The 72,089-nt window shown below is 35.0% G+C and overlaps 6 protein-coding genes, 1 long non-coding RNA gene and 1 pseudogene across 9 annotated transcripts in view; 5 read left to right on the top strand and 3 right to left on the bottom strand.

Annotated features, from left to right (window-relative positions):
• Nucleotides 1-13,916: 13,916 nt before the first annotated feature.
• On the bottom strand, nt 13,917-14,739 carry LOC120217789 (PRA1 family protein F3-like). The gene has a single exon (XM_039214865.1). It carries the CDS (start codon nt 14,587-14,589, stop codon nt 14,047-14,049), a length of 543 nt encoding a protein of 180 aa, XP_039070796.1. The 5' UTR covers nt 14,590-14,739; the 3' UTR covers nt 13,917-14,046.
• Nucleotides 14,740-18,228: 3,489 nt separating this feature from the next.
• Nucleotides 18,229-20,590, bottom strand: LOC120217432. Its single transcript, XM_039214524.1, has 2 exons — nt 19,590-20,590; nt 18,229-19,120 (listed from the first exon to the last, which is right to left on the bottom strand). The coding sequence occupies exons 1-2, from the start codon at nt 20,588-20,590 to the stop codon at nt 18,229-18,231; spliced, it is 1,893 nt and encodes a 630-aa protein (XP_039070455.1).
• Nucleotides 20,591-25,925: 5,335 nt separating this feature from the next.
• Nucleotides 25,926-29,733, top strand: LOC120217446 (phospholipase D alpha 4-like). Its single transcript, XM_039214536.1, has 4 exons — nt 25,926-26,068; nt 26,724-27,275; nt 27,888-29,103; nt 29,223-29,733. The coding sequence occupies exons 1-4, from the start codon at nt 25,982-25,984 to the stop codon at nt 29,663-29,665; spliced, it is 2,298 nt and encodes a 765-aa protein (XP_039070467.1). The 5' UTR covers nt 25,926-25,981; the 3' UTR covers nt 29,666-29,733.
• Nucleotides 29,734-31,461: 1,728 nt separating this feature from the next.
• On the top strand, nt 31,462-36,947 carry LOC120217788 (annotated as a pseudogene).
• Nucleotides 36,948-37,560: 613 nt separating this feature from the next.
• LOC120217787 (nucleosome assembly protein 1;4-like) lies at nt 37,561-41,272 on the top strand. The gene is made up of 11 exons (XM_039214864.1): nt 37,561-37,725; nt 37,895-37,938; nt 38,198-38,293; nt 39,206-39,298; nt 39,477-39,564; nt 39,653-39,714; nt 39,797-39,984; nt 40,066-40,243; nt 40,333-40,376; nt 40,720-40,909; nt 41,146-41,272. The coding sequence occupies exons 1-11, from the start codon at nt 37,671-37,673 to the stop codon at nt 41,200-41,202; spliced, it is 1,095 nt and encodes a 364-aa protein (XP_039070795.1). The 5' UTR covers nt 37,561-37,670; the 3' UTR covers nt 41,203-41,272.
• Nucleotides 41,273-42,103: 831 nt separating this feature from the next.
• LOC120217784 (beta-fructofuranosidase, insoluble isoenzyme CWINV1-like) lies at nt 42,104-44,829 on the bottom strand. 3 transcript variants are annotated; one of them, XM_039214861.1, is made up of 7 exons: nt 44,615-44,829; nt 44,485-44,493; nt 43,536-44,398; nt 43,293-43,451; nt 42,854-43,092; nt 42,672-42,762; nt 42,104-42,297 (listed from the first exon to the last, which is right to left on the bottom strand). In XM_039214861.1, exons 1-7 carry the CDS (start codon nt 44,787-44,789, stop codon nt 42,118-42,120), a joined length of 1,716 nt encoding a protein of 571 aa, XP_039070792.1. In that variant the 5' UTR covers nt 44,790-44,829; the 3' UTR covers nt 42,104-42,117. The 3 variants fall into 3 exon arrangements, with proteins under 3 accessions (XP_039070792.1, XP_039070793.1, XP_039070794.1); XM_039214863.1 differs by lacking the exon at nt 42,104-42,297 and adding an exon at nt 42,546-42,590 and having other exon boundaries at nt 42,642-42,762; nt 44,615-44,828; XM_039214862.1 differs by lacking the exon at nt 44,485-44,493.
• LOC120217786 lies at nt 43,339-51,518 on the top strand. Its single transcript, XR_005525186.1, has 3 exons — nt 43,339-43,479; nt 50,967-50,970; nt 51,505-51,518. It is a non-coding gene; the product is annotated as an uncharacterized LOC120217786 (long non-coding RNA).
• A 20,072-nt stretch (nt 51,519-71,590) lies between these two features.
• The window catches only part of LOC120217783 (protein indeterminate-domain 7-like), a 2,301-nt gene continuing 1,802 nt past the window's right edge, over nt 71,591-72,089 (top strand). Inside the window, exon 1 of the mRNA XM_039214860.1 lies at nt 71,591-71,806. Coding sequence (XP_039070791.1) covers nt 71,629-71,806 — 178 coding nt within the window. The 5' untranslated portion in view covers nt 71,591-71,628. The remainder of the gene's footprint in view (nt 71,807-72,089) is intronic.

Genomic DNA, 72,089 nt, shown 5'->3' with positions numbered 1-72,089 from the left:
TGGTTTGAAGAATTCTTCAACTATTTTTAGACAGAATAAATTTCATTCGTCAATTGTTTAATCAGACTATTCCAGTTCATTCTATGGTCAACTTTTATTGACAAATCATGTTTAGGCAATTTTGAGTGAGTTTAATTCATTTTTTAAGTTGGATAAAATATAGCAATAGTCTTTAAAATAATTTTTTATCTTTTTAGTTATCATGCTTTTAAAAGTTATATAAGAATATTAAAGTTATCAAAAAAAATTACATTTTGATCATTATGTCATTATATAGTATTAAAGGATTGACTTGACATGTTAATTTAATGTTTAATATATCATTTCACTCCTTAATTCTTATTGAATGATTTTTTCTAAATCAACGACGATTACAGAGTTGATTGAGAGAATAGATCTTAGATATGTGATTAAGGAATATGTGATTAAGAGATAGAAATAATCTGACATGTAGACTTCGAGTTTCAAACGATCATCAGTGACGACGATCGACACACGATCAATAACTGATTAGTAAGGCAAACAATAACTAAGTTATGGAGAATGGAGAGAAAAAGGAAAGGGGAAAAAGAGAGTAAATGAGAGAGAAAAAGGAAATCAGAGTTTAAATATCATCCTAAAACTATGTGGTTTTACTGGTTGGATTTTTTTTTTTTTTTGATTAATTAGTGGTTGGAATAAAGACTTCAAAACAGTGTTGTTTTGGCACTAAACTCGTGACCCGATCTACCGGGCATAAAATTAACATGTTTTTGCTAAAAAAGGACTTCACATTTCTAGTCATTCTTAGTTTGATAAGTATTCAATTCCTAAAGTCATAACTTAGATATTCGTTTAAACCCAATAACTTTCGATTTGATCAATTAGATATCTTAAATTATAAGATAGTAATTAGCGAGTTATTTTGATATATGGAGTAATTAATTTGGGGGTGATGTTCGTGATTAGGACTACCCATCTTCGTGAAAAAGTTTAGCATATCAGATTTAAGGTGAACACACCATAAAATTTGAAGCGTTTCATAAATTTCATAAGTATGATGCTTTGTCTATTATGTTTGAACACTCGTTATGATATTTAAGTATGAGTAGGGAAAATTGTCAAATTATCCATTATCGTAATTAATGGTTATTAAGCTTAGAACTTGATGAAAATGTTATAAGACTATAGTACGTACAAGTTAAGCCTCTTAGTTCTAAATCAATGAATGTTCTCAAGTAGATAAAATGACCAAATTGCCCTTGACTCTAATTATTGGTGAGTAAAAGTCTAAAGATTGATAGGAATATTTTAAGCGATCTAGCCATAATATTCAAATTTTATGATATGCTCTGGAGTTGAAAATTACTAAAACACTCTTTTCGGACGTTGTAATTAACATGATGTGTTGAAAATAATATATTGCTGTAAGTGAGAAAATAACTAAGATACTCCTCCGAGTAGAAAAAGACAAAAAAAAACCTTAGAAATGAAAATTATTAAAATAGCCTTAAATGAGGAGAAGTACAAAAATACCCATATGATTATGGGTTTAAAGGCATCGTATTATTTGGGTTTAAAGAACTTTCGTGTTCTTAAAACGTTTAAAAGAACTACATGTATCATATGTATACACATTTATAAAATGTTCATGTGAAAATAGAAATACAGAGATATTCATATGAAATACAGAGATATTTTAATTGTCCTAGTAAATTAGATAGAAGTCATATGATACAATGATCAAATAGTTGCATATTTGGACTTTCGGGTTCATTCATCACACGTGATTGTCTTATTGACTGTGAGTGTGAGTTTAGTATTTTGCTGTGTTAAAACTTTTGAGGCTGTCCATCTTACGTGAATTATTTTATCTGATATTGAATTAGCATTACGGTACATTTGGACCTACAAGCTCTTCTACCCTTTCGTGATAGGTTTCACAGTAATATTGTGACATGTGTCACCTAGACAGACCATTATATAGTTTATTTTGAACATCTCTAATGGTTATTTATAATGATCGACTAAAAATAAGTATGGCATTATGACATTGATGTACATGTGCACCATATACATACATGTGTTGATGGACTTGAGCATTTTAACTCATAATGAAATTGTAGAGTAGCTTGTTTATCATTCATCATGATTGAATTCACTCTTATGAATAATTATTATATTCTAAATCGATTGAACTACATTACCTATTGTATAGTGATTTTTAGGAATACCCCATTTATCATAATATAACGGATAAGATGTATGATGACTTGATATAGGTTATTCTCTAGACATTGCGTAAGTACGTTAAATTCTGATAATTAATTATATGTTACAGGAGTAAATGCTTAATGTATACATATTCCTATATATTATTTGCATGCTATATATATATATATGAATTTCGTGAAATATAGTAAAATAGATGTGTATCATTGAGCTTTGTAAGTTGAATATCCAAATTATATTTTATGCGTAGGTTACATATTTTGTGAAATCGTGGTAAGATAACAATATCATCAGAAGAGTCTTAGGATGTTACCCAAGTACAATAATGATTACTTAAACGAACATATAAAGGTTAAAATTTTATTTGAGTCAAGTTTCTAAACATTTATTTCTATACATTTTTAATAAAAAGCTTTGGTTTTTGTATAACTTTAAAATTTGAGAAAATCAAAATTTGACATATTTACACTGTATAATGAATCATAATGCCCACTATAAGAGTTATTTTTTTTTTATGAAAACTATAAGAGTTATTTTAAGAGAAAATCGCCTCAGTGACCAAAAAAAGTTATAATATCGATTTTAACCAACTTTTTTTGGATTTGCCAAAATGACCAACAAAATCGCAACGCGAAATAAAAATCGCAACGCGATCCCCAGAATCGCAAATCAGTTTCCAGAATCGCAAATCAGTTTCCAAAATCGCAACGCGATTCTTGAAAATCGCGATGCGATAGTACAAATTCGCATTGCGATTTTCCATAATCGCAACGCGAATATGAAAATCGCAACGCGAACACATAAATCGCAACGCGTATCCGTAAATCGCAACGTGTATCCGTAAATCGCAACGCGTATGGGTAAATCGCAATGCGTATCCGTATATCGCAACGCGTATCCGTAAATCGCAACGATAATACATAAAATCGCAACGCGTATCCGTAAATCGCAACGCGATATTTAAAGCGCCATTATAATCGCTACGCGTATTTATTTTCAAATTACAAAAAGAATATTAAGACAAATCCCGTAATCGCAACTCATAACCTAAAACCTAAAATCACAACTCAGTCCCATCTCCATCTCTCACTCTCTACGGCGAAGAAATCCGTCCCCATCTCCGAAGATTTCCGTCCCCATCTCCGGCGAAATCCCTCACAACCATTCACGGTCAGAAATCCCTCACAATATTCAGAAATGGAAAATCAACCTCCGAGGGTTAGTTTTTTTAATTATTTTTATTTTGAAATGTTTGCATTATTGTAGGTTTTCATATTGAAACTGATGATAAGTTTACTGGTCATTTCAATAATAGATTAACCATTTCACTTAGATTTCATTTCGCGTTACGATTCTGTCGTTGCGATTTTCATTTCGCGTTGCTATTCTCTCGTTGCGATTTTCAAGTTAGTATTTGTCTTTGTCTTTGTTCTGTCTTTTGGTTGAAGTAATGCAATCCATTCAAGTTTCAATTTGCAGAAGAGTCGCAACGAGATAAATGAAAATCGCAACGAGAGAATGACTGTCGCAACGAGAGAATCGCAACGCGAAATGGAAATCGCAACGAGAGAATCGCAACGCGAAACCAAAATCGCATTGCGATTTTCATTTCGCGTTGCGATTCTCTCGTTGCGATTTTCATTTCGCGTTGCGATTCTCTCGTTGCGATTGTCATCTCGCGTTGCGATTCTCTCGTTGCGATTTTCATTTCAACCAAAAGACAAAACAGTGTTGCAAATTTTAGTTTAAAGAATAAACTACTACTTTTTATGTTTATTGTTTTTGGTATATCTTCACAGTGTAGTTTTTGGTATATCTAACTTGGTATGTTTATTGTTTTTGTAGAAATTTTTTTCGGCTCAATTGACCTTGAGAAATAAAGTCAGCCTGGCCACTACAATTGCAAAGAAGCTTTCACCTGCTCAAAGACAATTGTTTGAGGAAACCTGCTTCGGGCCATGGCTGAGAGTACAGCATCCGGGTGGAGATGCTAATTTGACCCATTTGTGGCTTCAGACCATGACATCAATCTACCCGACAGTATACAACGTGGTGAGGAAGAGATATGGTTTCATTTTCCACCAGCGTATACTTGCTTTGGGCGGAAGGAGTTCTGCTTAATCACTGGTCTACGATTCGGACACGATGATGTAGGCCGGTACACTCGTCATATCGCCCGCCCATCATGGTTATCCCGGGTTTTTCCGGATGAGTCAATGGAGAAGCCGAACCTACATGTCGACGACCTGAAGAAATTATTTAATAAAAGCTGGTTTCACTCGGATGGAAGACGTCGATGTTGTCCGAGTATGCCTTCTACTACTTGTGTATGCCGCTTTTTAGGCAGAGAGGCCAGACAACCTATTCATCGGGAGCTAATATATTGGTAGAGGACCTGAATGCATGGAATCTGTTTCCGTGGGGTTCGTATATATGGAAAGCTACCTGGACTAAGTTGTCGTCTGCCTTTGATGACCGCAAAAGTTTGCGGGGCGATGGGTCCAAATACACTTTGTCAGGCTTTGTTTGGGCCTTTAAGGTAAGAATTTCTATATAATGTTTCTAAAATTATAATTAATTATTAACAATTACTAATTTTGTTATTATATTGTTTGTAGATTTGGATATTCGAGGCTTTCCCCAGCATGCGTACATATGCAATAAAAACGTCAAATGATATTCCCAGGGCTATTTCCTGGAAGAGGAAAACTCTGTTGGATGGGAAGACTTAATACCATATGCCACAATAAATAATGTAAGTTAACACAAATACTTTCATATAATATATAAACAAGTTATTAATAGTAGACGTTTAACTTTGTTTGAGTTTTTATATTTTAGGAGGCCAACATTCCATTACAAAGACTGACACCCACGGAGGAAGAGCTTGCCACTGATTGGTGGCAAGCTAGTCAGAATTTTTTTGATGGCACGGATGATGAGCAGCATCCACTTCCTCCAATTCGAGAGCCATCACCTCACCTAGAGCCATCACCCGATCGACCCGACTATACATCTCTAGAACGAGAGCCATCACCTATCCCGTCACATCATCGAGCCTCTTCTCCACCATCACCTCATGATAGGCGACCGGCAAAGATGCCACGACTCCTATCTCCATGTTCTCCACCTCCACCTCAACGGGATGAGTCAAGGGAGTTACGTGATGAGGTCAATGCCTTGCGTGAGGAGATCGGTACTCTACGCGATAACGATGGTGCATGGCGTGTGGAGGTGTCAACTTTACGTGGTGAGGTTGCCGCTCTACGTGAGATGATAGTATCGTTGCAGAATGAGGTTCATACTCTACGCAACGAGGTAAGTTTAAGATTTTCCATATTTAACTTAATGATAAATTTACTCGTAATTTCACTTAGATTAGCCATTTCACTTAGATTGCTTAGTAAATTTGTTCGGTTGCTGCCAATTCTGCTAAACTGTGTATTCTTTAACACTGTGAAATAGTATTTGTCTTTGTTTTGTCTTTGGTTGAAAGTAAATTTGTTCGGTTGCTGCCAATTCTGCTAAACTGTGTATTCTTTAACACTGTGAAATATATTTGTCTTTGTTTTGTCTTTTGGTTGAAAGTAAATTTGTTCGGTTGCTGCCAATTCTGCTAAACTGTGTATTCTTTAACACTGTGAAATAGTATTTGTCTTTGTTTTGTCTTTTGGTTGAAAGTAAATTTGTTCGGTTGCTGCCAATTCTGCTAAACTGTGTATTCTTTAACACTGTGAAATAGTATTTGTCTTTGTTTTGTCTTTTGGTTGAAAGTAAATTTATCCATTCAAGTTTCAATTTGCAGAAGAAGAAATAGTTTACTTTCGCAACACGAAACTTAAAATCGCAACGCGAAACCAAAATCGCAACGCGAAATGAAAATCGCAACGACAGAATCGCAACGCGAAACCAAAATCGCAACGACAAGATCGCAACGCGAAACCAAAATCGCATTGCGATTTTCATTTCGCGTTGCGATTCTTTCGTTGCGATTTTCATTTCGCATTGCGATTCTGTCGTTGCGATTTTCATTTCGCGTTGCGATTTTGGTTTCGCGTTGCGATTTTAAGTTTCGTGTTGCGAAAGTAAACTATTTCTTCTTCTGCAAATTGAAACTTGAATGGATTGCATTACTTCAACCAATAGACAAAACAAAGACAAATACTAACTTCAGGGTATTAGTTTGAACATATTTTTCTTTGTTATCTGATGCATTTTGTGAACTATGATAGAATAATGACTTGGGTGAATACAATGCAAGTTTGAAACATATTTGTCTTTGTTTTCACTGTTTAAATATCATGTCTGTTTATTTACTGATTTTTGTATTTAATTATTTAGCGGCCCGATAGAGTGGATGCTTTACGTCGGGTTATGCTTGCACGACGGAGTTCACGCATCAGACAGCGTGCACGTGCTATTAAGTCTCCGTACACCCCAATAGTGCGAAGACACCGCAAGAAGAAGCCCGACTCGCCTGTCATCCCTCAAGAGTCCACTCCTATCGTTGAAGAGGCCCCCCATATCATTCCTCGAGAGTCCCCTCCCACCGTTCAAGAGGCAACTGTCATCGTTGAAGAGGTCCCTCCCACCATTCCAGAGCCCGATTCACATGGGGTAATATATCGAAGTATTGAGAAACCCCCACCGGTTCCGGACATGATGGATGAGAGTTGGCTCTCGTATGAGTTACCGGCCAGTACCATACCGGTATCTGAAGAGGAGAGGGAACAACTACCGGACACAATTTTGGATAACACCCTTTGGGCTAAGACCGCAGTTGATTTTTATCTACATGAGCGGAGCAAGGGGTGTTTCACTGACATATGCAAGCTCACCGATGATATCTTTTTGTTGCTTGAATGGCCTTGGTGGGGCGTATTATTAGGGGTCGAAGACAATGGCTATTTCGATGGGGGGGTAAGTCTTATATTTTTCTTATATTTCAATTTGATTAATTTTTTTTTTAAATTTATGTAAGTCACTAATATATGTCTTTTTTTGTAAAACAGCATATCGATGCGTGGGTGACACGTCTTCTAATAATAAGAAAACTTAAGAAAAATAAAAATATACGATATACAATAATGTCGACGTCTTTTCACGCCGTTCACTTGAAGAATGCACGAGATGAATCATTTGATTTGGGCAATGGACAAGCTAAACTTTATCCTGCATGGTGGGAGGTCGATAAGGTTAGTATTTATTTTAGATTGAGTTTAAAGGTTTTATGAAATAAGTGCGCAAATGAATGAATTATTACTTATGATTGCAGGTGTTTATCCCTGTTTTGGAACGTAAACATTGGATTCTCGTCGAGCTTCAGCTCCCATCCCTTAAGACAATAGTGTATGACAGCATGATAAATTACATATCATTGGCTGATTTAAGAGATGTTATTAAGGGATGGAGCTCTCATTTGGCTAAATTCTTGGATGCGATCAATTATTGGACTCGTTCTGGAAACAAGAAGCCAAAGAAGCTCAATATTACAGTTATTAGAGACGAGACCGCGCCACAACAAACGAGCGGAGCCAGAGGAGATTGTGGTCCTCTCGTATGCTTGGCGTTGGAGCGTTTGACGACGGGAAGCATCAAGTATCTACCTCCCACCGATAGAGATAAAGCTGCAGTAGGCTTGTGTTTCGGCATTATATGGCTAAATCGATATATACGAGACGCGCCTACCTGCATCCGCGTTATAAAAATGTCCATAAACAATTGGTAAGTTTATATACTTATAAATGAAAATGTTTGGTTAAGTAATTAGAATTCAATAATTTGCGTAGAAAGTGTTGTTTGAACAAATGTTTGGTTTCTGCAGGTTAATCTCAGAAGTGAACTGCGTGAAAATGATGTCGAGCTGCAAAGTTGATTCAATAGTTTAATTGATTGTTTTTTGATTGTTTAATTGATTTGTAAAAGTTGATTCAATTTTGATTGTTTAATTGATTTGTAAAAGATGATTTGTAAAAGTTGATTTGTGTAATTGATGCGAACATAATTCTTATTTGTGCTTGTTTAATTGATTGAAATGTAATGGTTGATTTTGTTGATTTCAATCTGCATTATGTTGAAGGCAAAAATGACTATCGCAATGCGAAATGAAAATCGCAATGCGAAATGAAAATCGCAACGAGAGAATCGCAATGCGAAATGAAAATCGCAATGCGGAAATGAAAATCGCAATGCGTTTATAATTTCGCATTGCGATTATCTCGTTGCGATTTTCATTTCGCATTGCGATTTTCATTTCCGCATTGCGATTCTTTCGTTGCGATTTTCATTTCGCATTGCGATTTTCATTTCGCATTGCGATTTTCATTTCGTATTGCGATTTTAATTTCGCATTGCGATTATGTCGGTTCGATTTCATTTCGCATTGCGATTTTCATTTCGCATTGCGATTCTCTCGTTGCGATTTTCATTTCGCATTGCGATTCTCTCGTTGCGATTTTCATTTCCGCATTGCGATTTTCATGTTGGGATTTTCATTTCGCGTTGCGATTGTATTTTCCGTGTTGCGATAGTCAAATGCATGCCTAATAGTGATAACAACTGAATAACAAGAGTTGGTTAAGTCAAAATGGTTGGCCTGAGTCATTAATTCAACTGAAAATGTTAAAAGTTCACACATAAAATCCACATAATACAACGTTTGCATATGAGCTTTTGATGGCAACGTTTACATAATACACATAAAATGTTAAATGTTAAAACGTTTACATAATACAACTGAATAACAACGTTTACATAATACAAAGTTCACACCATATGAGCTTTGGATTTTGATGAGGATCCATATTTTGGTAGAGGAAAAGATGATTTTGATGGCACTGGTGATCCACATGTCAACCTTGTATGACCACTTTCCTTGCACCGACTACATGTCGATCTCTTCTTCTCTTCACCCTTAGACGGTATACGATCGTGACTTTTGGTCGGCCAGGTAGCCTTCTGTCCATGGCTGGTGGCAAAACTGTTTGTAAGTCATCTGGTATGTCCCACTCAGAAGGATGTGGAATAGGGTAGACAATCTCGGCATAAGTCTGTCGATAACTTCTGTAGTGTAGCAATCCATAGCGTATGCGCTTGAATCATCTTGGTTTAAATGAAGAGCAACTTTTATAACATGGCCACACGGATAACCAGATGTTTGCCATTTCATACAACTACACGTCTTTGCATTTAGATCGACTAGCCCATTTAAGTTATTATCCAGTACTTGAAACAAAGTGTTTGAACATGGTTCAACTCTCCATGACGTTGACTTCACAACACGTTTCGTTATCTTTTTTCAGTCCATGGTGTAACACGATGTTCCAATGTTCCTGTAAATTTAAATAAACAATACTTAGTAAAATATATAAATATGATAAGTTACGAATTCAAAGAAATAATACCTGCATGGTTTCTTTTCTTGTAGTACCACTGTTGAATAGAGGCTCGAAAAAACTCCATTAACATAGTAATGGGTAATTTCCGGGAATGACGACTTAGAGCGTTGATTGATTTTGCACTATTAGACGTCATGAAACCATATCTTGCTCCAAGTTGATGTACTCTTGACCATCTTTCAAACCCGACATCTTCTAGTGTTTGAGCACACTGAGGCAAAACACGTCTTAAACAATTTATATGCTTATTGAAATCCACTTCCCGATAAGCTTTTACAGCCTTCCAGTATGTCCATTTGTGCTTTTTTATACCAGCAGACCTTGATTTTAGATTTCTATACAAATGAACACCACAAAGTCCATGAAAAGCATCTGGGAAACACCTTCTAACAGCGTTGTCAATTGAGTTTGCCCTATCGGATATGATTGTCAGATTGCTAATAGGACCTATGCAATCCCTAAGATGCCCCATAAACCATGTCCATGAATCAGAGGTTTCAGATTTGCCAACCCCGTAAGCTATTGGCAATATCCCATTGTTAGCATCCATGGCTACTGCTAATAAGTTTACTCCAAGGTATCGACCTTTCAAATGTGCTCCGTCAACTATAATAACTGGGCGCATGCAAGTAATAAACGAACGAATCTACAAAATAATATACACAAGAAATATAATCATTTAAATGTGAAATGCATGTAACTAACAAAAATGAGTCAACAAAATTATATTGATTTACTAACCGTAGCACCAATGGCGATAAACAGCAACTCAAAGCGTCCATCTCTATCTGTTTTGATATGAGTTACCGACCCAGGATTTTTCAGCTTTAAATTGTGACAATAAGCCGGCAGTTGGGCAAACGATGCTTCTGGCGACCCCCTCAACAATTCCAAGGCATAACATTTGGCTCTCCAAGCTTGAGAATATGATATACTAATCTTGAACCGAGCATTCATGTCAGTCATAATTTCATGTCCCCGATATACCCTGCCATTCAAAAACATTAACTCAGCCAGAAAACCACCCAACACCTTTTTGTTTGCCTGTCTATGGTGAGGAAAAACTTGGGTTCTTGAACATGTATGTTTATCAATAAAAGTCCTAACTTGAAACATTTTGCAATCTTTTATTCTCTTTGCAATCATACGCCACGTACAGTTTTTGTCAATCATACACCTTGTTTCGAAACGATCTTTGCTTGATTTGTTAACTTTTAGTTGATAGCCATCTTCCACACATTTCGTATATAAAGCTATCTTCAAGTCTTCCTTTGTATCAAAACAATCATCTTTCTTGATACGAATAACTTTTGTGTAACAATCAACTGCTTTCTTTATCAACTCTTCTTCCGGTATCTGAAGTAATTCTGGCATATTCCAGTTATACGCCCGTGGCATTTTCTTTTCTTCGGGGACTTTTTCTTCTTCTTTTTTCTTCTTCAGGATTATATGAATTACAGAATGGATGTTCAACATGTTCATTCATAGTCGTAACTTCCTCCTCATTATCATCAACATTACATTCTTCGGCAACGGCTGTTTCATCATCAAAATTCGGGTATTGACCAATATCAATATCATTACACGCATGGTCTGTTTCTTCTTCTGAAACATCATCAAAATCCGTGTATTGACCAATATCAAAGTCCGGATATTGACCAAGACCAAATTTCGAATACTGACTAGTACTCACAATTTTTTCTGTTGGCTCATCATCGTCTAACTGGTCAATACGAAAACCGGAATTTGGTGCTGAAAGTTGATTGGGATTTGGATTAGAGAAAGGTTGTGGGTTTTGAGAAAAACTTAGTTGATTACTACCCGCTACTGACCCAACAATACTACTTCTAGGTTCAACAACATACAATGTAACATCATCTTGTGAAACACTAATGTAAGCAATGAATCGTTCAACATCTTCATTGTCGGTTAACAAATAAACTTTACCATTTCTCTGATAAGATAGCCTAAATCCACTTAGGGGCTCTAAATTCAATTTATTTGAAACACGTAGCATTAGAGTTTCATAAGTTAACTTTTGTAAAGACAATTTTAGTTGAAGATTTATGGGTAAAGGCATATTGTAAAACACCATTAACATTATCCCATGACCCTCCAAAACACAAATCTATCCAAACATGATCAACATTAGATGATTTCATGGTTGTAACTAAACAAACGAGATGCGAAACTAAGACCTGTTGCCGGATGGGGAAGGATGTCGTTGGATATAGGAACGGATGTCGCCGGAGAGAGTGATAGATGGAGATGGAATGAGTTGCGATTTAGGGATTTAGTTTATGATTTCAGTGTTATATACCCAAAATTTCAGTGTTGTGATTTACAGATTCTCGTTGCGATTTACGGATTATCGTTGCGATTTACAGATTCTCGTTGCGATTTACGGATTATCGTTGCGATTTACGGATACGCGTTGCGATTTACGGATTATCGTTGCGATTTACGGATACGCGTTGCGATTTACGGATACGCATTGCGATTTACGGATACGCGTTGCGATTTACGGATACACGTTGCGGTTTACGGATACGCGTTGCGATTTACGGATACGCGTTGCGATATACGGATACGCATTGCGATTTACCCATACGCGTTGCGATTTACGGATACACGTTGCGATTTACGGATACGCGTTGCGATTTATGTGTTCGCGTTGCGATTTTCATATTCGCGTTGCGATTATGGAAAATCGCAATGCGAATTTGTACTATCGCATCGCGATTTTCAAGAATCGCGTTGCGATTCTGGAAACTGATTTGCGATTCTGGGGATCGCGTTGCGATTTTTATTTCGCGTTGCGATTTTGTTGGTCATTTTGGCAAATCCAAAAAAAGTTGATTAAAATCGTATATTATAACTTTTTTTTGGTCACTGAGGCGATTTTCTCTTATTTTAAACCATTACTCAATCACTATCCAATCACTGTCACTATAAAAGTCATTTTAGACCGTTATTCAATCAATTTTTTTGTGGAACATTAGAATCTGATTTATTTTTGTATGCGAATGAATAAGATTAAAATTTTAGGAAAAAATAAAAATGGTTGAAAATGTAACATTTTAATGTTGACGTCAGACATTTAACGGGTAAGTAACCAAAATAAAAAAATAAAAAAATTATTGATAAAACTAAAAATTTAAAAGTTTGTGAACAAAACAAAAACACTAAAAAGGTTTAATTAAAAAAATGCTTTACCGTTTCTTTCTTTCCTTTTGAAATCCAGCCCAATAAATCCAATGTCCACCGCGGAAGATTGGTGGGGCTCTCGCTCACATGAGTTCCACATGGACGTCATGATTCCCCTTACCGCTAAGAAACACCGATTATATCTCAATAGATAAAGAATAGAATATGTTTAACATAACCAATTCTACCTCAGAAAATTTAACTCAAATTGAATTTATCAAGTAGTTTCATTAATAAAAAATATATTATTATTTTTAAAAGTTTTAATTTAATAAAATAAATATTATTAACTCTAAATTTTTTGAATTTGAACAGCTATATTTATAAGATGTATATACATTACGAATGGATTAAAAAAATTTTAAACAAATATTTTCATATAATCATATTATACTATTAAAAAATTAACTGTTACGTAAGTTTGGTCCATCATGCTGCCCACCTTGATGTTAGACATGATTCTAAATTCCCCCCCCCCTCAATTTGTGGATCTAACTTTGTTTTTCCCTTATGTTTAGGGGGCGTTTAATAAAGCAAATTTGGGTGTTTTCAAATCTGAAATCACATTTACCCATTACGTAAGTTTAGCAAATGAAATTGGCAAAAAGCCTTGAATCTTTTGCATTACCGTTGATGTCGCTTCCCTGTTGATTAGTGACCACTGCACCATATCCATGTGCATTCACCTTTTGGCATTGTCAATATGAGGACCCATTCTCATCAGCTTTTAAATTTGTTTAACATTCGCCTCACTTTCTGTCCCTTCAATTATTTAATATTCGATCTTCATTTGCTAAAAAGCACTCCTTCAAATCTACCCCAACCTTTAACGATAGATTCCCGATGATTATAGGTCAAGTTGAGTTAGATTTATAATTTATTCAAATTTGATTTAAATTTAAACAGTTTCATCTCTATCTCTGCATGCACTTAATCCGGGTTTAGAAAAAAAAATTATTTAATTCAAAAATCTAACACGATCGAATTAGGTTGAAACTCATCGGGATGAAATGCCCATCACTCCTCATCCACCATTCAAAGTCAAAATTACTTGCCAATTGCAAGCCTTCCGGTCAATTACGATTCAAGCATTTAACAATGTTAAACAAGAAATAAATCCCATTCAATCAAACAACACAATCAAACAAACGAAATTATACTTTTACCAATAAGAACTTAACTAAAACCAAACAAAGAATAGCATTGAAAAGAAAAGAAGTAAACCCAGGAATCATGGAGAAGATATCAAGCCAGTAGATTCCTCATCATACAAATCATCGGTCCTCCTGAAGGAAGCGTGGACCAAGACGACAACCGCGCCAATCAAAAGCGACCACAAAATATTCGGCGTCGCATCCGTCAACAGCAAGAAGACGATGGTCAAAACCCCCAGGACGATCAGCACCACACGGTCGTCGACGGTACGGCGGAAAACAACTAAAGGCTCGTCCCGTAGGAAGTACAAGAACAACCAGGCGGCCATCATGGCTGCGAAGACTATAAGGGAGACGGGGTGCCATAAAAGGCTGAGGAAAAGGATGAAAAGCACGATCATGGCGTAGTTCATGGTGAAGTAAGCAACGTTACTTCTAACCCTGGAAATAGCATCGGATATGTTCCCGGGGAAGTTGAAGGAGCGTATGTTGAACATAAGTTTCCATGGACGACGATCTGCGAGCCCTTCTTTGATACGTTCCTTCGCTCGAGATAGGTATTCGATGTTCGCCGACGGTCCCGCCGACGAAGATGTCGGGATTGTGCCGTAGTTTGTCATGGTTATTTCTTTTTTTATTGGATTGAAGTCCAAAGGTTTGACTTTTTGAAAGGTTTTGCTCCGGGAAAGGAGAAAGAAGAAGAAAACTCGAGAATATCGTGAAGGAAAATACGAAGATGGTGGGTAAGTAAATGTTAGAAGAAACAAAGAATTACAGGTGACGGTGGGGAATGGTGGGTTTATGATAGGATTGTGAGGTCTAATGCTTCTGATACCTCTCGTCTTAATTAACTGGTATAATTGCAAGGATGCTCCCTGTACTTTATCAAAATATTCTAATGTGAAGCCTCTATCTTTTTTAAACGGAATAAGATGATTAGAAGGTAGTATTTGTTCATAATCATTTTAATCATTGACAACACTTACATACCATAAATACAACTGTTTGAACTCATAATAAAATAATATTTTATATTGCTATTAAGATCGTTTGGGTTAGATGCCTCTACTTTTTAAATGTTCAATATACCCATGAACTATAGGTTTTGTGTTCTACTATAGCCATTGAGACTAACATCGTTAAATGATGATGAATGATGTGCCCAGGACATGTGAACTGGTCTTATGTTATCGCGTGGCATTTCAACTAGAATAAATCAGAATATTTTAAAATAGTTAAGTGGAGAGTTTATCAACTTGTTAGCAGTAAGTTTATTTTATTTTTTCAAGTTACATGTTCTATTTCTTTAAAGTATGAGAGAAATTCAGGCAAGCATGGGATACTTGTGATGCTTTGATGAACCATGTGTATTCATTTCAATGTTTCAGTCGATCGCAATCATTTGATACCAAGGTAATCCATCAAAAGAAGTTGATTTAAGATAAAATTTTGTTGCTTGTTTTTTCTTTCATTTTTTTATTTACTAATTATTTGTCTGTTGAGATTATACAGATTCACAAAATTGACACTCTTGCTCCATAAAAAAATGGTGAATGGGGTTATATAGAAGTTGATTTAAGCTATTTTTTAATTTTTAATTCTTTTTTTCATTTTATTCTTGACTAATTATTTGTCTGTTGGGGCTATATGGATACACAAGGTTGGCATTCTTGTTTCCTACAAAAATGATGAAGTGTATTCAATTATATATCATTTATTAAATTTATTTTAATGGTTTAAGTGTTTCTATATTTTCATTTTTTAATTTTTTATCATTAACTACAATATATATATATATATATATATATATAATGTTTCGATTCATTACTAAATATGGGATTTGGTAGGATGGTAAAATCTTACCCAATTCCCTGGAGATATATAGGATTTTATGTTAAAGTACACGAATTTATAAAATTTTATAGGACAAAACATATTTTTAATCTAAAATATAAAAAAATAAAAACATATGAATTTGAAAATTGAATTTCGAGTGCAGAATGAATATAGCCACCAGATGTGCATAACAAAAGTTGGTCCGACGGCCTAGATTTTGCGAGGTTGATGGGAGATGATGGAGTTGAATTGCACGTTACATATATGAAATTTGAATATTGAAGGTTGTAGATTATCTTGGCAGTATTAATCCATTTTTACGATAATAAAATACTAATAAACAATCCAACGAATCCTTGCAAGAAAGGATAAGTTGTCGTCTCTTGTGGATAAGACCACACTAAAAACGCTGTAGGGACGGCTGATAAAGCGACGGCAACTACCCAACTCGTCCGCCTGCCATATGGAAATGAATCAAGTCGGATTAGATTTTTAACCTACCTGAATCTGATTCAAGAATTGAAGTCCTCTATCAGCATCTAATTCGACTTGAATTTAGAATTTAAAACCCGATAATTTAGGTTAAAACCAATATATGATCTAATCTTATCTAAATATATATAAATAAAAAATCATTTTTACTAGATAAAATAAAATAGAAAAATATATTAATGTAATTATTTTTAAATATATAAATGATAATTATAATATTATATCTGATCAAATCAAGTTTTTTTACCCTAAACTCAAACCCGAACATGATCACACACTAAAATTCAACTCAACTTGACTTGAATTTAAATTTTTACAAATAAAATATCAACTCAATTGAATTAAGTAATTAAATCAAAACTCGTTAAATCTGAATAAAATAACCATCCCTAGACATCTTGTTACCTTTGTTCTACCTATTTATGATTTATTATTTAAGATATTAATTTTTTAAATAATCTAAAATAATTATAAGATAGTATGTGTTTAATATTTTCTTAATAAATTAATATCATATTAGAATCATTTCCACTAATTTCTCAACTTGCATTCGTTGCCCAAAACAACTACTGTGTAACTTGATAAAATGAAAAGACTTGTAAATTAAAATTGTAGACTCTATACTAAAATGGTCAAATCACCCATAATATGCTGGTCTACATTATCTTGCATAACACGTGGTGTCTGAAAAGATGTTAAAATAAAATGATGTTTCTTTTTCTCACATTTTTTCTTTTTTGCAAGACATTCAAGGAAAATGGTTTTGGGGTCTGCTAAAAATAAAATGTTGGCAAATGGCCAAATATCAATATCCCATACATTTTATTTTATGAAAAATAAACTAATCGGAAACTTTGTTTACCTTAATTATTTATGTTGTGAAGTATCTGAAAATGAATTCATTTACATTTAATTACCTCGATTTTAATTTCATTAGGACACACCTTTTCTTTCCTTTCCTTGGGTTTTTTTTTAAATGGAGTTTTTGTATGTTATTAAGCAATCAACACATACAAAACAACAATGGAAACGGGCTCGTTAAAAAACATCTCTAAACCTAAAACACAGCCGGACGGTCTAACTCAACATTCTCAATGCCCGCTCGTCAGCCTCCACTGCTCTCCTACACTCAATACAGTAAGGTTTCTACCCCACCCCGCAACATCCAAACAAACAACCAATCAAAACCAAACAACACGCCTAACTAGAGGAAGGACAAACCTCTAGTAAAATCAGATATGGAGGGGATCAAGGCAGGCCACTTACATTTGCACCGATGACCAATCCGAAGGACAATTAATTTATATAATTGAGCCTCACAACATTTCTTGTTAAATGCTCTAAATTATCCTAAAGGGAGCTAACCTCCATACTAATTTTAATTGAGATTTTATTGGTTGTTCCTCCCACATAAGCAGCACACTTTTTACATTAGCAGGGCAAACAAAGTTAACCTTCCACTGGGCGCACCATTTCTGCCATAGTCTCCACGACACCTTGCAGTGGCGGAATAGGTGTTCATCCGACTCTTGATCTTCATTGCATAATACACAAATACAACGATCTAGGTTGAGGACTCCCCTTTTAGCTAAATTAAGAAAAGTGGGAACTCTCAAAAGGATTGTTTTTTACACAAACGCCTCAACATTTGGAGGCGCTAAATTGACCCAAACCAGCTTCCATACATCATCCTTTTCCTTCCCTGCACAAACAACTCTTTCGCAGAATTTTTTGGTTCATATAGCCCACAAGGGGAGCCCTTCCAAAGCAGATGATCAGTAGAATTGACCCCACTCACTACTCTATTGATTATATCCAAAAACTCGTCCCAGATGCATAACTCTCAATCAAACAGTACCCGCCTAATTGCTATTTTCCAGTGTCAAACACCATCGATTTTGCTTCCAAATTCGCAAACCTTACCAGACTTCTTAATCACTACAGAAAAAAAAGCGAGAAAAAGTTACTCTCAAGGAAGGGACTTCCGACCAATAGTCCTCCCAAAAATCCACAAATTTGCCATCACCAACAACACATCTCAAATCTTTCGACAAACTATCCCCATCAGAAACTAAGGGACGAGTAATATTTATCCAGACCCAGGAACCTTTCCTCCACGAACCAGATTTCAGCAAAAGGGACGAGGAGTCATAGCCGTATTTTGCATCAATGAATTTCCTCCATATGCACTCTGATTCTGATCCATATCTCCAAATCCACTTGTTTAATAAGGACCGATTTTTTATTCTCAGATCGAAGAAGCCAAGCCCACCATACAGCCTTGGGGAACAAACAAGCTCCCACCGCATCCAGTGAATCGCTCTCCCTAGTTCAGCACCCCATAAAAAATTTGCTATCATCCTGTTTAGATCCGCAGCCACCGATGCCGGGAGCTGGAATAAGGAAAGGAAGTAAACCGGTAAATTTGCTAATACAGATTTGATGAGTGTGATACGAACACCCAGCGAAAGTAGCTTCCCCTTCCACCCATCCCGCCTTGATCGAAATTTATCTACGATGGGCTTCCACATCTTCTTGGAATTCCTTCTATGGCCGAGCGGTAACCCCATGTAGGTAGTCGAGAAATGATCACAATCACAGTTAACATGTTCAACCCACTCAACTAGGCAACTCTCCTCCACACATATCCCATATAACTTCGACTTCGACAAGTTGAGTCTTAAGCCTGACGCCACTTCAAATATTCTAAGGAGTCTTTTGATGTTTTTTACCATTCCCAAATTAGCTTTCGCAAAAACTATCAGATCATCGACGAATTGTAAATGAGATATCCGTAGATCGAATGAACCCACGGGGACTCCTCTAATTATACCCAATTCCGAAGCTTTATTGAAAAGATGGCTGAGCGCTTCACCCACCAAGTTGAATAGGAAAGGGGACAAAGGACAAACTTGTTTTTACCAAAATCCATTAGCTTCATGATTAAGGGTTGTTTGTTTGCCTCTTAATGGAATCATTTAGCGCTGAATGTTGAACCGTTCAGTCTTCAGCGCATTTGTTTCGCACCTCTGAATGATTCAGTGCTGACTGATTCAGCAAAACAATGTTGAATGATTCAGCACAGAAGTATATTCTGAATTATTCAGAGCCATTATCAAACAACATGTCACATTCAGAGCTAATTTATACATAGCCTCTGAATCATTCAGCATTTGAATCATTCAGCGCTTAATCATTCTGAAATAAACAAACAGCCCCTAAATCTAAAAATCCTCAATACATCGAGTCATATGCCTTACTAAAATCAACTTTAAAAATAATCGCTTCATACTTCTGAAGCGAAAGGTCCTCGATCAATTCATTTGCAATCAAAGAGCAGTCGGCAATTTGTTTCCCAGCTGTGAACGCAAATTGGTTTTCACCAACGACCTCATTAATGCAACTAGTCAACCTTTTAGCAAGCACATGCGCCACCAGTTTATACAAGCTACTCACAAGTGAAATGGGCCTAAAGTCTTCAATCTTCTCCATATTTGGCTTCTTTGGAATAAGTGCAATGAACGACTTATTAAAAGACTTGTCTCTCGTCTTTACATCAAAAAACCCATTGAAAAAGGCCACAACTTCCCCTTTAAAAAGCTGCCAATACTTCTTGTAAAAGTCAAAATTGAACCCATCCGGTCCCGGCGCTTGTGTCCCATCGGCAGAACTTAAAGTGTACCATATTTCCTCCTCCGAGAATCGAACTTCAATAGCTCGTCTAGAAGTTGTTCCCAATTTTCTTAAATTCACACCAAACTCCTTTACTGGTATAGTCCTGCTATAATTGAATTGGTGCCTAAAATGATTCATAAATGCATCCAAAATCTGTTTCGGTTTAGATATCTCCAGATCACTTACCCGTATCGACGAGATATGGTTTTTACTTCCTCTTATCGCAGCAGTAAGATGGAAGAATTTTGAGTTTTTATCTCCTTCTTTGAACCATTTGAGCCTTGATTTGTGAAGCCATTCTCGCTCCTCGCATCTGTATCTTGCCCAAAGATCCGCTTTCAAACCAGAAATCTCATTCAACACCTCATTATCTCCACTTCCAGCCACGTCAACCTGTTCTAAACTCTCTATTTTCTCTTCAATTTGTTCAATGGAATTTGAATTCTCCAAGTTTACTTTCTTTGCCCAAAACTTTGTCGCTTTCTTCACTTCAACTAGAAATTTATCGAATCCATTCTTAAAAGACTTTTGAGCCACTTTAAATATATCTGAATACCCTTTGTCATCTGCCCGGTGAGAAAACCATTTAAAAGGCCTTAAACCCCCATTCTCAGTCATTGATTTAAGAACCACCGAATTATGGTCCGAGAGGTTTCTCGAAAGGATTGATTGACATAATCTGGGAAATCTCAATAACACCTCAGGTGACAGTAAAATCCTATCAAGTCTGCTAGCCGAAGCCGACAGCCCCCTCGCCACCTCGTAAATTTACTCCCACGTAGAGGCAAATCCACCAAATTTCTGTTTTGAATAAAATCATTGAAGTTATCAAACGATGACTCAATTACAGTCACCCCATTTTTCTCCTTTGCGTTTCTGACCGTGTTGAAGTTGCCTCCTATGATCACAGGACATGACATATCACCGAATCCAAGTAGACACCAAGCTGCTCAAAGAAATCTTTTCTTTCTCTAACTCCATTAGGATTATGGACATTTACTAAAACCGTGTTCATCATGCTCATAATGAACTTTCCTTCCAGAGCCAAAAATCTGGAATTACACACATTGTTTTCCACATTGAAGTAGAATGAATCCCATAGGACTAATAATCCACTCGATGCCCCTTCCGCTGGTACAACCACACAATCATCAAGATTCTTCCCTAGGATGCGCTTACGAGTCCGGATTTAATACTGCCAGTTTAGTTTCTTGGATGAAAAGGATTCTAGCCTTACTCGATAAGATAGTCTTTAAAATTGCCCTGCTTTTGTCTTTTTTCCTATTCCTCTAACATTCCATGTTAGCAGACTAAAATTTATTTAGGGCGTATTTGGTTGGGGGAATGTGAGATTCCTATGGGAATGAAATCCACATTCCTTCGTTTGGTTGGCCAGGAATGTCATTCCAGGTAATATTACATTACCAATAGTGAATTTTTTGGGGTATATTACCGGGAATGTCATTATCTCCCTTTCCTTAGGTATTGTTGGATTACCAACGTTTTGGATTAAAATACCCTTAATTTCCCCCCCCCAAAATATCTTTATTCTGTTATTGAATAATAAAAATTCTACGAAGGTTAAATTACAAATTTATCCTTAAACTATTTTAAATTTACAAAAAATCTATAATTAAAATTTTATATGAAGTGTAGAAGTTAAAATAAAAGTGTACCCTTTATTAAACTTTTTTATATTTTCAATCTTGTAAAAAAATTATGTAAATTTTATGAATTTAATTTTTTTAAAGAAAATATATAAATATTTTACAACTTATTAAAAAAATAAATATATAGTAAAGACAATTTGGTCAAATATACATTCTAATAATCTTTTATTTCTTTAACCAAATACGATAATCTTAAATTCCTGTTAAATTAATCAAACAAAAAATAAACATTCCCAGTAATCTTATTCCCTAATAATTTTTATTCCCACCGGTAATTACATTCCGTGAACATGAGGCAAACACAAACAAACAAACCGTACCTGGACTGTTCAAAATCTGGGTTCATCTTCCAATTCCTCTATTCTTTTCACGACCTCCGAATATGTTGCAATGAAAACGACACCCAAAGCTTTCCCAAACGCCACAGTAGCCAAAGATTTCTCTTTCTCGGGTTGGAAGTTTAGATTAGAACCTCCTGCTTCTTCATTAAGTTCTTTTGGGATCGAGCCAATGTTGCTTTTCCTATTTTTAATTCCTTTGCTATTGCTCCTCTGATTTTTCAATTTCCCCGTCGACCAACTACCTTTCCTTTGCTTTACCGCTTTGCCCTTCGTCTAATTATTACACGTGGTGAATGTTAAATCTTCATCACAGAGACCCCTATTAACCCCACCATGAAAAGGGACAGTGGTGGGCCCAACAAATAATGCATCCACATTTTCGATAATTTTAATAGGTAATGCTTGTATTTTAGTTCCAATTGGGACCCAGATTACATCTTCTGTTATCCACAGAAGGAGAAGTCACACTAAACATGTAAATGAGACGAAACAGATCATGATTTATTTAGTATCGACTCGATCAAAGTTCAATAAATACTCAGATCGAATGGATTCGACTCGAACTCGAGTTCGAATCAAACTCGAGCTCGACTTGAGTTCTTAACGAGTCGAAATGAGTTACTTGATATTCGACTCGAAAAACTCGTGAGCAGCTCGAAAATATAAAATATTAAGATTTTAATTTTTTAAAAATAAATTATTAATAATATTAACATTTATGTATTGATTTTTTTTAAATATAATAAGATTTTCATATATTCAAGGTTCAAGTTCGAGTTTAAGTTTGAAGCTTAAATCGAATTAAGTTTAAGATTTTTTTTTTTCATTTCGAGCCTCTTCGAACTGCTCACGAGCTTCAGTTTAGGATTTCGAGTTCGAGTCGAGCTTGAAAATTTTAAGCTGGCGAGTTTTCGAGTCGAGTCGAACTTCATTTCAAAGTTTTCGAGTTAAGTCGAGCTCAATAATACTCGAGCTCAATTCGGCTCGTTTATACCCCTACCTCACACACAATCCAATCCAATTCATTTTACGGCCCACTAGCCGATCTTATTGGCACTTCGTGCAATCCGATATCACTTGAGGATATTTCAGGCACGTGATTAGCATTATCATTTCTCTCGGCCCTATTCCTCGAAATATTACCTAGCACCCGACAAACCCTATTTCATTTGATACATGGCATCATCCCTAGCCTGCTGCTGCAGATACTCCTCAAGATCAACGTCAACTGCTACCCCATCATCAATATCTGGAATATCAATCGCCTCATCATTCCTCCATTCGCCGAAGATTCAAACGGTGTTGTGCCATCTATGAACCTTTGATCACCATCATAGACCTCCGTCTTAACCAAGATAGTGGACAAAGTACCATTTACAATAACAACAACTCTATCAGGGATAGCCGACTCTTTTTGTACTTGGACCAGAATCCTTGACTCGCCGAATCGGTTTCACTTTATTGTGTCTTCATCAATCATCAACCCTGACCCCCACGTGCTCACAAATTCCATGAAGAATCTTTCATTCCATATTTGTAATGGAACATCTCTTAGCACCACCCATAACTTTATCTTCCTTTTGCCATCATATCCCTCCAGAAACTCCAGCTCTTCAAACCATAGCTGCACTAATTCCTCTCTTCTACTCCAGCACCTTAGGAGTTCCTCTTTGCATGAAAACTGAATAACTACCAAAAGCTCATACCATGGATGTACTCTAACGTTAAATCCATCCGATATTAGATCCTCTTGGATTAGATCAACGTTCTACATCCCTTTTATCCTACCCACTAGGCATAGTCTTCTCCATTCCATTTCTGAGTTAAGAATGTTGATGGTTTTCTCCTTTATCTCCATCTGGTTATGTTGACTTGCTGGAAGTTCATCTACAAGGTTAACTTTAGTCGCATTCTGCACCCCAATCTCGATCTTATCCTTCACCGCACCTCTTTGTGCACACGGCCCTCCATTTAACCAACAAGGGCTTCCTTAAAAGACCTGATATCCTTGGATCTCGGGTGTTTTCTTCACACTAGAGTTCTTTTAGCCCCATCATCAGCAGACGTTCTATTATGCTCTCTTGTGTTTGTTGAGTTATAGATTGTGTCCTCATCCATAAAAACCCTAATAATGTATACATCCATCACCCTTTTGTCTCCCCTCCACTGCTCGGTATGCGTCACAAATGCAAACGTTGTTTTATTTTCTCTTCAAATTTCAATACGCGATCAAAGTGTCCACGCCCTCCCCATACTCTGCAAAGGAATCTTTCAATGTGGCTGGATGGATCTTCTTACTGATGTTGTTGATGAACACAGTGAACTCCCTCCTACGCTTGGCATCATTGTTCGACCATTTCTCCACCGTAACACCATTCCTTCTCGCAGAGGACTCGATGTTTCCTCTCCCCCTTGCCATTTTTTTGATTTCCTTTAGTTTTTTGGTCTAATAGTGTTTTTTATTCTCTCTACTATCTTAAAATTTAAGATTTGATCATTCTATTTTTTGTATAACCATCGATATTCGATTTATTGATCGATTAATCCGAATAAGATAAAATAGAGGTTTATTATGAGGTGACCCTCCAAGTCTAATTTGTTTTCATTCACAATATTAGTATGCAAACATCTCGTTAAAGGATCTAATGTTTTGATCTGTTAGCTTAGTTGTTAATTGATGATTTGATCCATATATTTTAATTTGACGTAATTCAATCTTTTACTTTTATAATATTATTAGTAGATTCAATTAATAACATCATTAATGTTTCTCTTAAAATGATAGATGTTTTAAAAAAATAGAAAATGAAGATATTGGTAATATTATAAAAAATAAAAGAATCAAATTATGTCAAATCAAATTAGAAAGATTAAATCACAAATCTTAACACAATAGATTAATTAAAACCAGGCTTAGACATCTTTTATCTCACAAATAAAGAAATAAAAAAAAGGAAAAACAACATATTAATTTGATTACCCATCTATTCCTTTGTTTTTATTTTAACCATTCAACTTTTTTTCAAAATCATATTTAACGATATGTTTTATTTCTATTTTGGTACCTTACAGATAAATTTAATCTTTAATTTAACATAAATGATGATGTGACATGACATAATAATATTTATTAATAATTTTAATTTTTGATGATGTGACAACATAAAATTATATCACATGTTAATAATGATATCATGTGTGTTTTTAAAACTTTAAATTTTATATAAAAAAAAGTATTAAAAGAGTGAAAGAAATTAAAGTTTCTACACCATTTTAAAAGTAAAAATTCTTTAACTACTAATTCACGAGAAAATTTCTTTAAATACCAACTTAAAAAATTGTGTCAAACTTAAGTAGGAGATATATATTTCAGCCTATCTATAAAGTTCTAATTTTCTTTTTGTTATTTTTAATAAATTTTAAATCTAGTCTTAATTTTATTTAGACGGGTGGGAAAGAGAGAAGTATAGGGGAATGAGAGTGTGTCTAGTAAGTCTAGAACCCATAATCTAAGGGAATATAAAGAAATCAAAATGAACAACTTAGCCAACCGACCAAATATACATGCTCATTCAATTGTCCAACTTAATCCTATCATAAAGCCAATCCTGAAATAAATCTATGAAAAATTACCAGAATTTTTTGTAGTTGTATGCAATCTATTATCTACTTTGTCTGAGATACGTTTAAATGCAAGAAGAAGTTACTAAATTTTCAAACTTTTTTTAATGGGGGGAGGCCGGTGTGATTTGAGACCAAGTAAACTTCAGCTTCAAGTGAAAAACTTGTCAAAGACTTGGACATTGCATCTAAGATTAGTAATGGAGAATTTCACAAGTTTCTCCAACCCAAGCTTTCATTTTTGCTTCTTCAACCCCTCACCCACTACCTTTAAATACTCAAACACCACGTAACAAATATTCCATTCCATCTTTAAAACAGAAGTCATCAATTCTCATCTTTGATATTGTTGTTATTCATTTGAGGGTTTCTTAGCAATGGAGGGTAAACAAAAGTTCTTGTATGGAACACTTGAAGCCTCCATTTTCGATGCCACACCATACACATCTTCATTTCCTTTCAGTGTAAGTTCTTTAGATCGACGTTGTGTTTTCAGTTGTAGGGAATTAATTGAGATTAATCTACACATAATATTAAGAAATGATTAACGTTTAACTAAATAATCATTTTGATTCATATTTTTTAAGTATTTTCATCTTAACGTTTCAATTTTGAGACAAAAAGATATAAACAAACCCACATTATAGGTGGGAAGGGCAATGGCCCACCAACTTTGATGGTTTACTTACCTTTTAAGCTACTAATAGTTTTGAAATCATTGCAATTAAGCCCTTGTCCTCTTAAATTTTTTTGGTATAATAGTTTTATGGTACTGTCCATTTTAAATTAATGGAATTAAGCATTGATCCTAAATTTATTTTATTTAATTATTTTTAAGACATTTGCAAAAAGACCTCTCGTTTATGAAAATAATCAGTCAACAAACTGTTAACGCTAAAAAAGAAGAGCATTTTTGTTTTAAAATGAAACATTGGAGCTAAAATGTTCCAAGAAAAAAAATGGGTCAAAATAACTATTTATTCAAATGATATGAGTTTTTTAACCTAAAACAAAATGTTGCAATAAAAAATTCTTTAATAAATAGGAATCAAAATAACTATTTAATAAAACGTTAAAGAATTTATGCCACCAATCTAACACTTGTTTGATTGTTTCAAGTGCATGCTTGCGAATGGAAAGCCAACCTACGTGACGATAAAGCTGGAGAATACAAAGGTAGCCAAGACAAGCTACGAACATGATCGTGTATGGAACCAAACGTTCCAAATACTCTGCGCTCATCCAACTGAGGCAACCATCACCATTACGATGAAAACAAAGTGTTCAGTGTTAGGAAAATACAGCATCCAGGCGAGGCAAATACTGAACGAGTCGAGCTTGATAAATGGGTTGTTCCCTCTGCAGCTAGAGAATGGTAAAACCAGCCCAGAAGTGAAGCTGAGGTTCATGTTGTGGTTTAAACCAGCAGAATTTGAACCAACATGGGGAAAAGTGATCGACCATGGAGGATTGCAGGGTCTTAGAAATGCTACGTTTCCTCAACGTTCAAACTGCAATGTGAAGCTTTATCAAGACACCCACCATACCTCAGCTTTTCAGCCTCCATTTTCTTCCCCAAGAAAACTGTGGGAGGATGTGTATAAGGCCATTGATGGTGCTAAACATTTGGTTTATATTGCAGGCTGGTCTTTCAACCCCACCATGGTTCTGGTAAATCAAAACATTGATTCTCACAAGTAGTTAGAGTTTGGTATAATAACAAAATTACTCCCAATGTCTGTAGAATAATCATTTTGACCAATATTCTTTTTCTAGAAGATTTTAATTCTCAAAAATTTCAATTTTTGGTTAAAACAGTCCCTATAGGAAGAAAACTGTCAGTTGACTAGCAGTCAACAATCAATATATATTATTGATGTGATATTTTTATATGTGTTTAATTATTGACATGATATATGTCACGTCATTCAAAATGATGACAATGTGACAAAGCGATGAGATTATACATACCATGTCTCTCAAAGCAATGATATGACACATGCCACATCACTCAAAGTGATGACGTGGCATATGACGCATCGGTAATTAAGTATATGTGAAAATATCACATCAATAATATGTATTAACTGTTAGTCAACAAACGATTTCCTTTCAATATGAATTATTTTGACCAAAAATTGAAATATTATGGGCTAAAATGCTTCCCTAAAAAAATAGGCGTCAAAGTGATCATTTGTACAAAAGTTAGGAAGTAATTTTGTGATTATGCCTTAGAATTTACTCTCTAATGCTAATTATCTTGATGTTTTTTAAATTTCAAAGGTGAGGGATCCTGAAACAAATATTCCGCATGCAAGAGGAGCGAAGCTTGGTGAATTGTTGAAACGAAAAGCTGAAGAAGGTGTAGCTGTGAGGATTATGCTTTGGAACGATGAAACTTCCTTACCATTTATCAAGAACCAAGGGATAATGCGAACACATGATGAGGACGCTTTTGCGTATTTCAAACACACCAAAGTAGTATGCAAATTATGTCCTAGGTTGCACCATAAGTTCCCCACACTCTTCGCTCACCATCAGAAGACAGTAACGGTTGATACCAGAGCTGCACACGGTTCGTCGGTAAACGATAGAGAAATCATGAGCTTTGTTGGCGGAGTTGATCTTTGCGACGGCCGGTACGACACGGAACAACATTCGTTGTTTCGAATGCTTAATTCGGAGTCTCATTATTTCGATTTCTATCAAACGAACATCTCCGGGGCTACACTTCACAAAGGAGGGCCAAGGGAGCCATGGCATGATGCTCACGCTTGTGTAACCGGGGAAGCCGCTTGGGATGTGCTTGCGAATTTCGAGCAACGATGGAGTAAACAATGCGACCCTTCTTTATTACTCCCCATAAACTCAATACCAAACATCACTCGACAGCCCTTTCCCTCAACCAATCCCGATAACAACGATGACGATCGGAACTGGAAGGTACAAGTTTTTCGATCAATCAACCATGTCTCAACAAACCAACTGCCTAGAAACTTAACCGCGGAGCAAAGCATCCATGAAGCCTACGTTGAAGCAATAAGACGAGCCGAGAGATTCATTTACATTGAAAACCAGTACTTCATCGGAGGATGCCACTTATGGGACAAAGATAAGAACTCGGGGTGTCGGAATTTGATTCCCATAGAGATTGCTCTGAAAGTGGCGAGCAAGATCAAAGCAAAAGAGAGGTTTGCAGTGTATGTAGTGATACCAATGTGGCCGGAAGGAGTGCCGGAGAGTGAACCGGTTCAGGATATATTGCATTGGACGAGGCAGACGATGGAGATGATGTATAAATTGATCGGTGAAGCCCTAAAAGAAATTGGTGGGAAAGGACATCCCAGGGATTACTTGAACTTCTTTTGTCTTGCGAATAGGGAGAGAGAGAGAATAGATGAGTTTGTTCCCCCACAGTCCCCTCATCCTTCTACACAATACTGGAATGCTCAAAAGCATAGGAGGTTCATGGTTTACGTCCACTCGAAGGTCATGATAGGTAATATCGAAGTATATTGGGATGTGGTCGCATCTGAAAATTTTAAATTTTCATATAATTTAAATATTTTCTTTATATTTTCTGTTGAATATAACCATGCTTGTTGCTGGTATTTGCAGTGGATGATTTGTACATTCTAATAGGATCTGCCAACGTGAACCAAAGATCAATGGATGGCCGTCGAGACACCGAGATTGCTATCGGGTGCTATCAGTTGTCGTCGGGGAGTCCTGAAATCGATTCTGCGTCTCCCAGAGGTATCCATGATTACCGGATGTCGCTATGGTACGAGCACACCGGACTTGTTGACGACATTTTTCTGGAGCCGCAGGGCTTGGACTGTGTGTACAAAATGCGTTCATTAGGTGACAAAATGTGGCAAATTTATGCAGATGAAGAAATCATGGACATGGAAGGAGTTCACCTTGTCACTTACCCTGTTAGAGTTACAGCCGAAGGTTTGGTTGAAGATGTTGCTGACAGTGACGGGAATTTTCCGGACACGAAAACTCCGGTGAAGGGAAGACGATCGAAAGTGCTGCCGCCTGTTTTTACTACTTAGATACAAGGAATTGTACATACTGCTGGATTTGAAAAATCTAACTTCAAATGTAACTTAAAATAATTTATTTATTTATTTATTAGAAATGGGATTTAATTAAAGAACTTGTAATTGGGAAGGGAAGCTGTAATAAGTCCCTATGTTTTAGAAACTTCAATTGCTGTAATGATTGTTTACCCTATAATTAATATGATTTTTAAGTTAAAATCTATATTGGGTTTTTAAATTTTGATTGACATCATAATTGAAACTTGATCCCAAACAAGTGGATTATCATTTTTAAATCAATTTACAAAGAAGGATTAAAGCAGCAGTTAAAGTGTAAAAATATGGCGGAAGAGTGGGGTCAAAAGGCTTTGTAAAGGGCTCAGCCATTTCACTTTCAAAGCCTCCAATGGCTTTAGACATGAGCTGCAAAAACCAAAGCTCAATGAAACAATTATATATTATACGGCTTTCGCTCTATTTTCCTCTTTACAACAACAACAAAATTTTATTATCATATGCAATGAGGTAAGGGGAGATAGAGTGGTAGACTATCCCAAACGTCAGGTTGAGAGCATCTTCCGTGGAATACCTCCGACAGTCAGAAAACTAAAAATAAATATAAAATACAATGCATGTATAAATAAATAAATAAATACATAGTTGAATAATCTTCTTATGCAGTCTTCATATGCGCGTTTGTAATGGAAAGTAATCCCTACATAAAAATATCTGCATATAGACAGAAACGTAAGACCTGGATAAATTTAAAAAGAGAAAACATGAAGAGAAGAATACACAGAAGCCAGCGATAACAAGTTACGAGAATGAATAAAATCAAATTGGTTAAAACCTAAACTAAGACAACACTATTCCGCTACACTAGTTCTAAGCTTTCATAAATTCTAATGTCAAAAACATATAAAAAGTAGAAGTCATGGAAATTATTACAAATACATTAAAAAGAAGACAGAGATGCTACACCCTATGGCTATGACCCACATTACTCGGCTACCATGGTCTTAAGTCTTCATACTTTGCTATCAGAAGTCATGTCATCGGTAAGGGTTAAATCCTTCAAATTAGATCTCAAGCAGTCTACCCACTTCCTCCTTGGTCGTCCTCTCCTCTGGCACCGTCGACTGTAATCGATTCTACCCTCCTGACCGCATCCGACGGTTGTCGCCTAAAGACATGCCCAAACCACCGTAGTCTTCCCTCCCTCAATTTTTCATATACAGACACCACCCCAAAAACATCCTAATTGCAGAGTTTGAAGTTATGTCCCACAGAGTTCTACCACGTGCCCATCGAAACATTTTCATTTATTCAGCCTCCATCCTCCTTACGTGATCCTTTTTGCTTGCCCAACATTCTGATCCATACATCAGCGCTGGTCTTATTGTCATTCTATAAAAAAATTTCTTAAGTTTTAGAGACATTTTCTTGTCACACAAAACTCCAGTAGCAACCTTCTACTTTAGTCATCTCACCTTTATATAGTGTGTAATGTCATAATCTAAACCTAATCTTTATGTATCATATACCCTATGTACTTAAAACAATTCTTTGAGGCGGGAATATATCATTCTATACATACTTCTATATTTTTATCGTTTTAACTCCCACTGAAGTTTGAACATAAATGCTATGTCTTTAAATTAAAAATATAATTTTTAATTGGACACTCAAACATCTAACCAGCTAGCAGCTAGCAGCTACTTGCTTTTTGTCTTTTGTCTCTCTTCCTCTTCCTCTTCTTTTCTTTTCTTTCCTTCTCTTTGATCTTTGATCTTTGATATTTTCCTTTTTTCTACCTCTGGATACAGAGAGACTAAAAAAGGGCATTGCTTTGTGTAAAAATGTTTGCCTTTTGTTAAAAAAAAATTAATTTTTCCATGGCCATTGATTCAAACTCCAAGCTTCTTGTAATGTGGAATGGTTTGTTCGTTGTTCTATTAGCTTCCTGGTTTTCTTCTGTTTCTTCTTCTGTTTCCTATGACAGTAGAGCTATCACCATTAATGGCCAAAGACGGATCCTCATTTCTGGATCCATTCACTACCCAAGAAGCTCACCTGAGGTAAACATTTTAGCTTCATTTTCTTTGGTCTCTTTCCCCCCCTCAAAAGTCAGAGTTTTTATAGCATTTTGATGCGCTTTCTGTATGCATAAATCATTCTGTTAATGTAGTATGTTGTTTTATTCTTAAGAAAAGTACCTAAACTTCGGTCCTTTGTGTTACAGATGTGGCCAGATCTTATAGAGAAAACTAAAGAGGGAGGGCTAGATGTAATTCAGACATATGTTTTCTGGAATGGCCATGAGCCTGCTCCTGGAAAAGTAATTAAACATCAACATTTTTTTTTCAGAAAAAAAGCTTATACCTTGGTTTAATGAGCTGATGGCATAAAAAAAATTCTGAAATTTACTTTCCATTTTTATTTCGAAGGCAACTATGATTTGGTCAAATTTATTAAGCCGGTGAAGCAAGCAGGTCTCAATGTTCATCTGAGGATTGGTCCTTATGTCTGTGCTGAGTGGAACTTTGGGTAATGCTAAAAAGTTTTATTTTCCAGAAATATTTAGGATTTCACAGTGAAGTGTATAGTTCAAGCAATGAATTTTATTTGATTTTTCAGGGGTTTTCCTGTTTGGCTGAAGTACATTCCCGGTATCAATTTCAGAACAGACAATGGACCTTTCAAGGTTTGCCGATTTCTGATCGTCAATCCGATGTTTAATTGAATTCATTTAATATTATTTTCTGTTCTGGAATTTATTTTTCGAGGAACCAATATACTTACTGAATTGCTATGATGAAGGTTCAAATGCAAAATTTTACAAAAAAGATTGTGGATGTGATGAAAGCAGAACGGTTGTTGGAGACTCAAGGAGGTCCTATTATTCTATCTCAGGTAGATCTGGCACTTCGTTCTAAGTTTGTTGATCTGGCCCTCAGTTCTAAGTTCTCTTGGTGTAAGATATAGATATTACCATCTGTTTTATGTGTAGTTATAATCTCTGCTTTTGACAGATTGAAAATGAATATGGACCTATGGAATACGAACTCGGTGCACCTGCTAAAGCTTACAGTGACTGGGCAGCTAAAATGGCTGTGGATCTAGGCACTGGTGTCCCATGGATCATGTGCAAGCAAGATGATGCACCTGGTCCTATTGTAAGTAAACTATGCCTATTTATCTTGTCATGTTCTATATCCAATCTTAATGGCCATCATGCCATGTTCGATCCTCTTTAGTATAATTGTTAATGAACTGTGTGTCGTCTACTTGTTAAAGTCATAGTTCAAATTATATACTATTTCTCGTTAGTCGTTACACATGACTCAGCATTGCTCTTTCCCAGACCTGTGTTAGAATGCATACATTTTTTTCTTGTTTAATTGTTAGTGAACAGTGTGTTGCCTACTTGTTTTAGTCATAGTTTACATGATATTTTATTTTTCATTGCACATGGCTCAGCTTTGCTGTTTCTTAGTCCTATATGTGTATATATTTATTTTTATTGAAATGGATAGCCAATTGGCCATGTTCCTTTCCTCATTTAGTGTGGCACCCATTTGATCTTACATACTGCTGTAGGGGATGCACTTTTTCAATTCATTTCGAGGATTCGTAACCTTTTTTTTACTTCCAACAGATTAACACCTGTAATGGTTTCTACTGTGACTACTTTTCGCATAACAAGGCCTACAAGCCAAAGATGTGGACTGAAGCCTGGACTGGCTGGTAAGCCTTCTTTTGTCTCCAAAAGATTTTTCTTTTTTCAGTTATCCCTTGCTCGAAAGAAATACTGGCGTCTCGTGATGAATGATGATTCTTTTATTTTTTACGGAGTTTGGTGGGGCAGTTCCTTATAGACCTGCTGAAGACATGGCATTTTCAGTTGCAAGGTTTATACAAAAAGGAGGATCCTTCATTAATTACTATATGGTAATCAAAATGTTTTTTTTTCCTTTCAATTTACCAAGTTCAAGTTCTGGAAGAATGTGTTTCATATGCTTGTCTTTTGTGTTATAAGTATCATGGAGGAACAAATTTTGGCCGAACTGCTGGGGGGTCCTTTCATTGCTACTAGCTATGATTATGATGCTCCGCTTGATGAATACGGTAAGTTCAAAGTATCAATTGCACATTGTTTTCCAAGTTTGCTATGCATCTTCTAATTTCTTTTGTCTACTTGATTTGAACTGTACATTCTATGCCTTTTACCATTCATATCGAGTGTGAAAGTATAGTTTAGGGATTAGATCCTTGAGGTTGATTTGAACGAGAACCGGTTCTTGTCATACAGGACTGTTGAGGCAACCCAAGTGGGGCCATTTGAAAGATTTGCATAGAGCAATAAAGCTCTGTGAACCAGCTTTAGTATCTGGAGATCCCACACTTATGCAACTTGGAATTGATCAGGAGGTTAATAAAACTTGTATTTCTAAGAACCTCAATCCTACTTTCGATTGCTTTGTCTGCAAGACTTAAATATAAATTCCATTCTAAACATACAGGCTCATGTGTTCAATTATAAATCCGGAGGTTGTGCCGCCTTCCTTGCAGATTACGACACAAATTCATTTGCAAAAGTTGCCTTTAGGGACATGCACTATAACCTGCCGCCCTGGTCTATCAGCATTCTTCCCGACTGCAAGCATACTGTGTATAACACTGCAAGGGTAAGAAGAAAGGTTCAATGAACTTGAAACCAAGTTTATTCCTGTCGGCGGCGGTACTATGTGTCGAGACTGATTTCTGGCAAGCATCTTGCCACTAACTTCATCAAGTTTAATATCATAACATGCAACAATTTAGATGTTTGCAAATTGCAGCTTTTACATAGAACTAATACGAGGGCAATCAGCCAGAGTTTTTTCTTCTTCTGTTGATCGTGCAAGATAAGTACAACTTTGAGATTGATAAGAAACTTTTCATAACAGGTTGGTGCCCAGATTGCTCAGAAGAAAATGGTTCCTGTTCCGATGCATGGAGGATTCTCTTGGCAAGCATATACTGAAGAGTCAGCTTTGGATGTTGACAGTACGTTCACAATGGTTGGGTTGTTGGAGCAGATAAATACAACCCGAGACTCAACTGACTATTTGTGGTATACAACTGAGTAAGTAGTGAAGAGAAATATCTCTTTGCAATTCCCATCATCTTTCTTTATTCAAATAAATTTTTGCAAAGCAATAGTTCTTCTATTTAAGAGCAAAACTATCTCCTATCCAATTTGTTTCCGTTCTCCGCATTTGAATTTCTAATGCTTTGTACATACTTCCGTCGCCAGCATTGAGATTGACCCCAGTGAAGAATTCTTCAAGAATGGAAAATCTCCCGTTCTTTCTGTCTTATCTGCTGGCCATGCTCTGCACGTATTCATTAACGGTTGACTATCAGGTGAGCTTATCATTGATTTTAATTTGCAGCACCTGGTTGTGTGAAAGGTTATTTACTGTTTCTTTCCCTCATATTTTTTTCCTCGAATTGATTTCGTCAGGAAGTTCTTATGGAAGTCTAGAATTCCCAAAACTAACATTCAGCGATGGTGTTAATTTGAGAGCTGGTATCAATAAAATTTCACTTCTAAGCATTGCTGTTGGCCTCCCGGTATGCTCTTTGTTTCCAGCTTTGTGACAGTGGAATTTATTGATGAATGATTGATTTTTTGGTTTGAATGCAGAACGTCGGTCCACATTTCAAGACATGGAATGCTAGTGTGCTTGGCCCCGTTACATTGAATGGTCTCAATGAAGGGAGGAAAGATCTCTCATGGAAAAAATGGACTTACAAGGTCTTTCATTTGCATGGTAGTATTTTTCGAGATGTGCCATAGAGTTATTTGGTTATTTTTCCCTTGCAGTTTGGCCTTAAGGGAGAAGCATTGAATCTTCATTCGCTAAGTGGTAGTTTGACCGTGGAGTGGGCACAGGGGTCGTTAGTGGCTCAAAGGAAGCCACTGACATGGTACAAAGCAAGTATCTCGAAATACAACCAAACATGTGAAAGGCGGTTTCAGTTCGTGTTTGTTGACATTCTTTAATTTTGCAGACAACTTTCAATGCTCCAGCCGGAAATGCTCCGTAGGCTTTAGATATGAGAAGTATGGGAAAAGGTCAGATTTGGATAAATGGACAGAGTATTGGACGCCATTGGCCAGCGTATAAAGCATCCGGAAATTGCAGCGTCTGTAATTATGCCGGATATTATGATGAGAACAAATGTAGAACTAATTGTGGAGAGGCCTCTCAAAGATGGTAAGGAAACAAACTAATCCGCTTAAAGTTGCTCTTACAAGCGAGGATCGTCGATAAACTTACCTGTGGTCTTATACTATAACGTTTAGGTATCATGTTCCTCGTTCATGGCTCAACCCTACAGGTAATTTGTTGGTTGTGTTTGAGGTATGGGGCGGGGACCCGAACTGGATCTCTTTGGTTTGGAGAGAAACCGACGGTGTATGTGCTGATATCCATGAGTGGCAACCAACCCTAATGAATTACCAGATGCAAGCCTCCGGTAAAGTTGACAAAGCCTTAAGGCCAAAAGTCCATTTAGAGTGCGATGCGGGGCAGAAAATCTCAGCAGTAAAGTTTGCCAGCTTCGGAACTCCGGATGGGGAATGTGGAAGCTACAGTTAAGGGAGCTGTCACGCTTTCCATTCTTATGATGCTTTTAATAGGGTATGTTAAGTTTTCTCCTTCGGATATTTGATTTTCGAAGATGATTCTTTTTAGAGCTCTTTGTTTCATTGCTCGGTACATATTGACTTGTATCACTTTATCCTTGCAGCTTTGCGTCGGGCAAAACTTCTGCTCAGTGACAGTAGCACCCGAAATGTTTGGTGGAGATCCGTGTCCTAATGTCATGAAGAAACACTCTGTAGAGGTCATTTGCAGCTAATGGAACACATCACAAGTACATGAATTAAACAGGGTTTGAGTTCACAACAATTTCTTTCGGCTTTTCGAGGGTGAAGTTGTACAAATAGCACACCCCTTGGTAAAAGCTTCGCATAGTCGTAAATTATTGCAGATAAAATCTATCTGTAGGTATGCGTGTGGGTGTATATATATACACGCACACGTGCGTACACCGTTCATTTGTGCATTATATACAGAAGTTGACGCAGTGAATAAAAACAGTCGGTAGAAGCACATCGATACAAAGGCGTTTACGGAGTCCATGAGCAAATGCTTTGTTGTTTTAGGATATGAACATGAAAACCACCGGTTTCTAGTGAAGGTCTATTGCCTTACGTAAAACATTTAAGTTTCCTGGGAAGCAAATCTTTCATTGGCACATTCCTTTGTTCTTGTAATAATGGTTTAGGTAAAAAAATATTTATTTATTTTTATTTTTAAATTTACTATATAGTTGTAGGTTGTATTGTCATTTTCACGTTAACTCACTGGTCAAATTAAGATATGTAATCAATATTTTGAATTGTTACGTTAGTATAATAAATCGTCACGTCAATATTGTAATTGTTAACAATTTCTTTAGTAAAATAGTTAAATTATTTTTTTAATTCATAAATCACATTAAGTGCTAAATAAATTCTAAAGACATTTTTTCACTTTAAACGAACTTAATCTAATCACACCTTAAAAAAATTCAACTTAAATCAAATCTATTTTTTTAAATAAATTAACTCGATCAAATTAAATAAGATCAAACCCGCAAAATTTAGATCAAATATTCATTACTATAAAAAAAGTAAAATTAAACTTGAGATATAGTTATCAGCAAAACTTTCACATTCAGGTGGTTTCTGTGGGTCCAGCTAACATATCCACTTGGTCGACCTCCAAACACGACGCTCCTTGATCACGCGTGAAGAACACTACTATCTATGGCCAATCCCTCATCAGTCATCACTTTTTTTCACTCTGTAATAAATAAGCTCGCCCCCGATCACGTTTCCTAGGGTTCTCCCTTTTTCCTTTCCCGCTGCATTTTCCTTTTATTGCTTTCCAAACACTCATTTCGTCGCCAAAGAAAAAAAATGAGCAACGATGACGAATCCGATCTCAGCGTTGCCCTCCCCGCTGCCGCTGCCGGTATACCAACTTAATTATTCTATTTCCATATCACTTTTTGATAATATGGCATTGGAAATTACCCGTTTGATTTTTTATAAATATTTTGCGGTTGTGATTTCGATTGTCGTTATTTGGAATCACGTGAATTTTTTTTTATATAAAAAGCATCTGATTGTTCCGTCCGCAGCTTTGAGCGCAGAGGAACGCGCCGGGCTGGTTAATGAACTTAAGGCAAGTAATTCTTTTTTATTTTTAATGCTTTTGCTTTTCTATTGTAAAATGTGTAAATGGAACGGAAATATCAAATATGTTTTGGAATAGAAAATAACAAATGAGAATTATGCTTAAGCTTGTTTATATTTAGAAGTAGTATGCTTTTAGCGTTGATGGCTCACCGTTTGATACACTGTGTTTGTTGATGGTGTGGGGACTGTGAAGTTGTGTTATTTCAATTGGTGTGTTTAGCACCTTTTTTACTACATTTTTGCAGAATAAGCTCCAAACTTTAGCGGGACAACATGCTGATGTACTAGAAACTCTATCACCACATGTCAGAAAGCGTGTTGAGGTTCTCAGAGAGATTCAGGTTGTACATCTGATTTTAAATTTATGTTCTCTCTGTTTGTATTGCACATCTAGTTTTCATCATTTAGAAGTACTGCGATTTGTTGCCAATTTATTTATGTGATTATACATCCCAGAACATGCTATAGCTCAATCAATTGTTTGGATTCTCATAACTCTTATATTGGTTATTTTGAGGAACATTTTCAGTTTTAGCCTCTTTACATTTTTTGTTTTCCTTTTTCCTTTTTTATTTTTTTTTGGGGTGGGGGTGGATTGGCAGGTGTAGGACGTGTGCATTTTTCGTGTCAATTTTTTGCCTTGCAGTTGATATTTTTCTTTGTAAGGTAACTTCTGTGAGTGGGAATGCTATGATTCATAGAGAATGAATATTGGCATGTTGATTGATGTTTGAATCTGTTATAGGGATTGCTTTCGGATAATGTAAGCTTAAATGGAGACTCCTAAGTTCATGACCGGTTATATACTAGCATACATGTGTTTAGCTTCTATGGTGGATGTTTTTTCTTAATATTGCTCCTTTTTGTCCTCGTTACTGTGCTGAGTTCCTTAAGGGGAAGTTTTTATATTTCCTAAAACATTGGATTTACTAATACATGAACACCTGATAGGAAGTACAACTCATCTATACCACGTAGAACTATCTAGTTCATTCTATATTCAAGCTTCTCTATCCTTCTGTTTTCTTTTATACTTATACTATCAACTTTCCTTGAATTTGATATCAGATTTCTTTGTATGAATTTTCTACTCCTGTTTTCGTTTGGTCTTTAACACTTGCAGTGACAAGATTTGGTTGAAAATGCTGATGTTTAACAAAATTGGAAGGCCGACACCTTTTCTTCGACAATTGTTTGGAGTATTGGACTGTTTGTTTGGTTTCAAGATAATTTCTTACATATCCATTTTGCAGAGTGAACATGATGCACTGGAGAAGAAGTTTTTTGAGGAGAGAGCTGCATTGGAGGCCAAGTATCAGAAACATTATGAACCACTTTATACCAAGGTCTTTGTGGATCTTTTTTGGACATTAATGCTTCATTATATCATATCCAAATCTTTTTATATTATGATATTTCTTGTTTCATGAACGTCAGTTTATTCACATGCATATTTCTTGGCAGACAGATTATATGAGCCTTCCTCTTTATCTTGATCCTTTCTTCTAATAACTGAAAATGCAGAGGTATGAAATTGTGAATGGTATAGCGAAGGTTGAAGGAGAGACAAATGAAGCAATGATAGACAAAGAAGGGGATGGATGTGTAGAAGGTATTAAATCTTGGTTGACTCATGCAATGTTTCTGAAATTGTATCAATGCATTATTCTTGAGATGGTTTTACATAACCTTAAATGCAGAAAAAGGAGTGCCTGACTTTTGGCTCACTGCAATGAAAACGAATGAAGTTTTGGCTGAGGAGGTACATGTGTCGTGTAGTTCTGTGTAATAAGATCTATTTTTTGATTGAAAATGTGTGTTATGATTTATCCTTGCTGATACAGATTACAGAGCGGGATGAAGGGGCTCTCAAGTATCTTAAAGATATCAAGTGGGGCAGAAGGGATGATCCTAAGGGTTTCAAGCTGGAATTTTTTTTTTATTCTAACCCTTATTTTAAGAATTCTGTCCTGACTAAAACTTATCACATGGTTGATGATGAAAATGAGCCCATTTTGGAGAAAGCGCTTGGGTGAGTTAATATATGCTTTTCTACTGAGAAATTTTTGGGTTATCCTTCTACACATACCTTAAAATTTAGGGTAATTTGTAGAACGAAGATAGAATGGTGTCCTGGGAAATGCCTGACACAGAAGGTCCTGAAAAAGAAGCCCAAGAAAGGATCGAAGAATGCTAAGCCCATTACGAAAACTGAAAATTGTGAAAGTTTCTTTAACTTCTTCAACCCTCCTCAGATCCCTGATGATGATGGTGATATCGATGATGAGCTTGTAAGTTTGGCATTTTCTTTTTGAATAGGAAGGCTAACTTAATAATTCCATGTGTTTATTCTTAGTTCCTTTGATATATCAATTTATAGGCTGAGGAACTTCAGGATCGAATGGAACATGACTATAACATTGGGTGAGTTTATGACTTCTCTTTTAGTGAGAGCTATTTAGAAAATGCATTTTTTTGGTAGTATCTTACCAGGGCACTTTCTTTTTAGCAAGTGTTTCCGGTGTAAGGTCAGTTTGGCATATTAATCCTCTTCGTTTATTGCTATTTTGAGAATAAAATCATTTTTCTCTGAAAAGAACTGTCATTGATGCTTTGTAAGGGATGAAAATTGGGGAAAATGTTAGTGCTAGCTTCTTGAAATGTGAAGAAAATTATGTTGCAAGTGATATTTCACTATTTTGCATATGTTTTCGTGCCATCTTCACATTTTTTATTTCTCAAATGAAATGTTGGATTGTTTGTGTAGCTCGGAGATTCGGGACAAACTAATTCCCCATGCAGTATCATGGTTTACGGGGGAAGCTGTTCAGGGGAATGAATATGATGCCTTAGAAGGTGATTTTGACAGTGATGATGAAGATGATGACGAGGATGAAGATGTTGGTGAGGACAGAGATGAGGAAGATGAGGGAGAAGATAATAAGGGCAAAAAGAAGGTTAATAATAGCTCGTTAACACTTAACTGAACCCATATTTCGCACTTGAAGATCTTTAACATAGCTTGTTTCTGAAATAATATTTAATTTCTTGAATATTTCCTGCATCAAGTTATTGGGTCTATATCATGAGATGGTGTGTCATATGTTTACTCTAGGCATGGGGGCTTTATAAGCCATTCTATAAGTTTATTTGCTATTATTTGTTTAATGCATGGGTTTTGTTTGAACTGCAGAGTGGAAGTGCAAATGCCGGCCAAAGTCAGCGCTCTCGAGAGCGTAAGCAACAGTAGTAAAGCGGATACCATTTTGGTTGCTTAAAATTTTGAGTGATAAATATTCCCTAATTGTGAGTATATGAGTCAACTTTTTTTCTTGTTTTTTCTTTTATGGAGGATTGGGTTGCCCTCTACTGATATATATGGCAGTGGAACTATAAACCTGTGTAATGTTTTTAAATCGTAAATGGTCTGTTAATATAGTTTCATGCAGCATAATATACTAAAACTGTTGGTTTCGTTGTTGGCAACATTTTTTTATTAGGCTATGTTTCTAAGTTTGCTTTGCATTGTCCAAGTTATGTGGTCATAACTTCCCTCCTTATGGTATCCCATATATATTAATTTGGAGTAATTAGAAGATAATATTTGTTCAAAGATAACTCTCAATCATTTAACATTAAATGTTCATACCTCTAGCATTCACTGTGTTTAAACTCAGAACCTCAAAGAATAATAACAATTCATTTACTATCGAGATCGTTTGATTCACGTTTCAAACAAATTAGCTGCAAAATGGTCAATGTGTATTGTATTAATGTTCGAGATTTTGATATGGAAAATACGGAACATGATAAAAATATACATGAATGATAATTTTTTTGCTACCACTCTTTAACGTTTATACTTTTTGAGAACGACTTATATATTTTGTCGTCTTTCCCTCCCAAATGCCCCATAATCTTTCTCTCTCAAATCCCCATGGAACCATAGCTTTTGAGTTGCAAAAAATCCTTTTCTTTTTATATCATATTGATCATTGATCTCTATTTCCAAAGAAGAGCTCAACATGTCCTTTATAAGAACGTGTGAAGCAAGCTTGAGATTTTAAGAGGATTTTAGCCCTTGGGTGGTTTATAAATTAGTATTTACCCCCCCCCCCCCAAATATTAATGCTCCTCTATATGTTTTTTTTGTGAAGTAATAACTTCAATTGATTTTGGCCTTCTTCATGCTCCAAGCATTCAACTTTTCAATCTTTACGGCTTCGCTTCCATTGTTGAAAACGTAGAGGTGGGCAGCGTCGTTAATTGCCAGTGTGGGATAAACTCTAGCTGACATGCACGCTTTGCCACCCCCACCAAAGCTCTCCACCATGGAATGATCTATCTGAAATTGAACACATGTGGAAATGTTATGTTAGTAGTGTATTGATCGTTAGTCAATTAACGGGTTTTCATCTAATAAGATCTATTTTGACTAAAAATTTAAACTTTAAAAATTAAAATGTTCCCAAAAAGAAATAGATACAAAATGATTAATTTGGCTAAGGTTGTGATAATTTTATGTTTATGCCTTTGCCAAATGTAGAAAGTTTGGTATCCCCATTTTTCAGTGTGGGCCTTGTTTGTCAAAGAGTTGAGGTAATTGGGTAAAGTACAAAGTGTGTAGGAAAGCTGGATTTAGGTTCGAGTACCTGTTTGTCATTGAAACTTAGAAAAGTAAAACAATATTTAATGGTATAAATATCCAAAGAAACTCACCAAACTCCTCAATGACAAGCTTTGATGAAGAGGGTCCACATCCAAGAAAGCCCCATATGTAGTCTTGTCATTGTTTTGGTTTAGGGAGGATCTGTGGACAGAAAAAACAAGAGAGTTAAGCTTTTGTAATCATGGGAGGAAATTGAAAAGCTTTGAAATTTGTTTAGTGTGAAAGGGGGGACCTGCTTTGGTCACTACACATTAGCACCATGTATTTGTTTTGACCTTTGAATATTCTGAAAAACACTGCAGTGTTCTCACTTAAGCCCCTGGATGCTAAAACTAGCAGCCCAAATGGACCCAGACCGCCTTTAACCGACGCACCCTGTTGGCTGCATAGAAGCTGAGGGTTGGTCCAGCTTGGCTTCAGCACTTCAGCGTTGTCAAAGCTGGTTATCTGAAATGAAACGTCAACATCTGCCTGTGTAAGATGAATTCAAAGAGCAAGTATGTTAGTGAATTGAACCAAAGTCCAAGTTGGTTTTACCGGTAGGCATGATTAGGGCTGTAAATGAGACGATATAGATCATAAGCTATTGAACAACTCAGTTATTACTCGAATCGAATGGATTTGACTTGAGTTATTAACAAGCCTCAGGCATGATGAAACAAGAAACTCACCTGTGAAGCAGTAACACCAGAAACTTCAACAACCGATCCTCCCTTGAGCAATTTGGTAGGCAGGCTTACGTGATTTGCACGTAGCTTCTCTATTTCTACAACCGGCCATTGTATCAATTGTTTTCCAGTTTTGTCGAGCCAAATTTGCCTAGGAATTGCCTGCAAAATCAGTCCATAATCACAAGTTGTTTAGCTGTTAAGAAACAAACAACGAAAAAACCAAAAGAAAAAAAAGAAGCTTACGTGTACTCCAGCCCATCCTTTCTTGATATCATCAGCTACACTCGATGATTCATTCAACCAACCACATAATATTCTCCTGTCTTTGATACTGTCTAGGAATGTCTTGGAAGCATAATATTTGCCGTAATCATATCTCAACCCCGAATCATTTTCGACCGATCCCTTGTCCGGTATATAGACGTCCCTCGAACTATCAAACGACCCGATCGTGTACAAATCGTGCTTTGTATCGTCCAAGCTGACCTTAAGAACATGCTTGACGGATGGAACATTAACAGAGGTGTCGACTCCATTTCGGCCACGGAGTGAAACAGGGTAAAAGTCTGGGCATTCCCACATCCCAGTGCCATCGGCTGAATGCAAAGGGTTCGGCGCTTGAACCCAATTCACAAAATCTTTGCTCTTGAAAAGGATAGCCATGCCCTGGCGATGAACCTTGCTTCCAATGATTACCCTCCATTTCTTATCAGGGCCTAACCAAGCTGTTGTAGGATCTCTGAAGGAGCTGGCGTTGATCTGGTTCTGTGCAGTTGGTTGCATCAAAGGGTTCTTTGGTGACTTCACCCATTCTCTGAGGAAAGGATCGGATAAATTCTTGGGCACGGCCAGATTCTGGACTTGGTTGTTTTTCGGGTCGATCCCGGTGTAAAGCATGGCTGGTTTGCCACCAGGGAGGATGGTGGCAGAACCAGACCAGCAACCATTAATATCACCTGGTTGGGAAGGGAAGATAGCTGGTTCATGAGGGGTCCAATTCACAAGATCTTTTGATGTGGAATGAGCCCAGACAATGTTGCCCCACATCGCTCCTTTTGGATTGTATTGGTAAAAAAGATGATAAAGTCCCTTGTAGACCATAACCCCTGAAAAATCAGCAGTAAATTCAGCCACTTTTGTCATCTAAAATATGCATTACAACTCAGGTTTTTCCAATCCAAAGAGCCCTAACCATTAGGATCTGTTCATCAAGCCATATCCAATTGCAGTCGACAAAACATGGAACCAGAACACAAATAGTTAGACATTGAACAAAACAGATAAAAAAACTGGAATGAGAGATTTTAATTGGTGAAATATACCATTTATCCAGTTTCTGGGAGGCTGAAAATGATAGCTGGTTCTGTAAGGTTGATTTGCAGATTGAACTGTTTGAAGTTTCCTGTAAACATGATGGGATGCTTCAAGTTCCACAATTCCATGGCTGGCCAACAGAACAAAGAACAAAAACAGCCCAACAATACAAGACTTTGCCATGTTTTGCAGAAATGTAGATCAGATGAGAACTACAGGCTTCTACTATCAAACTATATTTATAGAAGGAGAATGCAGAATTTGGCTGCATATGGCTCATGAACTTAAATTAAAAATTAAAAAAAGGAAAAGGAAAGAAAATTCAAAGGTTGTGTGTCAGTCTATATTTTTGTGGAAATTTATTTCCTTTTAATTTTCCCATTCTTTAGCATTCACTGTTTGATCTGTTGACTTTTATCGGTTCAATTTTCAAAGTTTTGAGTAAAAGAATGAAAACCCTGTTTTGATTAATCAAACACATTATCAAATTGGCTAACACTTAATTTAGTTGGTAGAGCACAAGGATATTAACCTTGAGGTCGTGGGATCGAGTCTCACGGAGGGTATTTAATAATTCGGAGGTCTTCTACGGAAGCTGCTTTCAACCTGGTGTTGGGGGCAGCCTACTATCTTACCTCCCCCTTACCCCATTAGATATGAGAACAAGGGACAACCATTAATTTAGTCTTACAAATAGTTTAGGTTTGAGTCATATTCAGCTGAGAAAAGGATCCCAAGAAAAAAAAATTCCCATGTTTGGTTTCTTCTTACAATTTCCACGTAAAAAACTTGCAAGTGTTCACACAAATTTTAATTATAATATATTTTATGTACAATGACTGAATATTTGTTTAGGTGTTCTGTTTGTAATGAAGAAAAGTATATATATATATGAAGGGAAACATCCCAGCAATTGCAGTCCCCTTTCTTTGTTTATTCTAGGACTATAAATGATTTGAATTTAAGAAAAAAATTGTTTATTTTTAATTTCTTCCATATTTCATTAGTGTTAATTAAAAATTTTAGATTTGCTTTTGTATATTTAAAAATCATGTGTTGCTAGAGTTGTGTCACTTGGACTCTTTTTATCGGGCCTGAGATGATAGGAAGAGATTCACTTAAAATAAAGATTAAAATAGGATCTACGGCGGTGGGCAAAGAAACTTATTCCTTTGTGCACTAATGAAGAGTAGGGAACTCAATTTGAGAAGATTTCTTTTTATTCAAGTTTCCTTGGTAAATAAGAAATTTATCTTTATAAATGACACTAGGGATTAGAGTTTAGAAGTAAGTTGATTAAATACTAACTCACATTTCTTGTACTCTTTTGACATAGTGATTTTTTTCCCTAAAGCAAAATTTTCACATTAAGTTTTAGTATTCTTTATTTTGTGATTGTTTTACATTTATTGTTACCGTACTTACATTATTACATGCGTGATCATACTCGTTCATAAACATATAGCAAAATATATTAGCAAAAAATTAAAGATATATTCATGAACAAAAAATAATTAAATGTAAATATTAATAATTATATTATAAATAAAATAAATACTTTAAGTACATTTTATATAAAAATATTAAATTTGAATAAAAAATTTATTTGTGAATATAAATTAATCAAAAATATCTTTAATCTCGTTTGTGTAATAAACAAACATGAAATTTTTATTTATACTCTTATATTTAATTTAATAAATATATATATATATATATATATATATATATATATATAAAATTTATCAAATACTTATTGTTTACGTCTATATATTTTCCCCCTCTTTGTTGTAAAAGTTATTTAATTTGATGGAAACAAGTAGAATAAAGAGGATGATTGAATCAAAGTAATGTGAAGTTTATTTAATTTGGATAAAATTCTATCGGATAAGGCTAATTGTTTTCCCGTGATGATGTATAAAATAAAAGACCACTTGCCTTCGTGCCCGTGGTTATTACACGTGATTAATAACATCGGCAAATCCACTGAATTTTTGGACAACCCATCCACCACATATCGGTGTTAAAGATATGGAAAACACGATTGCCTGACTTTTAATTAAATGTTTTATGAGTTTCTTTTCCGCTAAATACATTAATTATTTAATTAAAACTACTTTTCTCGTTTTCTTTTTATGAGTTTATTTCAAAATATTTAATTGTACGGGGCAAGCTGAAGGTGCCGTTGATATTATTTTATGTTAAGAATTTATATATAAAAAAAATAAAATAAGATTAACACAAAATAAATCATACATAAAATATAAAAATAAATAATATGATTAAGTTTTATTTACCTTCATAGATAGAAGAAGAAAGTTTTACTATAAACATAATGATAACAAGAGTTTGAATCTATAAATTTTCACATATGAAGTTAAAAATATATAATACTTAACCGTTTGTAGTCTTTATGAATCTAGTTAGACTCATGAAGGTATCAATCACAAAAATATTCAATTGGTCATGTTTAAATGTTTTAAATTTATGATTTTGAACATGAAATTTTGTCGTCATACAAAATATTTTTGATAGTTACGAAAAAAGAGAGTGAAGTCGACAAGAAAAAAGATCGTGATAACAATAATGAGGAAAGCAGAGAAGGAGATAAGAAGGAGGTGGTCATGATGTGAGGAGGGAGAATGAGAGTGGGATGTGAGCAGACATGGAAATATTAGTGAGAAAAGTAGGAAGTGTGGAGTGTTGATAGTGAACATGTAACAACCCGGAATAAAATTTAGAGAAAAAAAAAATTTAATTAAGTAATTTGGTAAAATTTGAGGATTAAATCGGAAGTTTTCAAAATTGTAGGCCATTTTAGAAGTTAAAGGAAATTCAGGGACCAAGCCCTGCATTACTCCTTTTAGTGTCGGCAGAAAATTTAATATAAACGTATGAATGGTTTTCTGTTTTCAAAACAGAAAACAATTGTGAAATTCCTCCTCCCGCACTCTACTTCAAAGCCGATTCCGACGCCGTTCGACGTCCAATCGTAAAATTGAAACCACCGTTGTGTTCATCATCAAGCGAGGAACAAACCCTTCAAATTAATTGAAGTGAAACGCTGCCAAACGTCGGGAATTTTCAGTCAAAGCATCGTCATTTTTTTTAGCTCTATCGTCGGGAAAAACTTAAATTCACCGCCGATCGTTGTTCCGTTTACGACACCTCCTGCACCATCGTGTTCCTTGTGTCGTTGCGAGTCCGCCGGTGTCAACCTTGTTCGCCGTCGACGGCGGCGCGTGAGGAGGTGGAGCAGTCAAAGGTTCGGCCGAGTTGAAATACGAGCTCTCCGCCGTTCAAAAAATTTGAACCGATCGTTGTAAGTATCTCGAAATCGCTCAAAATAATTTTTAGAAATTTTTCCGGGAATTTTCCGACACCTTGGCACTGTTCACGCGCCGCACGCGCCGCCGCAGGGAGAGTGAGCTGCTGGAAAACCGGTTTGACCAGTTTTGAACCGGTTTGATCGGTTCGAACCGGTTTGACCGGTCTGAACCGGTTTGACCGGTCTGAACCGGTTTGACCGGTCTGAACCGGGTTGACCCGACCCGACTGTTGACCCGACCCGACTGTTGACCGTTGACCGTTGACCGTTGACTTTCTTTGACTAAAACTTAAAATGGCTTTGACCGACCCTTAAACGACCGTAAATCTTTTCCGAGTATATCTATCCTGATAGTTTTCGACGTGCCAAATCCATTTCCGCAGTCCGTTTCGCCAAATTCAAACCTGAAAGTCTCCAAATCTACGGTCAAAGTGGTTGACTTTGACTTTGACCAAGAATCTGAATTTCTGAAAAGTCATACTTTATATTTTTCGACGTCCTGATTCCGTTTCCGCAATCCGTTTGGACAAATTCAGACTCGAAATACCCCAAATTGATAGTCAAACTCGAAAAATGCTTATATACTTAAGAAGACTAGCTTTGAACAATTAAATAGGATTTGGGACTGATATATTATTATTGTTTGAAGGTACAAGAGACTCTCCGGATCGTTCGACAGCTCGACCCAGCTCTTCTAGATCAGTTAAACCACGTGTGCCAGTATTCACCCGTTCGAAAATTGTAGCAGAGCGTGGTGAAACCAGCAATCAGTAAATTTGCTATTTGAACCTATTGTCGAGGTGTGTTCCCTGCTTATTATTGAACTGTTTTATTGGTTTTAATATGTGGTACACCGAATTCATTGGCTATTGTTTTATGGATGCACCAATTTAATGTGACAATTTATGGAATATGGCTGCTATCTAATTTTTGTTTTGAAATGGTATATGATTACCATGTTTTTTTGGATTGATGGAATTTATGTCACGGTGCAATTGAATTTTGGAATTGAAATACGATGGAATAGCTCTGATCAAGCTAACTGGGCCTAATGTGACTCTTGAGGGCCCCAAGATGTTTCATTAGGTCGGCTTTCCTTTGTTGTGTGCTTAGGGTAAGCTATATGGACTCATTGACTTGGGCTTAAGGATACAAGCTTCAGAGCCTATCCTTAAGTCGGCTTTCTTTTTGCTATGTGCATAAAGTAAGCTATATGGAAAATAATTTTGGCAACTACTGATGGTGTACCAGAAAAGGGTTTAAACTATGATTTTCAAAAAGTTAAACTCTTTTACGAATTTGTGAGATTACTGGACTATGATTTGTACCTATTGTGATTTTATGGAAATGTTGGGACACACTGAGCCTAGCTCACCTTTTGAAAATGTTTTCCCCTTTCAGATACTGTTGGTTAGATACCTTGGTACGAGCACTTGGAGGATCAACATATCTCTTGAAGTAAATCAAATTGTAATGTTGTTATCTGGCAAGTTGACTTTATTTTGGTGACATGGACCTTATTTTAAAATATCGGATTTTATAATGATAACTCTTTTGCTAATACTGCTCGGTTTATTGTGATATTGAATTTGAAGATGTGTTTTAAATTAAATTATTATTTATTGGTACTATATTTACGAGTTGGATTTTGATAGTATAATTTGTTTATAATTTCATGTTATTTATAATGTGATTTTATATTGATGGAATAACGGTTTCGAAAAATGTCTTTAATAATCATAATGTGATCCACTAGACTTAGTCGAAACGCTTAGGCCGGGTCTAGGGGGTTACATTTATTGGTATCAGAGCTTTTGGTTTTTAACCCTCGGACTGTGTATGAGTCCACATTGAAAATACAGTTTTAAAATATTTTACAAAACGAGTTACTAAGGCCATGTCACAAAGTTATTAAGATTTTAACTATGTTCGAGACTCCAAGTGCTTATCTAACCTTAAGTTTATCTTCTGTAGTAATCTCGAGATCTACCAAAATGAGTGCTAGACGTGGTCGTCGAACTAGTCGTGGACGAGGTCGAGTAACTAGATTTACAGATCCGATTGATGAGATACGAGTAGATCCCCCACCTCCAATAGGTGATCATGCTCATACGACACCAACGAATATGCCACCTACCGATGGTATTGGCATGACTACACCGATCATAGGAGCGACCGATATTGAGTCAGAGTCTACTGGAGTGGCATTGGATGAGAATTTTAGTAGACAGTTTCTGCAGTTAATACAGGGAGCAGTTAGAGCTACTGGTGTTGTATCTGAGGTTCCTATTTCACAGACGTTGATTTCCAATGGAGTTAGAACTTTTGGGGGACAGATTGGTGGAGCTCCTACTGAAGCTGAGGATTGGCTCCAGGATACAGAGAGACGCATGGATCAGTTGGGTTTGGACTCAACTAAGAGATATCTGGGTGCTGTAGCAATGTTAGATGGTAATGCCTACACTTGGTGGGAGTCAGTGACCAGTAGTGTTCCTACCGATCGTTTGACCTGGAATTTCTTTAAGGATCGCTTTCGGAGTCGTTTTCTGGGAGAGCGCTACTTAGCTCAGAGACGACAACAGTTTCAAGACCTGGTTCAGGGAGACATGACTGTTTCTGAATATGAGATCGAGTTCCTGAAATTGCTGAAGTATGGATTCAGTATGGTACCTACGGAGAGAGATAGATGTCGCAAATTTGCCCTTGGACTCAGATACGAGCTGCGTAGGCAAGTTGTAACCCATCAGGATGAGATATTTGATGTGCTGGTGGGCAGAGCCAAAGATGCGGAAGAGGTGGAAGTTTTAGCTTCTGGTAGAGAGCGTGTTGATCAAGATCGATCTACGAAATTTTCAGGCCCGATGGAGTCATCAGCACAGTCCGGAAAGAGGACTCGTACTTCAGCCCCTCAGAGAAGCAATACACGTTTCAGGCCTGCAGCATCCTCACCTTTAGCTGTCAGTCGAGACGGTTCCTCGTCGTATTATAATGGGCCCCTTTGTGAGTATTGTGGTAAACAGCACTCAGGAGAGTGTCGTAAGAAGATGGGTCTTTGCTATCAGTGTGGATCTAGTGGTCATTATCGGAGGGATTGTCCTCAGTTAGTTTCGTTTGAGCAGACCACTACCCAAACTCCTATGCGTTCGCAGACTACAGTACAGACCCCAATTAAAGATCGTAGTCAAGGAAAGACTCGAGGATCAGCGTCCAGGACAGACAGTAGAGCCCGACCTCAGCAAAATAGAGGGCCAACAGCTTCTGAGGCTAGACAGCCAGTTTTGGTTTATGCAACTAGACGTCGTGATGACAGAGATGAGCCTGAGGTTATTGCAGGTACATTTACTATTTATTCTACCCCATACTTTGCATTATTGGACAATGGTTCCACTCACTCCTATGTATCGAGCTCAGTATCTCGAAACCTTCAGATTCCGATCGAGAACACTGAAAATACTGTTACAGTTACAAGTCCAGTAGGACAAGCGGTATTAGTGAATAAAGTATTCCGGCGTTGTCCTCTCGAGGTTCAGGGAGAAATTTTTCTCGCTGATCTTATGGAGCTTCCTTTAGAGGAGTTCGATTTAATTCTTGGAATGGATTGGTTGAATAAACACAAGGTAAAGCTGGATTGCGAATACAAGCGGGCTACTCTGAAGACTTCAGATGGTCGGACTGTTGTGTTAATTGGTGAACGGCGTGGTTATCTCTCCAATATAGTTTCAGCGATGGAAATTGATCGTATGATCCGGAAGGGATATGAGACCTTCATTGCTTGTATTTTGAACACCAAGGGTGCATTGTCCACGATCGAGGAGATTCGGACAGTTAGCGAGTTTCCTGATGTTTTTCCGGAGGAGTTGCCTGGGTTACCTCCTGATAGAGAGGTAGAGTTCGAGATTGAGACTTATCCGGGATCGTCACCTATTTCTATGGCACCTTATCGTATGGCTCCAAGGGAACTTAAAGAGTTGAAAGTCCAATTGCAAGAATTATTCGATCGAGGATTTATCCGACATAGTACTTCACCATGGGGAGCTCCAGTTCTGTTCGTGAAAAAGAAGGATGGGTCGCTAAGATTATGTATTGACTATCGGAAATTGAACAAAATGACGGTCAAGAATAAATACCCACTACCCAGGATTGATGATTTATTTGATCAATTGCGAGGAGCTATTGTATTCTCTAAGATTGATCTTCGTTCGGGGTATTATCAATTGAAAGTTAAAGGATCAGATATTGCAAAAACGGCTATTCGCACTAGATATGGTCATTATGAATTCTTAGTGATGCCTTTTGGTTTGACGAACGCTCCTGCAGCTTTCATGGATTTGATGAATCGGGTGTTCCGACCATATTTGGATCAATTTGTGGTGGTCTTCATTGACGATATTCTGATCTATTCTCGTACTGAGGCAGAGCATGACGAGCATTTGAAGATCGTTCTGCGGACTTTGAGAGAGCATCGTCTATATGCCAAACTAAGCAAGTGTGAATTTTGGCTTCAAGAAGTGTCGTTTCTGGGGCATATTATTCTGCGCGAGGTGTTCAGGTCGATCCCAGCAAGATAGAGGCTATTATGAATTGGAAACGACCTAAGAACGTATCTGAGATCCGCAGTTTCTTGGGCTTGGCTGGTTATTATCGACGTTTTGTTGAGGGCTTCTCGATCATTGCTTCTCCTTTGACAAAGTTGTTAAGGAAGAATGTGTCGTTTGACTGGGGCGAGGCACAACAGGAGAGCTTTGAGAAATTAAAGGCGGTTTTGACTCAAGCACCGGTGTTGATTCAACCAGAGTCCGGGAAGGATTTTACAGTGTATAGTGATGCTTCACACTCAGGACTTGGCTGTGTTTTAATGCAGGAAGGTAAAGTGGTGGCTTATGCATCCCGTCAGCTGCGACCTCATGAGTGTAATTATCCTACTCACGATTTGGAGTTAGCAGCAGTGATTTTTGCCTTGAAGATTTGGAGACACTATCTTTATGGAGAGAAGTGTTATATTTTCACGGATCATAAGAGCTTAAAGTATCTCCTGACCCAGAAGGAGCTTAATTTGAGACAACGGCGCTGGCTAGAGCTTCTGAAGGATTATGATTGTGTGATTGATTATCACCCTGGTAAAGCTAACATTGTAGCGGATGCTTTGAGTCGAAAGACGGTATCGGAGTTGAGATCTTTAATGGCCAGGATGAATTTATATGATGATGGCACTTTGTTAGCAGAATTGCAAGTTAAGCCGACATTGGTTGATGAGATCAAGGCTAAGCAGCCCTTTGATAGCTCCTTGCTTCCCATCTTTGAGCAAGTAGAGCAGGGGACAAGCTCAGATTACGCCCTTGACCGGGATGAAGTTCTATGCTTCAAAGGTCGGTATTGTGTGCCTGATGATGCTGAGTTGAAACAGACTATCCTTACTGAGGCTCATAGTAGTCCATATGCTATGCACCCCGGTGGAGATAAGATGTATCGGAATTTGAGAGAGAGGTATCATTGGATCGGCATGAAGAAGGACATCTCAAATTTTGTAGCAAGGTGTTTGACTTGTCAACAAGTTAAGGCAGAACATCAACATCCATCAGGTTTGTTACAGCCTATTAAGATTCCTGAATGGAAATGGGAGCGTATTACTATGGATTTTGTTACTAGCTTGCCTATGACTCCTTCGAAAAAAAATTCAGTTTGGGTGATTGTTGACAGACTTACAAAGTCAGCTCACTTCATTCCTGTGCGAGTAAATTATACTTTGGACAAGCTGGCAAGATTGTATATTTCAGAGATTGTTAGATTGCATGGTGTTCCATTGTCTATTATTTCTGATCGAGATCCGAGATTTACTTCGAGATTTTGGAAGGCACTACATACGGCTTTGGGAACAAGATTGGATTATAGCACATCCTTTCACCCACAAACTGATGGTCAATCTGAGAGAGTGATTCAGATACTTGAGGATATGTTGCGGGGTTGCGTAATCGATTTTCATGGTAGCTGGGAGAAATTTTTGCCTTTGGCTGAATTTGCTTACAATAACAGTTATCAGACCAGCATTCGTATGGCACCCTATGAAGCACTCTATGGGCGTAAATGTCGCACTCCGATCTGTTGGACTGAGTTGCGTGATAGGAAACGTTGGGACCTGAGTTAGTGCGAGAGACGGAGGACACAGTCAGATTTATACGTGACCGTTTGAAAGAGGCATTTGATAGGCAGAAGTCTTATGCAGATCAGAGAAGGAAAGATATACAATTTGAGGTTGGTGATCAGGTCTTCTTAAAAGTTTCACCGTGGAAGAAAGTATTGAGATTCGGGCGTAAGGGTAAATTGAGTCCACGATTTATTGGGCCGTATCGTTCTGAAGAAAGTTGGACCTGTTGCTTATCAGCTTGAGTTGCCTTCCCACCTCAGTCGTATTCATGATGTTTTTCATGTGTCTATGTTAAGGCGATACCGTCCAGATCCAGGTCACATTATTCAGGTTGAAGAAGTAGAGCTGAGACCGGATTTGTCATATGAGGAGGAGCCCATTCAGATTTTAGAAAGAGATGAAAGAGTTCTTCGGAATAGGCGAATTCCAATGGTTAAAGTTCAGTGGAGTAATCGAGGCCCCTCAGAAGCTACTTGGGAGACATTGGAGTCAATGGAGGCTCAGTTTCCTCAACTATTCTCATAAGGTAAATTTCGAGGACGAAATTTCTTGTAGAGGGGGAGAATTGTAACAACCCGGAATAAAATTTAGAGAAAAAAAAATTTAATTAAGTAATTTGGTAAAATTTGAGGATTAAATCGGAAGTTTTCAAAATTGTAGGCCATTTTAGAAGTTAAAGGAAATTCAGAGACCAAGCCCTGCATTACTCCTTTTAGTGTCGGCAGAAAATTTAATATAAACGTATGAATGGTTTTCTGTTTTCAAAACAGAAAACAATTGTGAAATTCCTCCTCCCGCACTCTACTTCAAAGCCGATTCTGACGCCGTTCGACGTCCAATCGTAAAATTGAAACCACCGTTGTGTTCATCATCAAGCGAGGAACAAACCCTTCAAATTAATTGAAGTGAAACGCTGCCAAACGTCGGGAATTTTCAGTCAAAGCATCGTCGTTTTTTTTAGCTCTATCGTCGGGAAAAACTTAAATTCACCGCCGATCGTTGTTCCGTTTACGACACCTCCTGCACCATCGTGTTCCTTGTGTCGTTGCGAGTCCGCCGGTGTCAACCTTGTTCGCCGTCGACGGCGGCGCGTGAGGAGGTGGAGCAGTCAAAGGTTCGGCCGAGTTGAAATACGAGCTCTCCGCCGTTCAAAAATTTGAACCGATCGTTGTAAGTATCTCGAAATCGCTCAAAATAATTTTTAGAAATTTTTCCGGGAATTTTCCGACACCGTGGCACTGTTCACGCGCCGCACGCGCCGCCGCAGGGAGAGTGAGCTGCTGGAAAACCGGTTTGACCAGTTTTGAACCGGTTTGACCGGTTCGAACCGGTTTGACCGGTTCGAACCGGTTTGACCGGTCTGAACCGGGTTGACCCGACCCGACTGTTGACCCGACCCGACTGTTGACCGTTGACCGTTGACTGTTGACTTTCTTTGACTAAAACTTAAAATGGCTTTGACCGACCCTTAAACGACCGTAAATCTTTTCCGAGTATACCTATCCTGATAGTTTTCGACGTGCCAAATCCATTTCCGCAGTCCGTTTCGCCAAATTCAAACCTGAAGGTCTCCAAATCTACGGTCAAAGTGGTTGACTTTGACTTTGACCAAGAATCTGAATTTCTGAAAAGTCATACTTTATATTTTTCGACGTCCTGATTCCGTTTCCGCAATCCGTTTGGCCAAATTCAGACTCGAAATACCCCAAATTGATAGTCAAACTCGAAAAATGCTTATATACTTAAGAAGACTAGCTTTGAACAATTAAATAGGATTTGGGACTGATATATTATTATTGTTTGAAGGTACAAGAGACTCTCCGGATCGTTCGACAGCTCGACCCAGCTCTTCTAGATCAGTTAAACCACGTGTGCCAGTATTCACCCGTTCGAAAATTGTAGCAGAGCGTGGTGAAACCAGCAATCAGTAAATTTGCTATTTGAACCTATTGTCGAGGTGTGTTCCCTGCTTATTATTGAACTGTTTTATTGGTTTTAATATGTGGTACACCGAATTCATTGGCTATTGTTTTATGGATGCACCAATTTAATGTGACAATTTATGGAATATGGCTGCTATCTAATTTTTGTTTTGAAATGGTATATGATTACCATGTTTTTTTGGATTGATGGAATTTATGTCACGGTGCAATTGAATTTTGGAATTGAAATACGATGGAATAGCTCTGATCAAGCTAACTGGGCCTAATGTGACTCTTGAGGGCCCCAAGATGTTTCATTAGGTCGGCTTTCCTTTGTTGTGTGCTTAGGGTAAGCTATATGGACTCATTGACTTGGGCTTAAGGATACAAGCTTCAGAGCCTATCCTTAAGTCGACTTTCTTTTTGCTATGTGCATAAAGTAAGCTATATGGAAAATAATTTTGGCAACTACTGATGGTGTACCAGAAAAGGGTTTAAACTATGATTTTCAAAAAGTTAAACTCTTTTACGAATTTGTGAGATTACTGGACTATGATTTGTACCTATTGTGATTTTATGGAAATGTTGGGACACACTGAGCCTAGCTCACCTTTTGAAAATGTTTTCCCCTTTCAGATACTGTTGGTTAGATACCTTGGTACGAGCACTTGGAGGATCAACATATCTCTTGAAGTAAATCAAATTGTAATGTTGTTATCTGGCAAGTTGACTTTATTTTGGTGACATGGACCTTATTTTAAAATATCGGATTTTATAATGATAACTCTTTTGCTAATACTGCTCGGTTTATTGTGATATTGAATTTGAAGATGTGTGTTTTAAATTAAATTATTATTTATTGGTACTATATTTACGAGTTGGATTTTGATAGTATAATTTGTTTATAATTTCATGTTATTTATAATGTGATTTTATATTGATGGAATAACGGTTTCGAAAAATGTCTTTAATAATCATAATGTGATCCACTAGACTTAGTCGAAACGCTTAGGCCGGGTCTAGGGGGTTACAGAACAGTAAAAAAAAGCAACTTGAGAGAATAACAATGACTAAATTGATAGAACCTTTAAAAATCAAGGGTTAAATTTATTGAACTAATTTGAATTAAGATATTGATAGAATATATAAATTTTAGAGATTAAATTCATTATTATACATGTTTCGTGAGTTATCTGTTTCATTTTTAATGGAAAAGTGACTTGAGTGTAACTAAACTTTAATTGAGAGACTTAATTATAGTATTTTAGAATTAAATGACCCAATTTAACCTAATTATAAATTGAGTGACACGAGTGTATTCTACCCTATTATTATATTCTGGATAAAATGCCATTTTTTGATTGATGGATACATGCTAACTTATTACATGGTTAGTTCATTCGTTCTTTTCTCAACTTTCAATTTGGCAATATTATAAGAATAATACTATTTTTAATTTTTTTTATATCAAAATGACACTAAAAAAATATTATAGATAAAAATGACATTTTTTAGCAAATGCGTGCCTTATCTATGTGACAAGTCTTTTGGGTTGTCTATCCCACAGCTGACGTAATTCAGGACTAAAATGAAAAAATATGAGATTTATTCAAAAAGAAATAATATGTGTAATACATGTCAAAGACACATATTTGCACGTGCATGAGACGATCGAACGACGGTGGTGGTGTGCTCATATATTCATTATCTTAAATCATTCAACGGGTTTAAATTTAAAAGATTATATTTAAACACTTTTAAAAGAACTCATATAAATAATGTGAGATTTGAGAATATAATAATAAAAATTATCAATTTTACACTGTCAAAAAGATAATTCTTAAACTATAGTAACCTTTAAATCATCAGATTTATTAATAGAAATTTCTTTAAAAATTTCAAATAAATATTTTATTTAGAAAATGGAGCGGTAGATAGTATTAGTTTGATTGAAGTCATACCTTTGCTCCCTTACACTCACAAACCTTAACATAGTTTTAGTGGAAAATAAACTAAATTTAAATAGAAATTTCAGTAAGACTATTTTGATGGGCCAGTAAACTAAAATATAATTTTGAAATAAAAGAATTTAGAGTTTTTCTTATAATGTTTTAGGCTTATTGAATATTCCACGTGATTAGTATTTTGATTAAATAAAGAAATTGATGCAAAGAAAAAGGAAGGAGAATGCAGCTGGCAAAAAGACACGATTGGATCTTCGTATATCCAAATCTGTATATTAAATTAATAAAATTTCAAAAGTTGACGTTTGTTTCCCCTTGTGACAGTCAACGTTTGAAAAGTATGAGGAATTATGTGGAGCTTCCAAATCAAACCCCGCTTTATTTATATAAATAAAATCACTTTTCGTACATTAATTATATATTGACTTACTCCTACATTATAGTTATCGCTTCATTTGATTTTATTGAATATATATATATATATAGTTTTCTCTTCATTTGATTTTTTACTTAGTAGTGTTGTTTCTATCGTGAAAGATAACAAGTTTATTTTAAATTAATGTCAAAGAACGAATTTGAGAAAGAGTAACTAAAAAACATTTTATATGCTTCTATTGTTTGCAATCCAATGTATGTTTGTGTCTGTACAAGATTTGACATTGTATTTGTAGTTGGGACGTTAAAAAAATATTAGATTAATTCGAATATTGACTATTAGAGAGTTGTAAAGAAAATTTTGAGATACCTTAAATGGACAAAAAATTATATTCTTACATACAAATGATCAGATAGTTTAGAGGAGATTGGCTATCCTGACTCAGACTTAATTAGTTGTGTTGATTCATGTAAATAAAAGTCATGTCATATATATATATGTTTGCTAGCAATGCTATATCTTGGAGGGGTGTCAAGCAAACCATAACTGCCACTTTCACTATGAAAGTTGAGTTTATTTTGTGTTTTGAGACTACCTCATATGGAGTATGGTTGAAGAGTGTCATTTATAGGCTAAGACTTGTGGTCTCGATTTCTTGGCCATTGATAATATTGTGACAATTCACTTGTTGTTTTTTGGGTTTAAGAACAATAAAAGTAGAGGTTAAAGTAAACACATTGACATTAAGTATTTGACCATAGAAAACGTGTTAAAGAAAAGAAGGTGACCAACGAGCATAATAACATGAAACTTTAACAATATGGATACTATTAAACCTACCAAGATTTGATTAAAAAAATGAGTGTAGGGCCCTTGATTTTTAAGTTGGTCGGTTAAAAAGTTGATTGGTCTACCTTGAACCACCTATTCAGTCGGCTAAATAGTGTGGTTCAAAGTTGGCATTTTTTTTTTATAATTTAGGGTGGAATACGAGTCTAAACATTAGTATTAATTTGATTTCATTAATATCCGTAAATATTTTTATAAAAACTAACTAATAGATTTTATATTTTGAATTAATTATCTAAAATCTAAATAAAATATTGTATTTCTATATTATCATTCTGTAACGTCCAAATTTATATTAAATTTTCTCAATATGTGTAACATAAATATAAAATTATTCAATCATCGACGCTTTTAAAATAATTTGACACAGTTGCCGACTTAAAAACATAAATATTAAACAACATAAAATATAAAATTATATATGTATGTATAATTAAATAAGTAAAAAAGATAACAAAAATTAAAAAATAAATAATTATTACTTAATTATAAAAAAACAAAAGACATAATGATTACATAATGATAAGAAAACTTTAATAAAAAAACATAATGTAATGAAATTTTATTAAATTTGTTGTTTCTCGTTTTTGTTATACAGATATTAATTTAATTATTTTGATAAATGTCATTAAAGTTTAACCTAAAATAAACATTGAATCTGTTCATTAAAAAATTGGACCAAAGTGTTGAAATATGATATATTATTATAATACACGGAAGATTCTACTCAAATTTAAGAGAAAATATCACTACGATTCATACATTATGTTTCGACTTTAAATACTCATGATGAGCATTACAAACTAAGTGGGAGAATGTTGAAGCTGCACGTGATTTGTGGGAGTCATCCCCACTTTTGACAATCTGACGTTCTAATTGGAACTAGTTTGTGGTTATTTTCGACCTTATTGATGTCTATATTTCATTCATATTTGAGTGGATGACAATCGACGTGTGAGATATAGCATGAGTGTGGGTGATTTTTTATTTATTGAAAATACAACTATAAATACTCTTTAGTATAAGGTACTTATAAGTACTAAAAAAAATAGCTGACCCTTATTCCCATATGTAATGGGGTAGGGGGAGGTATGATAGTAGGCTGCCCCTAATACCAAGTTGTGAGCAGCTTTCATAGGAGACCTTCGAATTATGAAATGCCCTCCGTAGGACTCGATCCCACGACCACAAGGTTAAAAACCTTGTGCTCTACCAACTGAGCTGGATGATCATTTACTTTAATTACTAAAACATTCAATTAAATTCTTTTTTTAGAGAAAATGAATTATATTTAATTTTGGACGTGACGAGGATGTTTCAAAAACTCATAAATTTTAACACTTTAATTTTTGGGTATTACAATTGAACCAATATAAATTAATTCATTTGAGATGTTATTAATCATAAGTAAATGTAAAACTATGTACGCATAATTACATATTTTGATATAATTAAAAGGGCAAATTGTATCGTTCATCGGTCAACCATCTTTTCACTCTTATTTTAATCGTTGAAATTCAAAATTTTTAATTTAATCATTAAACTTTTGAATTGATCATGTGTCACTCTTTATACCATGAATTATTTTATTATTATATTTATTATAACATAATAAAATTAAATTTTGTAATCTTAATACATAAGTCCAATCCTCCACCTCCACCGACATTACCTACACCTCAAAATCTCTCCGACCACCGCAACCCCAACCCCAAAAATTGATTATACATCAAATTGAATTGATCGAAAGGAAATAAAAGATCCTTTTGTTAATAACATCTCCCTACGACATTGATCTTTTTATATAAAGATATTTCGATTTACATAATTTACTGTTGTAAGTATCTCGATAAAATCTTTGTTTTAATTTTTAAAAATATCATTGTACAAAAGTTTTCATTATATTTTGAGAATCAAAACCAACAACAATGAGAGTAGGCTACTTGTCATAATTAGAGACCAACCCGATGAGTTTCCTTTTTTCTTGAAAATCTTTATTTTATATATTAGACGATAAAAGATAAAAAAAGAAGTTTTTATCCTAATTAAAATTAACGAGTTTTCTCCCATTAATATTATAATATGCACAAAGGTTTATAATAATTTAAATTATTTACTATAGTATATATACAATAAAATTTGTCACACTTACCATACGAATAAAAAGTATATTAAAAATAATAATTAAGTAATATTTTAAAAAATGTGCTACATAAAATATTTTATTAATGAAAAATTACTTAAATAATGATAATTTAATTAAATTTTGAACTCTTAAGTGGGATTTTTTTTAAATATTAGGTGGATAATTATTTTTAAAGAAGAGGGTAAATTTAAAGAAATAGATTTTCTTAAATATATATATATATATATATATATATTTGTATTTATTTTTTAATTTTAAGATATATTATTTTTTTTACTTCTCATTTACTGAAATGACATCATCTAATTTGTAAAATCAAACTTAATCAAATTAATTATAGTAGAATACAGTAAAGATATATAATAAAATGGGCCCAAAATGGATTAGGTAAACTGAAAGCCAATTGGCATTAATAAGTCCTCTATTGGGCTAGAAAAGATTTAGGCCCAATTTTTATCTCTCTTCAAAGAAACAGATTTTCATTAGTTTTCTATTTAGATTTCAATTAAGTTGTCATAATTGATTTTTTGTCAATTACTTTTAAATTTTTCACATCTATCGTTTTCAATATTTTAATTAATTAATTTCAGTAAAATATATTTAAAACCTACAATATTCAAAGTTATATAAATATTTTTTAAGCTATGGTGGATTTTGTGTGTACTAAAAGCATTATTTCCTTGGGTAAATGGTTTATATTTATTTTGATAATTAAATATCTGATTTTAAAAATTAAAAGTAAGCATATAATTGAATTCGTTGAATGACCTCGATGGTTAAAGGAAGTTGTTCTCCTCAAAGGATTTATGTTTGAGCAGTTACATCTTCATAGTGTGTGTTGTCAATTGGCTAAGAAATTTTTAAACATATACTACCTTGTGATCACCTCAAACTATTAAAAAAATAAACATATAATTTATTTATTTACATACAACAAACGGGACATTTCAATTATTAGGATTTAAGATATCTAACCAAATTTTAACGAAGATTTGAATGTCAGTTGAGACGCCGAAGTGATGAGTGATAAAATATTTGTATACAAGTCATCAATTTTGTATTTGTTTTCTTTCGTATTTGTATACAAACGGAGCATATTTGTATAATAAATATTAAAGATAAACTATGTATTTAGTTACTCATCTATTTTGTGTTTATATTTTTGTCACTTCACTATTACTTTATAAAAATTAACGAAAATAATGACATAACATTTATAAATAATTTTTAAAAAAAAATTCATGTTATTTTCTCTTTCATCATCAATAATCTAGTGAAATTTTTTAATCATTTTCTCTTGCACTTGTCACATTCTCATCGAAATAATAAAATCATAAAACATATAATTGGATTGTTGACCAAGAAAGAAAAAATGATGTAGAAAATAAAAAATAAAAATTATCAAGTTAGTATCGTCATTAATTTTTAACGGATAGTAATCAAAGTAGAAATGAACGTAACGTTAGGTATGATTTAAACAAAAAAAATTAGTGATTAAAACAAAAACATAAAAATATATGAGCAATTAAATAAGTTGTTTTCCCTAATTCAGGGATCTTTAACATATTTTACCCTAGTTTATTCTAGATGGGTGTGAAGAAAGTGGAAAGGGAATTTTACTGTGAGGTGGTTAATATACGGCTAAAAACGGCGTAACTGGTTAAATAGGTGATTGATTAAAAGCGCTACTGTAAATGTTAAATGTTTTCACCGAAAATGTTATTTGTGTTAATAATAATAATGATAGTAATCGGAAATGTTATCATTGTATGTCAAATGAGCAAAAAAAATTATTGACTTTAATAATTTAGGTTAATTACTTAAAATATTATCAACCGTGATAGCATAACATATTGTGCCTAAAATGTTATAAACGGTAAGAAAATAAGTAAATTACTTATTTTGTTATTAATATTATCAAACATATTAGGTAGCGCCTAAAATGTTACCAGAGTTTAAGCTAATAGGGTCTTAGAAATCTGACGATTACAAAATAGGTTAATTACTTATTTTTTTATTAATATTATCAACATATTAGGTAGCGCCTAAATATTACCAAAGTTTAAGCTGATGGGGTCTTAGAAATCCCACGATAACAAAAATACGTTAATTATTTATTTTGTTATAAATATTATCAACATATTAAGTTGCGCCTAATATGTTACCAAAGTTTAAGCTGATGTGGCCTTCGAAATCCCACAACAACAAAATAGGTTAGATACTTATTTTGTTATAAATAAATATTAACATATTAGGTTGTGCCAAATAATGTTATTGTGAATAAAAAAGTAGGTTGCGATCTGGAATATTAAAGTTGTGTTTAATGAAATCGGTAGTGATTTAATATATTACGTATCTTTGGATGAAAATTATTTTTAAAATAAATATCGATACTACTATAATCTGATGGTCGCTACTTTAGCGAATATCAATATTGTTTTCTATGATATTCCATATTTTAGCATTTTAGAAATTTGTTAATTTGAAAAAAAAATTGAAATGTTAATATCGAATGTTACTTGTTTACAAAATTTCATTAAAATATCTTTGTGAAAATATCGATACTTAGTGTGGATGTATCGAAACTCTTATACTCTGTATCGATACCTACTGTAGATGTATGGAAATTATTAATACTAATACTTAGTGTATATGTATCGATACGTATTCAAAAAAATTATTAATACATGGTATCGATACTTTAGAATTTTAGATTCTTTTTACTGTTATCAGACTTTAACATTTGAAAAAATTGATGAATGTTTAAAATATCGATAATTGATATATGTTGTATCGATATTTTTGAAAAAGTTGATGAACTCCACCCCCACATCAACCTACAAGTATCGATACTTTCGAATTTAAAAAATATTTCATGCGGTTAAGATGTAAATATTTTACCGTTTATATTATTATTATACCTTTAAACTAACCAGTATTTAGTTTAATGTAATAGGTAGCGCCTATTTTATTTTAATCTGTTAAGTTGTAAATATTTTACCGTTTACATTAATATTATACCTTTAAACAAACCGGTAGCTAATTTAACATAATAGGTTGCACCTATTTTATTACACCGTTTATATTATTATTATACATTTAAACAAAACGGTAGTTGTAGTTTAATGTAATAAGTTGCGCCTATTTTATTTTAACCGGTTAAATTGTAATTATTATTACACTATCGATATTTTTATAATGATATTTTAATGAAAATTTTCGAATAAGTAACTTTCGATCTTAACTTGAACATTTTTTCAAATAAACAAGTATCAATATTTTAATTTTCATCAACATTCTCAAATGTTAAAGTATCGAACATAATGGAAAAAGTATCGATATTTTATTCATCAAATGTTAAAGTATCGATCATCAGATCGTAATATCGATAATTATTTAAAAAAAGTTTGATACTTTACAGTTTTCTCATTTTTCATGTTTTTAAATTTAAAAATATCGATATTTGTAGAAAAGTATTAATACTTTACAACCTTCTCATTTTTTATATTTTTAAATTCAAAAATATATATATTTGTGAAAAAGTATCGATACTTACCGATTATATAAATTTACTTGTTACACCATTATAATTAATATATTAGGTATAAGTCAACATTTTCAATCACACAAAACTGATTTTGTTAGGGTAGATTGTACTATTTTTTAACCTTATATTAATCTGATTTTGCTTATACAATCCAAATTTTGCCGCCTCTTCTGACAAAGAAGGACGCACTTTTCGATTGCTTTGTCAAATGTCATCCAATACTCATCAGCCGCGTGTACTAGTGAGGGTCCAACTTACGAGTCCATTTCACGGATAACTAACTATTCCTCAAACTGCTGCGGTCATATTCTTTCCAATAATTTCAATTTTGCCCTCTTTCCATATTGTCATTTCTCAGGATACTGACCTTAAATCACATGGAAGATTATTTATCTTCTCTTCCACGTGTAAGGTGTTGATTTGCCACACGGATTGTACTGGATGATCCGGTGGTCAGAGGCTTTTCTGGTGACAAAGAGGAGTGGCCCTTTCATTTCACAACCATAAGTGTGGGCCCTACTTTTTCCTTCTCTTTTTATGCTCCCTCTTTGAATAGGTATGGCAGATCGGGTCGGGTCGATTTTTTTATTTATTTATCTGGACCTGGTTTAAAAATTAAACTCCTCTTTGCATCTGTTTCAACTAAAGTTTAGGGAGATTTCATTTGACCTGAATTCCGACTCAATTTGGCTACGGGCTTGAGGTGTGAAAGGTGTGGGTCGAGTGAGCACTCGAGTCTTATACGAGTTTAAAATTTTCGAGTCCTCTAATACATGGGTTTTTGATCTAAAATACATTCGACCGGGTTTAATTATTACTATTGTTGCTTATCCCCTCCATCATCTTTGAGCTGTGTTAACAAAGACGAGCTCGAAAGGAAAAGAAAATTGCTGAAGGATATTTCTGAAAGAAAAAAGGGAGAACTCTCCTTTTTAATCGATCATCTCATCTCCTTTTCACAATCACCACCCAATATTGAGCCAAGTGACCTCACCCCCTTCATCTTTCTCTTCTTCCCCACTCATCGCTCAAAACCTGAGACTTTAGAGTGATAAAGGAGCAAACTTTATGAACTTTAGGAATTATCCGAGATTGAACAGGGTAAGAATTATTCGAGTCCTCTAATTTTGTGTTTGATTAGTATTTCGTTTCAGTGCTTGTTCATCAGTAAAAGTGGTGTGCGAGTCCTTTAGAGCTAAAGGAAAGAGAAGATTAGGGGGGAGTTGAGTAAGGAGTTGAGTAAGGAGTTTCGTATACCGTGGGAACGTTTAGTGCCGGAAGTCTAACAATTGTCGATCTATTTAAAGACCCGTTCATGCATGCTAAAAATGATTCCCTTATAATATACAAGCTTAAATATTCTCCAATAAACAAACTCCAAAACAAGGATTACTCTTGATTTCTGTTAACAAGTGTTTTTAAATATATTTTAAAAGTTGTTGCATAACGTAATGTATATGAGAATAGAGTTTTGTTGTTGTTGCAATATTTGATTATAATATTTTAATTAATATATTGAGAACCATATGTCACGGATCTTGTATAAGACAGAGATGGCTTGAATTTTGGGATTTTATAAGTAAATATTCCACCATATGATAGCTATGTATTTTGAATTGACAACATGAGTCCTTCAATTTAATAATTGGTGGAAAAGAAAACATACATAGTTATTTTATCCTCGTATGAACCAATTTCTCTCTCTCCATTATTATTTTAAAATTGCCATCTTCAATTTATTTGTATTTTCTTTTATCCTTTGAAGCATACATAGTTATTTTAATGGCAGAAATTAGCTGGAAGAGCATATATATTTGAGACTTGGGTCGACAAAGATCCCATTTCAAAACCCCAAATATTTGAAGAATCAGATCCAACAAAATGACAAAACAAATATATTTATTTATTTATTGTCCACCCTCGTCTATTTTCCCTTTTGGGATGAAATTATTATATGGATCCGGTTTACCACATCTTTTGTGGTATTAGCAAATAAGACTCGTTCATCTTAAGGTAACTTTTAAATAACTATTCACTCCTTATTTATATATTGGAAAGAGGTAAAGTGAACTTAAATAAATGAAATAGATGAATTTTATTGGCTGAAACTATAGATAACCTTACAATATGATTTCATCTAATTTCTTTTCCTTTTTGGGTGAGGAACAAACAGGCTCGTCGAAAACATGAACAAACAGGAAGATAATGGAACTTTATAAATATAAATTAAAAGCATCGACAAACTTTATCGGCAATATGCATTTCTCATAATTTCTTTAAATTAATTTCCCAAACAAATGTCTTTACTTTTAAAATATTGGATGACTATGCAGTGCTGACTGTTAATGAACCTTTTAATATTGTTTTATACATCATTTCCTTAAGGATAAAGTACACAAATGGTCTCTTAACTATAGAGCGGTTCTTTGTTAAGTCCCATGACTATCAAAAGTTACAAAATGGTCTCCGACCATAAGACGTTATTTTGTTGAGTCTTCCGACTATTAAATGTTACAAAATAGTCAGCCGACTATTCATATATTCTAAAAGCATCATTTTTTTGGTTAAAAAATTGACACACATATGAGTTGGACGTTAACCTACCGACTGAGATATAATAAAATCATATTTTAATGATGTCTACTGGCACCACCGTTGCTTTCGAGCATTGACTCACCAACATAATGTTTCAAGCATTGGTTCGACAACATAATATAAACGAAATATTTGATACATAAATACAACTAAAACGATTCTGAGATCAAATTTTATCATATCTTAGTCAATAGGTTAATATCTATATCATACGGTCGCCAATGTTTTAACGAAAAAGGACGAGTTTGTAACATATGAATAGTTGAGTGATCATTTTGCAATTTTTAATAGTTGAATGACTAAACAAAACAACGTCCTACAGTCGGAGGACCATTTTTGTAACTATTAATAGTTAGGAGATTCAACAAAGAAATATCCTATAGTCTAGGGACCATTTGTATACTTTACCCTCCCCTTAAATAGCTAGAGACGTTAAGAGCATTGTAAAAAACTATCTTAAACTTAAAAAAAATGCGATTTTTTCTACTTTATTTTATATACATCCTTTTTTATTATGGGAAATTTAGTTTATACTTCACTTCAAACAAGATTATTATTTGATACAATGATAGTGAAGTTGTTTACTCCATAAATCACCTTAATCTATCGTCATGTGTTTTATTTATTTAATTAGGGTAAACTACTCTAAATACTATAAAAGTTTAGGTTAAATATCGATTTTATCATTAAATTAAAAACTATCACGAATATAACATTTAATTTTAATTTTGACTTCAATTTAGTATTGGACTGTTAAAATTCAAATGACACGATGATGTGAATGTATCTTTTCATCACTGAATTTAAGTCCACTGACCTGTACAGGTCACCCATCATCTGCCACAATTGTCACTATCTCCAAGCGTCACCCACAACCATTGCGACCTCTATGAGTTCCTAAAACAAGTTAACATCCTTCGCAGTTGAATAAACAAGAGCACATCACCCATCTTACCACTCCCTTCCATCTCCAACAGCACTCGAACTTCACCTCTCCTCAACAATACTTACATTCTAAAGCTTCACCATATTTGTTTTTTCTCTTGCATCATACAACCACCATCGTCCACCAATGGTATTGTCAATCTCTGTTGGTAATGCTCAAGGGAGTATTGGTATTATATCCAGAATTGGGAGGAAACATCCCTTGTGAAGGGTATTTAAAGAGTCTCTCCTTCCCTCCCTTGTTGAATGCGGTTAAGTAATTTTCTCGCATGCGCACACGCGTCGTTGATTGGTTGGCTCGGTTTGGTGTTGTGGCTGTTGCAATACATGTTCACGTGAGTTCTATCTTTTTAGAACAAATTCGGAAGAATTTCTTTAAAATAACCTTTGAAAAAATGAAATGAAAATTTTAAATTGTATTCTTTACTAGTTGGAGTGATTTACGAAATTTATTTGCTATAATATAACAGCTGTAACAATTGTTTATTTATGTAGGATTAATTGTTGATATTCTACAGAATGTATTTAGACGTTTTAGAGGTCATATACAATTGTTTATCACATCAGACAACAAATCAATTACTGATTGTAAATCATTGTTTTTTGAGTGTTGATTTACAGTCGTTTTTTTAGTTGTTATAACAACTATTTTACCCATTGAATCTGGACAGGTTTGAGGCTAGATTCAGCCAGTTATGGGTAATTTATTTCAGCAAATTATCAACTATTAAATATGAAAATTAAAATAAAAATTTATATCATATTTTAATTGGATGTTTTTAACCCCAGTTTCAAGCCTATAATTAGAAGATTATTTTCAGTTTTTCAATTCATTAAAAAAACACTCTCGTCTTGCTTTCCAAAGCTTTTTGTTCTCCTAAATACTTTTGGGTGCTATGAGAAGAATAGTATCATTGTTGTCCACTCCAATCTACAAGTGTACAGTTATTCAAAGATACCGTGTTAATATCTGGAAACGACCTCCTACTAATGCGATTACACACATCGAGACAAAATCATTTCTAAGACATTGGTTTTTATCATAACACGATTATTTTGTTTTCTACTTATTTTATTTATTATTATCCCGTCAATGCTAACGGTTTGATTTTACAATCTCTTTACCAACAATCTCCATTATCATCGTCTAATTCCCAAACCCTGAGCCACAATAATCACCATTCATCCATAGTCACCCACCATTGTACACTCATAGCACCTTTGGTCATCGAAACTCTCGTCAACTAACCTTTCTCTATTATTTCCTCTATCGGAAGATCATGCATCACCACCAAACAAGACCTAATCTTTTTCAAACCTAAAACATGTGGAAAAAATCGAAACCAACATCAAAATCAATACAAAAAAGAATATGAGAGAACTAGAGAAGAAGAACCGCTCCTTATTTAGCGGCTTCGATTGACAAATTCTGAATCCTAACGCTGGTAAATTTGCTTGGTACGAGAGGGGTGACATAGTTTTAAGAATGTCCACCAATAATATTACCATGTTTTACACTTTTAATCTTCACATCGTCACTGAGATGAAAAATATTATTCATATTATCGTGTCATTTCGATTTAATGATTCAATGCAATAATTGAAATTAAAATTAAAGTTCATCTTACAATCATATCAATTTTCAATTTAATGGTAAAATCGATGTTAAACCTAAAATTTAATATTTATAGCACCATCAATACTATGTAATTTCGCCCTTCAATGTCCACCAATATCTTACTGTTTTACAACTTTCAATCTTTAATGTACACCATATTATTGTGTCATTTCGATTTAATGACTCAATTCAATGATTGAAATTAAAATTAAAATTCGATGTAACAATTCTATCAATTTTAAATTTAATAATAAAATAAATATTAAATCTAAAGTTTACTAGTATCTGATTTAATTTATTCATTTAACTAAAAGGACTATTAACCTATGCACCAATTGTGGAATAATATTTAATATCAATTATGTTCTCAAACCTTTTTGTTTTAAGACACATGAGTGCATCCTAAGTTCGTTTGTGGAATTATTTTATTAAATCAGAAAGGGTAAAATAATTTTCAAAAGTTAATTTTTATTAATTTAAATCGTGTTGACCCATTTTTACCTTTCCCCAAAAATATTTATTAAAGATGATAAGTTCATGATCTGGCCAGGTACATTTAATCAACCTTTAAAGTCCAGACCGGTATTATTATCATTATTAAGCAGCTCAAATTCGTTTAACGACATAATAATGGGTTTTTGCTTTGCATTAGTTTCTGAAAAAGTCAACCATAGTGTGTTAGACGTATCATTACAACTCCCCCTACCTTCATGTTTACTTTTTTTTTATAATTCTAGCCGAATATAACATTATATATATTCAAAGATTCTTAATCATTTGACAATAAATATTCATATTTCTACATATGTTATACTTGAACTTGAAACTTTAAAAGATAATCTTTTAACCACTAAAATCGTTTGATTCGTACCCCACGTTCACGTTGAATATAAAGCTATGTTCTATAATTATCGATTACCTTGATTTTTAACAACCTCCACAATTATAAGCATAGCTGGAATTTAATCTTCTTGTACTAACACATCAATTATGTTTAGTTTAATTATGATTCATTTTACAAGGAAAATTGAGTAATAAAATTCAATTGTCTGATGTTTCAAGTAAGTCTTCGTACATGCATACATACTTATACAATCAATTGGTCTAGTGGGATGGAACAATACTAGATCTCTTAAACATGGTTAGGAGTTTGAATCCTAACATATGCGAATGGAACAAACTAAGTTGAGAGGATCGTCATTGCCTCTGCAGTACCTGATCTGGATTAATCGATATAAATCAAATATTGCGATTATAAAAAAAAAGTAGAAAAGACATTATAAGTGGACATAACTTTTAGCTATGCTTATTAGAAATTTAATCAATGGATCAATCATGACACTCTCAAATGTAGAAAGTTGAAAGAGAGGTTTACCACCCAAGATCTATGTAAAAAAGATAAATTGGTAAAGTACATAAATAATCAAACAGATCGATGATTCTAATGACCTTTTTGCAATTTTTAAAATTTTAATGATTAGAAAAAATCATTTTAGTGGTAAAAAAGAAATTTAAGGGGGGAAAAGAAACTTTGTTAAAGGCAAATGGCCAATAAAGAAAGGAAGTAGAGATGTTTTTTTAGGGCTGAGGATGGGAAGAGAACAAAGGAAAAGACAGAAAGCGCAACGTCATAGTTATCCCCGTAGGGTTTCCCCCTCTTCATTAGTTTTGTGGTTCTGGCTTGTTGTTTTTGTACTGCTTGAGGATTACAGAGGAATCTCCTTTCATCCACATCTCTCTCTGTCTCTTTATCTGAGTTTTATCATGAACCGAGTCTTCTTTTTTCCGTAGTTCTTCTTCTTCTTCTTCTTCTTCTTACTTTCAATTCATACATACATACATGCATGCTTCTTTGCTTTTTTTGAGTTAAAGTTGTATGATGAAAATTATGGTATTGTTCATATGAGTTAAGCCCAGCTACTTGAGCATATATCAGTTATCAAAGTATCAATCTTTTTTATCACTTTGGTTTGGGTTTTGACTCTTGTGTAAAAAAAATCAAGATCCAAGGTCCATGTGATTCAAACGTGAGAGTTTTTTGTAAGATGTAA

The sequence above is a fragment of the Hibiscus syriacus genome, unplaced genomic scaffold (assembly GCF_006381635.1).
Source record: "Hibiscus syriacus cultivar Baekdansim isolate YM2019G1 unplaced genomic scaffold, ASM638163v2 tig00110187_pilon, whole genome shotgun sequence".
Lineage (NCBI taxonomy): Eukaryota > Viridiplantae > Streptophyta > Magnoliopsida > Malvales > Malvaceae > Hibiscus > Hibiscus syriacus.
Note: the sequence above shows the minus strand (reverse complement) of the source record. Positions and strands in the feature narration are given on the sequence as shown.

Coding starts and splice junctions, on each gene's coding strand:
- LOC120217789 (XM_039214865.1), bottom strand. CDS start 14,589: ATGACAAACTACGGCACAATCCCGACATCTTCGTCGGCGGGACCGTCG.
- LOC120217432 (XM_039214524.1), bottom strand. CDS start 20,590: ATGACTGAGAATGGGGGTTTAAGGCCTTTTAAATGGTTTTCTCACCGG. Junction 19,121..19,589: donor GAGGACCTTTCGCTTCAGAA/GTATGAAGCGAT, acceptor GGGTATAATTAG/AGGAGTCCCCGTGGGTTCAT.
- LOC120217446 (XM_039214536.1), top strand. CDS start 25,982: ATGGAGGGTAAACAAAAGTTCTTGTATGGAACACTTGAAGCCTCCATT. Junction 27,276..27,887: donor TCAACCCCACCATGGTTCTG/GTAAATCAAAAC, acceptor TAAATTTCAAAG/GTGAGGGATCCTGAAACAAA. Junction 29,104..29,222: donor CCACTCGAAGGTCATGATAG/GTAATATCGAAG, acceptor TGGTATTTGCAG/TGGATGATTTGTACATTCTA.
- LOC120217787 (XM_039214864.1), top strand. CDS start 37,671: ATGAGCAACGATGACGAATCCGATCTCAGCGTTGCCCTCCCCGCTGCC. Junction 37,726..37,894: donor CCTCCCCGCTGCCGCTGCCG/GTATACCAACTT, acceptor TTCCGTCCGCAG/CTTTGAGCGCAGAGGAACGC. Junction 40,910..41,145: donor ATAATAAGGGCAAAAAGAAG/GTTAATAATAGC, acceptor TTTGAACTGCAG/AGTGGAAGTGCAAATGCCGG.
- LOC120217784 (XM_039214861.1), bottom strand. CDS start 44,789: ATGGCAAAGTCTTGTATTGTTGGGCTGTTTTTGTTCTTTGTTCTGTTG. Junction 43,093..43,292: donor CTGGTGTTACTGCTTCACAG/GTGAGTTTCTTG, acceptor CATCTTACACAG/GCAGATGTTGACGTTTCATT. Junction 42,763..42,853: donor ATGTGTAGTGACCAAAGCAG/GTCCCCCCTTTC, acceptor TTCTGTCCACAG/ATCCTCCCTAAACCAAAACA.